The sequence below is a fragment of the Chelon labrosus genome, assembly GCF_963514085.1.
Source record: "Chelon labrosus genome assembly, chromosome: 21".
NCBI classification, from domain to species: domain Eukaryota; kingdom Metazoa; phylum Chordata; class Actinopteri; order Mugiliformes; family Mugilidae; genus Chelon; species Chelon labrosus.
In genome coordinates this window covers 2,448,177-2,518,674 of record NC_140354.1, presented here as the reverse complement: position 1 = coordinate 2,518,674, position 70,498 = coordinate 2,448,177, and the positions used below count along the sequence as shown (strand labels likewise).

The window sequence follows — 70,498 nt, the reverse complement described above, 5'->3', positions numbered from 1 at the left end:
ACAAGTTACATGATTGAACTTTGTTTCTCAAGTCAAGCCTGAAAACAAACAAGCTGCTGCAGCTGTAAGATAAATAATCTTCAGCTAAAACACAGCTAACAAGTACAAGTCACAGTCATAGTGTTATATTAATCACACGCATGGTGTTATGTTAATTACTCACACTTTGCTAGCAAACAGTATAAACTCCTGAACTGTGTCGCACTTTTTGTATTGCATACTGCACTTTTTTAGTCCTTCTTGTTTGCTGGTTACTTTTACCCTTTCCTAAATGTCCTTAACTGACATTTTTATGTCTAAGGAAGTGTCATCGAAATTTCATTATACTCCTGTCTGAACCTCAGTATAATGACAATTAAGTTCTTCTTGATTTTGATCAACAGCCCTGCATTAGCCATTTGTCTCTGTTTTTATTACCATTATTATGATTATAATTATTATTCTGACAGTCACTTGATTGTCACTGAAAAAAAACAGTTACAGTATATTGATACTACTCGATTCATGGGATGTAAGGATGTTCACCTCACAATGGCTCATGAAACAGGCAGTGTTGTTTACGCCTTTGTTTAGTCACATGAGCATAAAAAAACATCATATGGTTTTTGTTGTTTTCTTCAGGTCACCAGTTGATGGGCGGCTCTTCCTCGCTTACCCCCACGATTCAGGTGCTCTGTCTCAGTCCTTTGATAAACTTCATCTGTTTGAAGATGGAGGCTCTGATCTGGTCTCGGTAATTACATTTCAATGTACATTTTTAGCCAGTCAGTAATGAATTACAGCAGCAATGAGTGTACACAATGATAAAATGTGTGTTTGTTAAGACAAAGGCACCAAGGAGAACAAACCTCTTTGTTGTTACAGTATATTGATACTACTCGATTCTTGAGATTTAGACGGATACAATAAAATGTTAAACAACTGTTCAAATCGCGTGACGTAGAAAGTATGTGCTGTTTTCTTAACTGAAACAAGGCCAATTGAAGCTAGGAAAGTGTTTGCAGTTGTGTGTTTACTGCCATCTGGTGGCCACCAGCAAGAATGCAATGTTATAACGTCGAAGTCAAAATTGGTAATAACTACATAGATTGCCTGGCCAAAAAAAAGTCACCACTTTTTTCAGCTGGCAACAAGTTATTTAACCCAACTGATGCAATGAGTAGCTTCTCATTTCTTGAACAACCATGTTGAAAGACACATCCTATGGTCGCAGAAAAGATGTTAGTCTGTTTGAGAAGGGTCAAATCATTGGTATGCATCAAGCAGAGAAAACATCTAAGGAAATTGGAGAAACTACTAAAATTGGGTTAAGAACTGTCCAACGCATTATTAAAAACTGGGTTGCATGTGTGATGGTTCTGTAAAGGGATGGTATGTGGTGTTTTCCTACAGGGTGCTTTGCTGTCATTCTTCTGTTGAGTTTATCCCAAACCAGTTCAATGGGGTTAAAGTCTGGAGAATGTGCTGGCTGTTCCATGTTTCAAGCTTTCAAGTTTGCCATCTTGTTCTTTTTTCCTAGGGTAATTCTGGCATAGCTTGGACTTAAGTTTTGGGTTTATCTTGTTGTGGGATGAACCCCTTACCAACAAGGCGCGTAGCAGAGGGAACTGCGTGGAGCTGCAGAATGCTGTGGTAGCCATTTTGGTTTGGGGTGCCTGTCACGCTGTACAAGTCACCGACCCTGGATCCAGAAAACAGCCCCGGACCATCACGCTTCCTCCTCCATGTCTGACCGTTGATGTCACACACTGATGATCACATCCTTTTCTCCTACTTGACGGCGTACAAACATTCTGCGTGATGAAATGAAGATTTAAAATTTTGATTCATCAGTCCATAACACCTTTTTCCAGTTTTCAGTAGTTAATTTGCAGTGTTTCATAGCCCGGGTGAGCCTCTTTTTCTTATTCTGACATCATAACAATGGCTTTGTTGCTGCACCTCGACCTGCCAAACCTGCTACTCAAAGTCTTCTCTTCACAGCTGAAAATGAGGCTTGTTTACCACAACCACTGTTGAGTTGGCCTTGAAACTGTTGTCCTGTGAGCCTCCTATCAAGTCTGTACTCTGATTTTGTTGTGGTTTGGGGTCTACCAGACCTCTTCCTGTCAGAGTTTCCCCCAGTTTCTGAGGGCCTTTTGATGGTGAAGGAAACTGTACTTACTGACACCTTAGATAGATAGATAGATAGATAGATAGATAGATAGATAGATAGATACTTTATTAATCCCGAGGGAAATTCAAGCATCCAGTAGCAGTAACATACATTGAACATAAAATACAAAAGCTATATAAAAAATAGAAAGTGACTAGAAATAAAATGTTTATACAACTATAAACTATGTTAAAAATATAAAGTGACCTGTTAGAAATATAAATATAAAGTGACCTGTTAGAAATATAAAGTGACCAGTAGAAGTAGAAGGTTGTTTTTTTTTTGTTTTTTTTATAAATATGAGAGCTACAAATGGGAAAAAAATGAATGAAAATCACAGTCACCACATGTAGCAGAGGTAGACAGACATGGTAATGACAGAGTGTCCAGTAAGTATGTGCAAAAAGGTATGTCCATTGTCTATTGTGTCTCCTGCCATCACTGAGAGCTGTTGTACAGCCTGATGGCCAGGGGGACGAAAGAGTTCTTCAGTCTGTTGGTGGAGCAGGATTGAGACAGCAGCCTGCCACTGAACACACTCCTCTGCCTGATGAAGGTGTTGTGCAGAGGGTGGTGGGCGTTGTCCAGTATGGACAGCAGTTTGTCCAGGGTCCTTCTCTCTGCCACTGTCACCAGAGAGTCCAGCTCTGTGCCCACCACTGAGCCAGCCCTCCTCACCAGTCTGTCCAGTCGAGCAGCGTCCCTCTTCTTGCTGCTTCCTCCCCAGCAAACCACAGCATAGAAGAGGATGCTGGCCACCACAGACTGGTAAAACATCTGCAGCAGTTTTTTGCAGACGTTGAAGGACCCCAGCCTTCTCAGGAAGTACAGACGGCTCTGTCCTTTCCTGTGGAGTGTGTCCATGTTTGTTGTCCAGTCCAGCCTGTCCAGCTGCAGCCCCAGATATTTGTAAGTCCGGACCACCTCCACATCGACCCTGTTGATGGACACAGGTTGGAGATGTGATTTCTTCCTTCTGAAGTCCACCATCATCTCCTTGGTCTTGGAGGTGTTCAGCTGCAGATGGTTGGACCTGCACCACCTCATGAAGTCCGCGACCAGGCTCCTGTACTCCTCCTCCTGTCCATCCTTGATACAGCCAACTATCACAGTGTCATCTGAGTATTTCTGCATGTGCCAGAGCTCAGAGTTGTACTGGAAGTCAGATGTGTACAAGGTGAAGAGGACGGGAGAGAGCACGGTCCCCTGTGGTGCTCCGGTGCTGCTGACCACAGTGTCCGACGTGCAGTCCTTCAGTCTGACGTACTGTGGTCTCTCTGTGAGGTAGTCTGTAATCCATCTCACCAGGTGTGAGTCCACCCTCATCTCTGTCAGCTTGTCTCTCAGCAGGAAGGGCCGGATGGTGTTGAAGGCGCTGGAAAAATCAAAAAACATGATTCTCACAGCACCGCTCTCTTTATCCAGATGAGAGTAAGCCCTGTGTAACAGATAGAGGATGGCATCCTCCACGCCCACCTGGTATCGCACTGATAGCACTGATGCCTCACAGCGAGAAGGTCCCGGGCCAACTGGGCCATCCTGTGTGGAGTTTGAATGTTCTCCCTGTGTCTGCGTGGGTTCTCTCTGGGTACTCGCGCTTCCTCCTTCTGTCCAAAGACATGCTAGTTAGGTTCATTGGTGATTCTGAATTGGCCGTAGGTGTGCATGTGAGTGTGAATGGTCGTCTGTCTCTCTGTGTTAGCCGTTTGATAGATTCAAATTCAGACTGGAGACCTGTCCAGGGTGTACCCCGCCTCTCGCCCGATGACAGCTGGGATAGGCTCCAGATCCTTCACAGGAACAAGCGGTTACAGAAAATGAATGAATGAATGAATAATTCTGAATTGTGCATTATTCTTCAGTGTTGGGTAACCTTACCGCCTTCATGAGTGTTTTCTGCCCTCTAGTGGCTACTGTAGGGAACTACATTAACACGTACCACAAGGATTCATTTTAAATGTATTCAGTATTATTACTTGCCACAAGTGTGCAACATAAATATAACATTGTGGCTTTCTGCAAATAACGTAAAAACAAAACAAAACAAAAAAAACAATGAATGTAACGCGTTTTGATTGGCTCTTATATGATATGACTTCCAGTGGGGGACAGGACTTTCCGTAAACCGGAAGTATGACGTCACATTTGTTTCGGAAGAACGCAGCAGCGACACAAGAGACAGGAAAATGGAGCAAAGCGTTGAGGATTACAAGGTATTCCCAACTTTCTGTTTCTTTCTTTCACTGGCAGTTTTAACATTTATGAATGTTGATAACTCTACAGTGATACTCGAGGGGAGCTGCTCGAGCTTGCCGACAGCGTTAGCTCTCGTTAACTGTTCAAGCTAGCCATCGGTTTTCAATAACGTTCGATCAAATAAAGCAGGACGCTTTCAGCCACATTTGTTGTCATCTGGCCGGAGGAAAAAGGTCGGAGTCCGTCGTGTAGATAGCGGACAGCTGTGTCTGTAATCACACAAGACGCGATGGATTAATACCGAAGTTAATCGTAGTAAAGTCTACTCAAGTTGTTTGACCCGCTTTCACCCACTGACGTGATCGATCAGTCACCCTGTAATCATGTGACGTTCTAGTGTCATTGGTTTTATCACTCACCTGCCACAGTACGGGTTAAATGTTTGACAAACAGGCCTTTTATTTGGATTTTATATGAACTTTCATTTAACGTTTAGATTCCAGTTTACTTAATCATTGGTAGTGGGAAATTATATCCGGAATTTACAGTACTTTAGCCAGTTTTAGTTGCTGGAATTTAACTGAAATGATCAGATTCCATTTTACAGTTCCCTTTGGCTGCTTTAGGTTTATGTGGCATTTTCTTTCCCTCCTCAGCTGATATTTGAGAAGGAGGGGGTGTACCTCCACACAAATGCCAAGAGGAGTAACCAGGACACCACCATCCCAGGGTTTATCCGCATTGTGGAGCGGGTAAGAAAATGTGTGAGGCAGCTCTGTTCAGATACAAAGAGGTACCAGAAATCGCTGTGATGACTGACCCGAACTTGTTTGTTTCAGGCTGGGGTGCCAGCCTTAGAGTGGAGCCCGTTGGAGGATGAGGGTCGCCACGCTCCTGCTGTTCTCTACACCAGAAAGGTCAGTCACCATCTTTTTGCTAAAAAGTCAAAAATATTTATATATCATTAATCAAAGTGTGATTCTCATCCTGTAAATAGGATGGCGAAGGAGGCGAGGAGGACACAAACTTTGATCCTGGGTATGAGCCGGACTGGGCGGTTATCAGCACAGTGAAGAAAGAGCGAGAACATGTCCCAGTCAAAGAATCAGGTGCAGTTTACTGACAGTTTGGCCAGAGGTTTGTGCAAAGAAAGCGTGTATAAAACCAGAAACCACCTTTCTCTCTTGTAGGTCAGTGGTCGTTCTCTCTGCCGCTCTCAGAGCTGTACTCTCTTCGAAGGGCCAGATTCTCCCTGGGTCGAAACTTTCTGGTGTTCACAAGCAGAGGTGGCCACCCATTGCCTCCATTGCACTTCCACAGAGGAGGAACCAGGGAACTGTTAAGGGCAATGCAACGTTACATTATCCTGGACCAGTAAGTACCGTCATGCTGACTCTAGCAGCAGTTTCTTGCATGTTATTATTGTAAGGATGTTCACCTCACGATGGCTCATGAAACAGTATCGGTTTCAGGCAGTGTTGTTTACGCCTTTGTTTACAAGTCACATGCGTATAAAAAACATCACATGGTTTATGTTGTTTTCTTCAGGTCACCAGTTGATGGGCGGCTCTTCCTCGCTTACCCCCACGACTCAGGCGCTCTGTCTCAGTCCTTTGATAAACTTCATATGTTTGAAGATGGAGGCGCTGATCTGGTCTCGGTAATTACATTTCAATCATTTTTTTACATTTTTTACATTTCAGCAGAAATCTTTCTCATGACTCATGTTCCAACCAATATCTCATGTCTCATGTACATTTTTAGCCGGTCAGTAATGAATCACAGAGCAATGAGTGTACAAAATGATAAAATGTTTGTTAAGACAAAAGCACCAGGGAGAACAAACCTCTTGTCTCTTCTTTTTTGTCAACATGGACAGAGGTTTATCCATGACCCTTACGCCACAACATTTGGTGGATTTTCCAAAGTCACAAATTTCTTCAAGGCAGCACTTCGGCCTCCAGACTTCCCCGTCAGCTCGCGTTCTGCTCAGGATCCTAGTTTGCCCCCCCAGTCTGATGACGAGCCCGGATTTGAGCTCATCACCTGTGTAAGAGAAAGATACAAAAACAAAAGATTACAGTAGTTGTCTAATACATAGAGACTGAATCATAAATTGGTGGTCAATGTTTGCTTCTGCTTGTTCCATCAAGGGCATGGAGCTTGGTCCTAGACCAGACGTAACCAGGGGACAACCTCTGGATAAATGGGAGGAGTTTCTGGACTCTGAGGGCCGTGTGAAGAACCCAGAGAAGGTCAAAGAAATCGTGTTCAGAGGGGTATGACAGTAAATACTGTAACACATCATCTATGGTTACTACATTCACCTACATGTCCATTCTTTAATATTGTGCCTGTGTCTTGTAGGGCATCACACCATCACTAAGGAAGGAGGTATGGAAGTTCCTCTTGGGTTTCTATCCATGGAACAGCACTGCCAAGGAAAGGGAGGACATTCTTCGCTTTAAAACGTTTGTATTTTTAATCCTGCACACACCTGAAATGTTTGAGACTGGCTCATATTTTCTTGCTTCCCAAAATGTTGAACTCTTCTTTTAAGGTAGTGAGCTGCTTTTATAACGCCCCTCTCTGTGTGTGCAGGGATGAGTACTTCAGAATGAAGGTGCAGTGGAAGTCTGTCAGTGAAGAGCAGGAGATGAGGAACTCCTTCCTCAGAGGATACAGAAGCCTGATAGGTCAGCCCTGGTGTCTGACAAATAACACATGAGCTGTGTTTATCTTTCCAGTCAGCTGCCTGTCAGAACTGCCGCCGATGGTGAACTGTCTTTGTTCTTTTGTGACAGAGAGAGACGTCAGCAGGACAGACAGACACAACACGTTTTTCTCTGGAAACGACAATCCAGGACTGACTCTGCTCCACGATGTGCTGATGACTTACTGCATGTACAACTTTGATCTCGGTGTGTACTTACGATATGCTGACCAACATCAAGACAGCTATCAGAGCTATTTGTTTGTTTTTTTCCAACTCTGAAATATAACGATGAGTGACTATAAGAACAGCTTTTAGAAGAGCTTAAAAAAATAATAGAAATTAATATTCATACGCAGATTAAGAAAACTGAATATAAATTACCAAAAACAATTAAACTAAAAGCCATAGAAATATAAAAAATAAGTTATTTGGGAGATAGTTTTCTTCTTTCCCCAAAAGTTTAAGATTAGTTAATATTGCCTGAAGAGAAATGCTTTAGTTCACATGATCTAAGCAGCACACCGACACCCGATCTGACACTTTTGTCACCTTTACTTTGTGTCCTCCTCTCTCGGCCCAGGTTATGTCCAGGGGATGAGTGACCTCCTATCTCCCATCCTGTTCGTCACACAGAACGAGGTGGAGTCCTTCTGGTGTCTGACAGGCTTCATGGAGCTGGTGGTAAGTAGAGAGATATCATGTTCTCAGCTCCTGCCATGAACCTGTGACCTTTGAATCTTAGTTCAAAGCAGGCCTATACTTCTTTTGTCTCTTGTCCTCTCTGCAGCACCAGAACTTTGAAGAGTCTCAGGAGGCCATGAAGCAGCAGCTCCTTCAGCTCAGTATCCTGCTGAAGGCTCTGGACCCAGAGCTGTGTGACTTCCTGGGTCAGTAAGCAACTGTTCACACTGAGTGAGGGGAAAATAAACCCCTAACAGGCCCTGAGGCAAAGCCGGACACTCGTAGCAGAGGTTATTAGAATATTGCAGTGAAAAGTTGGGGTATGGGCAAAATAAAGCAAAACATGTGCTGTTACACAACCACCCAGTAGAATTATTATTTATAACACATGCTGTATGCGTTTAATTATTATTATTTTTTTTTTTAAATGATTAAAACATAGTTTTCCTCTTGTCCTTCAGACTCTCAGGACAGCGGCTCTCTTTGCTTTTGTTTCCGCTGGTTGCTCATCTGGTTCAAGAGAGAGTTTTCCTTTGAGGACATCCTCATTTTGTGGGAGGTGAGTAGAATTTGTCTTAAAAAATATGTTTTTCTAACTATTATTGCTTGATACAAAGGACTAGACATTGTTATAGTGGAATGGCTACATCTTGACTCCACTTTTCACCACTTAATGTTTCCTTCCTCAGGTCCTCTGGACTCGACTTCCATGCGACAACTTCCACCTGCTAATCGCCTGCTCCATCCTCCAGTCTCAGCGAGGAGAGCTGATTGGCTCAGACCACGACTTCAACACCATTCTGAAGGTGAGTACATGTGACCCCATCACACAGTACGGTGACTTTGTCCGTAAATAGTTCTGATGTTCCGCACTGTGACTGGTCTGCAGCACATAAATGAGCTGACGATGAAGCTGGACCTGCTGAGCGTTCTGCGTGGAGCCGAGGGAATCTACCTGCAGCTGGTTCAGTGCAAGGTAAGACGATGCACCCCTCACTGTTCTGCACACAGCCACAGGAGTAACAGTTCTTTCAACTGTGCTTGTATTTCATGATGCTTTTCTTTCTCCAAGGTGACACAGTTTAACTTTTACTTTAAAGATTCATACATTGCTTAAAACATTGTCTGTTTGGGGCTTCATTTCTTAAGTAAGACCCAAACTGTCTGCGTCCCCAAGTCAAAAGGCACTGCTAGTATCAAAGTAGTTTTCTGGCAAAATCTTTTGGCAAACATTAGTTGTCCTTTCCTGTCATGTTTTGGCAGTGCAGTGGATGCATTTGTTCCAACTGTGCCATCACCATTGCACATTTTACGCTGTAATAATGATCAGTCACGTCTGTTTAAATATCCTGGATTTTACTTATTATGTCCCCTTTTCTTTTATTGGATCTATTTTCTATAACACATATCCAAATCCTCATTTCAAAATTCATCGCAGCTTATAAGTCTGAATTAGCTCAGGTAGCTGCATTTCAGTTCAACAAATGTTCTTCAAAGAAATATAGAAGCATGTGCAACATTCCTGCAACATTTTGACATAATTAAACCAACAACTGTGGACACCCAACTCTTTAAATTAAAACACTTCCATGTTTGACATGCACAATCCTTGATACTCTTTCCCTCCTCTGCTGTCTTTCCCAGGACCTTCCTCTGAAGGTGCTGCAGGTTCTCGGTCTCTTCGTCCTGTCCAGCTCAGAGGAGGGGAGCCCAGACTCGCAAGCCAGCGAGATGCAACGCCTCCTCAGCCCATCGCAAGCCGGAGCTGCATCTTCTAATTCAGCGCACACTCCCACCTACCCTTAAATCTGAAGGTCTGCTGGTGCACTGACACTCACTAAAAAGTGTTAGTTCTGAAGTTAAAACATAAAAGATATTTATATATATGAAATATATCGAATGAGAAGGAAGGAAGACTGTTTGGTGGAGACTGTTACCATTTGTGAGCGCCAGGGGGCACCATCGAGGCGTCTTTCTTTTCAGTGCGTGTCCATGAATGTGCCAGGATGTTTAAACACTTGTGTTGTCCTCCTCCTTTTTCTTTTTTTCTTTTTTTACAGCTTGTTTACATGTCCTGTGTCACTGCCATCATTTTTCTCCTTTCCATCCTCCTTCTGATGCTGCAAATTATTATAAAATTATAACTGTATTCCTTTGTTTCTCCCCTGCATACCTTCTGTGCTTTTTATGTTTTCTGATACTGTCCTCTCACCAGTTCTCCTGAAAAGGGAAGAAGATGAAGAATAAACTGAGAGCCTCTTGTTAGTACTTTAAGATGCCATTCCATCCCTATGCAAAGGTTTTGCATGCCTTATAGTGTAATACTTGTAATAATCTGCCTAATGTCACAGCATTTTCATTATCTGCTGATTGTTATCGAATAAATGGTTGAATCTTAACAAATCTACTGACCACTCTGCTCTTGGCCTAAATTTATTTGTTTGTTATCTAAAGTTTATTATCAATGGTAGGAAGAAACTATATGTTCATTTACTCAAGTACTATAATTATGTCACAAAAAATAAGGTGCTACTAAAACAAAAAACAAAAAACGAATGAATAGATATTTCTTTGAGGGTGACACTTTTTTTTTTTGGTGTCCTTTTGAGTGCCTCAGCCCCTAAGAGAGCGAACCATTATTTAAATCACGAGCTGTAAAATTCTGCTTACACACACACTGATATGTATGAGTATTAGCAGCCTAAGGGTACTTGAAGTACCTTTTGCTGACAGTATAGTATATGTATCCTTATAATGCAGTGCTTTATAAGCATGTAATTTTATAAGCATTTTTATTGAGGATCTGGTTACATGTTGTGTGCTGTTGCAATAGTAACAAAAAGAAGCATAAAATTGCAGTGTTGAGCTACTTAAGTCATTTATTACAGGGAAATATAATCATTTTCTTTAACTATTCATTACTTTTAAAATTCAGATCAATATAATTTATTCAATATATCCATTATGATATATTAATATGCATAAGATTTTATGGTTCCCTTTGTTAAAATTCACAATCTCAGCTTGACATAAATTTAAAAAAATCATCATCATAATTTCTAAAGGGCCATTCTGCAATAATGTACACTTTTTTACTTAAACTGTGGTGCTAATATTTTCGTGCTTTTTTTGAAACTGAGTCAATTTACTTGTGACACCGTGACTCTACACTGAGTTATCTGCTTTTATTTAAGATAGCAGTTTAACCACTTTAAAATGGAAATACTCAAGTAAAGTGCTAGTATTTCAAAACTGTACTTATTGTTGTGCTTTAGTAAACATACTTCGTTGTTGAAATTTGCACTTTAAGACTCAGATAAGATTTATAAAACTCTAAAGGAATAATTGATTCCTGAAAGCTGATAAAACCCATCAGAAACAATGGGACAGAAGGGCAAATCTAAAAAATTTAATCTTGGATTCACAGCCTGATCAAGTATTAACTACCGTATTTGTTTATGTAGTGACTTGTGAACTGGTTAAACTTTGGCCTCTCCCCTCTCCTCCCCCTCTGACCAGCAGGTGTCTGTATGAGGTGAATAGCTGAGGAGAAAATAGGACCTCTGTTCTCCACTGTCCCGGGAAATGAGCTGGAAAATGAGGGGCGGGGAACCACACCCCCTTCTCAGGACCCGCTGCGGTCCTCTTTTGGCTCATCGCTGTCTCTTACCCCCTCGATCCATGTTGTTTGAATACAGCTGCGATGTATGAATTTAACAGGGTGCTTAAACAGGCCGACGATCTGTCACTCCGTTCCCCTCTGTCCACCCCGGCCTGACCTCACTTGACTGGCAGAGCCAAACTTAACTCATCCCCTCATTCAAACTCAATCTGCTTTCAGTCCAGCTCAAAGCATGTTTTGTGGGCTAGGGCCTTGTCGACAGCTTTAAACCCAATATTCTCTGACTAATGCTACAATCAACCAAGTGTTAGAGGATTATGGGCTCTTCGTGTTGTCATTATTAGTCTCTTAGAAAAGCTGCAGTCCATGACGTGGCTGTGGATCTAATCTGTTTGAGATTTCAGGTGTCTTTAGATGCTGATTTTAGAGGTTTCACCATTCATCAGTCAGCATAGAGACTCTTGATTCACTATCGCTTTCATTTTGTTCAAGATTAACTTAAGAAATAAGTCTGTTTTCTTTTTATACAAGGCAAACCATTGTGCTATGGGATAACAACCATCCTGACTGTTAGGTAATTTAAAAAAATAAATTAAAAATTAAAAATTGATAAAATAAACATAATTGCCGCCAACAACCTATTTTGCTGCTTCCTTTGGGGCAAAGTGTATACATTAGACATACCAAAGTGCAATACTTTCATTGATTCATCAGTATAAAATTAGCTTAAACTATCTCTTATTCCTTTTATATTAATCTGTGTTGCTTTTTCTTCAGTGTCTCATATTTGTTTGACTGATGAATGTGTTTTTGTCTAGTTGCAAGCCAAATATCCTGTGCAGTTTATATAAAAAAAAAGTTATTTAATTGATTTTGGACAGTAAAGTCAATGTTGGGAAGCATGCACAAGGTAAGACGCAAAAAGTTCATCATTGTGTGGCACTCTTTGGAGTTGGTTCAGAAATGTCTCATAGTTAGTTTCAGAGATTTCGCACCAAAATGTGTTTCATTCAAAAGCAGCTATAATCCAGAGTCAGGAGACCATTTTATACAATCATCAAAAATGCAGCGAAGATTGATCAGATTCACATCTTTCACACAAGACTTTCTTAATAAACTTTCTCTTTGTTACATGTGAGAAAAATCTATATATTTGTTAAGTTTCTGTATGTTCAGTACATAGAGCCAGTTTATATCTGCAGTGCAAGTACATTTAGTACACGAAGTACAGATTTCATGTGTATATGCTCTACAGTTTGTGTGATCCTAATCCAGCAGTTCACATTCAAATGTTGTATTTTAAATTCCTCACATTTACTTTGTAGTTTAAAGAAAAAAAAAAAGAAATTATTCATTAAAAATAGTCTATTGTGTTGACTTAAGGTGCATAAAATTGTTACAGCTTCACCTGACCGGCTATAATGTGTGGTTGTATAATGATGCACTGGGGGGTAGTTTTACTTTTAATACTTCAGGTACACCTCAGACAATGTGAAGGTACTTTTGTAATTCCACAATGTTTTAAAAAAGGTATGAAGCATTACTCCTATAACATGGAGTCTGTTTAACTGCAAGAAAAGAAAGATGAAAATTAAATTAAATTGAAGACATTGTTTCTGGAGTAACGTAACTTATTTTTCAAGTTTAAATCCTTTTTATGAAACTGTATCTTAGTTGGTTCAAATGCGCGCCACCTCTTTGTTGACAGCACTATGAATTATTGATGCTCAGCTGAAATCAAGTCACGGTGTCAGTGTGGCCGTCCATTTAACTCCCATCTGAAACAAGAGCTGCAACATGTGAGGAAAGCCACCTGTAATGACTGTGTCAAATACAATCTGTATTCTGCACTGGTGAGTGCGACCCCATTGTGACCATCGGAGGAGTCCCCGGGGAGTGTGTGAAAAGTGTGTCTACCCTGTGAATGTGTGAAGCGTGTGTGCATGTGTGTGAGGAGCCAGCAGCAGGCAGAAGGCCAGGGGCTGTTGTCTGACACAGATTTGTAAAGGGAGACAATACGGCTCATTGACCTGCCCGGCTCCACTGTCTGTTGCACATACCTCGCCCAGCCCTCCCCGGTGGCTTCGCTGCTCTTTAAACACGAGCAGCAGATTGCCGCAGGCGCAGGGAGGGGAGGCCGACGGGACACAGGTTGCTTTGACAATGAGAATCCTCAGAGAAAAAAGGGAGAGAGCCAAAACTTTGATGAACACATTCTGCCATCTTTTCTTGTCTCCATCACTAATAAATAATACATGACACATTTTATGTTTCCACCTAAAATCTAGTTTTGTATTGTAACTTGTCTGTACCGCCTTATCAGATGTAATAAATGTAATTATTATTTCTATGCATTAACCTATTTCCTTCTAAAACGGACTGATTCATTGTCTGGTTTGTTTACATCATTTTGAGGTTGTCTGATAAATTGGTCTAAAAAAATCTCAGAAATTTCCTTTTCTGTGTTTTTGCAATATTTTGATTTACAGTGAGAAAATTAAGATAAATGAAAATATATACATTTAAGATGTCTGCCAACCTGCCATTCTGGTGCATATGTGCCTGATAAAATGACATGTTATTGATAAATCATTTTTAATTTGGCCAGAAGCAGTGAATTGGACATGAAATTGTTTTTTTTTGTTGTTGTTGTTGTTTGATTATCTCATAAACCTCTAAATTTACCACCAAAATATTAAAAGGATTTCAAACACACTGAACTTATACTACTATGAAAGTATTAACTATATATTAAATATTAAATGTTTCTTTAAAAAAAGAAAAGGGACTGATCCATCCTTCCTGTGTTTGACGTATTTCCTCTCGTGCTCTCGTTGTAAACAAACACCCTCATCCTTTTGTCATCCATGCCCATTGTCAGAGTCTGGAGATGACCTTTCCTCTCCCCTCTCTCTGCCTCTCTCCTCGTATGCTTTTCTTTTCCTCCCTTCTCTCATTCACTGTCGAAGACAAGCTGTTGCTCTGTCCCAACGGGCCACTCCCTCTCTTGTCTGCTCCTCTTTGCTCCTCCCCTGCCTCCCTCTCTCCCCTTGCTCTCCTTCTTTCTCCTTCACCCCACCTGTTGAAGCAATTGTTGTGCAGACCTTATTGTCTGTCTTATTATTTTATGTCACTCATGAGGGTCCCCGCCCCTTTCTACGGTATGCTCCCTTCCCTCTGCCCCCCTTTGGTATAAAACTCAGAGAGGGTAATGAGGAGGGGTATTTAGCAGAGCTCCTCAGGAAGACTCATTTCAACAAGAAAGATCTGCAGGGATTTTTACAACTTTTATTAACCTGCAACCCAAACAGCTTCATCAAGACACTAAAGGAGCCACAAGTGAAGCTTGGAGCAGCTTTTGCTTTTTATTTCCTCTTGGACTTCACATTTTACAGCAAGTTGTGCAGATGGACAGAAGCATGCCTGTGTCTCTGTGGTGTGAGGAGGTGGAGGACGACCAGAGTCAGAACCAGGACCAGAGTGAAGCACAAGCCCAAGCCCCGTCTCAGCTGCGAGCCGCCTGGGACCCCACGGTGTCGGGACATCGGGTGATCCAGAGACTGCTTCACGTGGAGGAGAGGTACATTCCCTCCATGCTCTACATCACCCTCATCCAGCGCGATCCAGAGCGAAGGGAGGAGCTTGCCAAGTGGGCTCTGGAGGTAAGAACCGCTCTCATGCTAATGTTTCTGAATTTTCCTCACAGTAAAAAAGTGATTTATGCCATCGTGGGAGCTTTGATGCTGAAATTTTCTATCTTTTTTCCAGGTGTGCTGTGAGTGTGGTTGTGATGAGACAGTCTTCCCCCTCTCTGTCTCTCTGCTGGACAGGTTCTTGTCTGCTTCTCTTTCTCTACCTGTCTCACCATACTGCCTGGCTGCGGGCTGCATCCTCATTGCCTCCAAACTCTCAGAGTGTGACAATGTCACAGCTGACACCCTGTGTGCAGCAGCTGAATACAGCTTCCAGCCTTCAAACCTGAGGGTACGTTTGTTTCACTGTGTCCATACGGCCTCTAATGTCTTCAGCCTTAACATCTCACAGAGTCCCTTAACTCAGTTCTGGTTTTAGAAACAAACAACCATGCTCATAGGTTTCCGTCATGCTGGTCTACAACTAACTGTTTTCCTGTTCCCTCCATCAGGAAATGGAGCGTGTCATCCTCGCATCCCTACGATGGGACACAGCAGCAGTGACTCCGCAGGACTTTCTCCCACATTTTGTCGCCTCTGTGCAGGAGAGAGGAGATTCTGATGAGGAGCTGCTCTCCACCCTGCGGCGGCACAGTGACACGCTAGCTGCCATGTGTGTCTGTGACTCCCGTTTTCTGGGAGCTCCACCATCACTCGTCGCTGCAGCATCTCTGAACTGTGCACTACGAGGTCTGGGCAACAAGGGGCCCACTCAGCTGGCTCTCATGAGTGAAACACTGGCAGAGCTGTGCCAGACTGAGCTGGTAAGTACACTGCTCTGGTTTAATGCTGCAGATAAGTCAGATTATATTTCATTTGTTTTGATGAGGTCTGATTTTAAGATTCTGTGACTGGTGCTGTGTGTCTTTATAGGCATTTCAAATGCAGAATGACAGGTATTACAAAATCATTCACAGTCTCTGTTTTGTTCCCCAGATAGTGCTGCAGTTCTACAGTGAGATGATTGAATATGGCCTCCGACAGCGACTGAGGAGTGGGCTTCAGCAGCTCCCTACAGAGAAAGATGAGGAGGTGGAGAGCGAAAGACCTGGAACACCAACTGATATGAGAGAGATTGATTTCTAAACACTGAATCAAGTGTTGCATTGAAAGTTTGAATCAATCATCAAAACCCTTCATCAGTCAAACTGATATAAATTTGAATTTGATCTCAAAATGTTGTTAAGCATGTTTTTATATACTTTTAATTACTGTACTGAGTGACTGTTAATTTATTTTTGACTTTATTTATTTGGGAACATTGTGTTTTCTATGTGCCATATCTGATTTTGTATTTCTGTTAATGTTATTGTAGTTGTAGATGCAATTTTGATGAATACTATTTATACCTTTAATTTATTATCACGTGCAATTGTTGACTCCTTTAATGTTAATTTATTTCAATTTGCCATGACTTTGTGTTTGTGTGCTGAATTTAATATACAACAAATCTATTTTTCAAAGCTATTAAACACGTTTGTACATATTTTGGATCCATGTATTATTTACTGAAGGAATAATGATGCGTTCACATGCCTCCAAAAAGGCTTGAGTTAATTATTTTATCTATGAAATTTCAAATCATATATTGTTTTAATGTACAAAAACGAAAAAATCTGATTAACGAGAACGAGAAAAGTGGAATTTTAACCAAGTTATAATCTGAAGCACTTCCTATCATGAGCAGACATTACTTTACAAGTCACAATTCAACGAATTCATTTTATTCCCACCGCGTGTTTTGAGTTTACAAATAAGGCATGCATTATTTCCGACATTTCCTGAAGGCAGCATATGGACCAACGCTGCATTCTCGTGACGTCATTTTTGTCCGACGCCAAATACAGATCCTGTTAGGAGCAGAAGATCGGAATATAAAAAACATACATGCGGTGAGAGGCTTTAATCAAACATTATTCCTCGTGGCGTAACGCGTTTTAACCGTGGCTTTAATATTAGCCAAAATTAAATGAATAATTAATTGAAAATTCTGTTATAAGGGAACAACACAGGAAGAAATGCGCTAGACGTTTCTACAGCTTCACAGCTAATGGAAAACCAAGAGCTGTTATATCACCTGTCGGTTAATGACGTTTAATGACGGAACGATGTGTAAAATGAGTTCAAAATCGAATATTCATTCACGTTTGTGTTAGCTTAATGTTCACATGTGACCACGTCCACAGAGAAATCAATTCGTGTGGTGAATCCTAATCCTTGTCACGCCTTTCCGCATCCGTGTTGTCCTAGTTTAAGCTAGTTAGCGCACTAGCTAAAGACACGAACATTACATAGTAATATCTTATAGAGAAAAAAAATGCTATGTGTTCAATTTAGAAACACATCTGGCCTCTTCAGCTAAATGTATCGTGTTAATCTTACATGCTAAGAAGTCTTACTGCCAAGAGTCATTACACCAGACTCATTAAAAACCTTGGTATTATTGTTCTTTTCGACTAGTACACACACACACACACACACACACACACACACACACACACACACACGTAAACGATAACAAATCTGGACCTTCTATATATCCCTATAGCCTGTTGCGGAATTCGGTAAACACTAGCTGACTATCAATGACTCTAAAATCCATATATGGTATGCCTCAGTCCTTTCTTCTACTATGACCATAGTAGCGTTTCATGTACTTACTGGTCATGAGTTATGCAGTTTGTGATCGGGGTTGTTATTTCAGGTGTGTTTTGGATTTATGTTGCGTCGTAGTTACTGACAAAACAAGATGAAAAATAATCTCAAGATAAATATAAGAAGACCTCCGTCCGAAAGTTCTTAAATTACCGATACGAGCACTGTTGGCAAATAAAGCTTGAAACTACTGTAGATACCGTGCAGTTGAACTTATGCTCTGGAAGATATTCATGTTATTGATCTTAATATTGAAGGAGGATGAAGCTGAATCCTGGCTGGCTGCTGCTTCTCTCCATCTCTGCCGTCGTCTGGTCAGTGCCCATAGATCGCAATGGAGGCAACCAGGAGCCTAAAGAGGAAGTGCCGGAGGAGAACATGGTAATGGTCTCCTCCTGCTCTATAGTCTGCTCTTATGTCTTATTTTTGAAATTACGTTTGTTGTGAGTAACCTGGCTTTTATCGTTGCAGGACACTGGTCTGTACTACGACAGGTATCTCAGAGAGGTGATTGAGGTTTTGGAGACAGACCCTCACTTCAGAGAGAAATTGCAGACGGCAAACACTGAAGACATCAAGGTTAGTGTCTCTGCAACAGTCTCTCTCTTCGTTCTCACTTAAATAACTTCCTTGTTTACCTTCTACAGTCTAACAGGCGACACTGAGACTGGTTTAACTCCTCTTGTGTTTGCCATCAGAACGGCCGTCTCAGTAAAGAGCTCGACTTGGTTGGCCATCATGTCAGGACCCGCTTGGATGAGCTGAAGCGTCAGGAGGTTTCTCGTCTCAGGATGCTCCTGAAGGCCAAACTGGACAGTACCAACACACAGAGTGAGTGCAAAGAATATATATATTACTGATATTGCATTAAAGAGTACTGAATAGAAATGCACATGCAGAGTTATCTACTGTATGTAGTCTTGCTTACTGCTAGTTTATTGCTGTATATTGAATACATTTACAGTGTGTAACATGTTAAATGGAGACATCACTAAAACTAGAAGTGATATTGCTTTAATAATTGTATGGCAAATTGGCATTTGAGAAACCAGCAAAGACTGTTTCTTTGTGAAAAATAAAATACAGAAAATAATATTAAAAAATGATTTTAGTGTATATTATGTCAATCAGCAGGCTTTCAAAATTCGGCTATGTAATAACTATGTGTAATTAATACATAGTATTGTGTAGTATGTCCAATTTTTATCATTTACAATGTTAAATATTACTTTTAAAATTTACAAATTGGGGCAAATTACAATGGTTGGTATTACAAGATTAGAATTTTTGTGCTGAGTAATAAGAAAAGCGCATCCAAGAAGTTGAGTATGTGTTTGTTAATTCATGTATCTGCTGTGCAGGCCTTCAGATGGACCACACCTCACTGCTGAAACAGTTTGAACATCTGGATCCACACAATCAGAACACCTTTGAGGCCAAAGATCTCGAGCTGCTAATCTCAACAGTAAGATTCTGCAGCATAAATGAAAAGAGATTTTGTCTTTGAATAAAAAAATACTTTACGTTTAGTTGGTTGATGATTATTTAATTGAATTCACATTCCAGCAGACTGGCACAAATCAGAATGACTGATTTGTGCCAGTTTAATTTTGTGCCTCATTTTTTGATTAAAAGGCATCAAAGAATGTCATGACAGCAGCTTTTGTGTCGCTCTTCTAGGCCACCAAAGACCTGGAGAACTACGACGCCGAGAGACACGACGAGTTCAAGCGCTACGAGATGCTGAAGGAGCACGAGAGGCGGGAGTACCTGAAGGGCCTGGACCAGGAGAAGAGGGAGAAAGAGGAGAAGAGAATGCAGGAGCTGAAGGAGAAGCACAGCCAGCACCCTAAAGTCAACGCTCCTGTAGGCGACAAACACCTCCGTGTTGGATTTTATTAGAAACAAATGGAGAAGAATCATGTTCTTTATTCTTTATGCTGTGTTTTTCAGGGTAGTGTTGCTCAGCTGCGGGAAGTTTGGGAGGAGACAGACGGACTGGATCCTCAAGAATTCAACCCCAAAACCTTCTTTAAACTGCATGGTGGGTTACAGCCATGTAAACTATATTCTACTTTTTATAGCGATGAGCTTCATATAATGAACGGTTCTCATTTGTGCTGGTTTTAGATACAAATGAAGATGGAGTTCTAGATGAGCAGGAACTTGAGGCTCTTTTCACAAAGGAGGTAAACAGGCCTATAGTTTGCTAAAACTTGCTCAGCTTTATATTGAAAATCAGATGAGACGGCTTAAATTCTTGGATGGATGGTCATCTGTTTCAAAGTATTTAATCTGACAGCAGACATGTGCACAGAATCAGCAGCTAACATCTGTTCATTTCTCTCCTCCAGCTGGAAAAAGTTTACGACCCAAAGAACGAGGAGGACGATATGATGGAGATGGAGGAAGAGAGGCTGAGGATGAGAGAGCACGTCATGAAAAACGTGAGTCCGAATTATTTTTCTTCCATTCCTCTTTTTTTTTTTTTTTTTCTTGGCCTTGTTTCGACTGACGCAGTTTAACCTTCTTGTGTTAAAAGGTGGATACAAATAAAGACCGGCTCGTCAGCCTGGAGGAGTTCCTCAAATCCACAGAGAAGAGGGAGTTCAATAATCCCAAAGAGTGGGAGGTAAAGAGCTCAGAGGTGGAGTGAAGGTTGGGGGAGTGGGCGGCTGATCGGAGGGTCTGTTGTTCAAGTCCCAGGATGAGTAGGGGAAGTGTGGGCGGTGGTTAAATGCTCGAGCACAAGGAGATAGTGTTTTGTTTAATTATGGTGCGTGGACATCATGTTTCATGTGTGTTGAGTGTATTTTAAGGGGGACACGTTTCTCCAAACAGTGTCCTGGTCTAAACTTTATAATACGGATGTGGTGATTTAATTTCTTCTTGTAAAGAATAGATTTTCAGTTGTATTAAGTGCATCCCAAACGTCAGCAGAATTCTTTGCATGGTGGAAACAAAGGTGTCTCCATGCAGTGGAGTGCAAAGTTTCAGAGTGAGCTCTACCTATAACACTGTAGCTCCAGCATCCATGCCAGCAGTACTGCACATTGTGTGTCTTAACTACCTGCCCCTGTCACATCTCCAGACTCTGGACACCAAGCCCGTGTACACAGAGGAAGAGCTGCAGCGATTCGAGGTCGAACTCCGGGACAAAGAGGAGGAGCTGAAGAGGAGGGCAGAGAATCTGCGTCAAGAGCAGGAGCTGCTGAATGAGAGAGGCAAAGCCCTGGAGGCCCAGAAGAGAGAGTACCAGCAGGTAACTGTTTCTCCACATGACTCATGAGGCATACGCACAGGAAGAAACGAGCAGCAATGTGGTGGCCAGAGACCTGGGAATGGGTAATAGGTGAAATATTCAAAATGAGTGGGTACCAAATCTCAACTTTGAGGGGTCACATTTGAGGCAACGACCAATTGGTGTGAATGATATGGTTTATTGACAGATGACAGAGTTTCCCAGATGTTCAAGACAAGGAAACAATGCCCACAACGTTGGTGCCTACCAAATAAACAACATCAAAATGAATGCTTGTTAATATGGTGTCCAACAAACCCAAACTGTACAGTTGCACTTACAATTCATTCAAGGAAAGAAATTCAGAAACTTGATACCTGGATCTTTAGCTACACTATCACTTAACAGTATACGCACCCATTTAAGCTTTTTTATTTGTTTATTCAAGAAAATGTATGTATCTGGTGTGACCCCCTATGCAGCAGTAACACCAAGTAATCATCTCCAAATACTTCAGATCAGCCATCTGCAGCAGCTTGGAGGGATTTTAGCCCATTCATCAGTATAAAACCACTTCTGTTCTGTGATGTAGGAAGGTTTCCTCACATGAACTGCCTCCTTTGCGTCCTTCCTCAACATTTCTTTTATATTAAGGTCAGGTCTTTGACTTGGCCGATCCAAGACATTGATTTTATTCTACTTAAACCATTCTTTCGTAAAACAACTTGTGGACAGATTTCCTGACATTTTCCTTTAGAATTCTCTGGTATAATTCAGAATTCATTGATATATCATCGATGACAAACCATCCTGGTCCAGATACAGAAAAACTGTCCCAAACATGGACATTACCGCCCTCATGTTTAACAGATGGGATGAGGTTCTGTTGCTGGAATGCAGTGTATTTCATCTCCAGACATGAACCTCCTGTTAAAAGGGAGTTTTTCCTTGCCACCGTCGCCTTCAGGCTTGCTCTGGGGGTTTCAGGCCGGGTTTTGTAAAGCGTCTTGAGACGATTTGTATTGTTATTGATGCTATATAAATAAAATTGAACTGAATTGAATTGAATTATTTAAATCAAACTATTCTACTTTGGTCTCGTCTGTCCACTGAACATTTCCCCAGTAGTCTTCTGGGTTGTGACACCGGTGTCATTACATTTATAGACAGGTGCACTTTAAGATGGCCTTGACATTAACTTGTAATCCTAGAGGAGCACTTCTTTTTCCACCTCACAGATATATAATATTAGCTCATTTTCCAGAATAAACAAATACCAAAGTCTACTTCTAAGCGTCACTGTACGTCTGAGCCTGGAATATCCAGATTTGTCAGCTGCAAATCAGTGAAGTAATTGCTCTACGATGGGACTTCCTAAAAAAGTTGCTCTTCTAACAAAGTTGACTCATTTAGCACTCAGGATTTAATTTATGAAGTAATCAACCTCTTTTAATAATGGATCTTAATTCATTCTCATTTCAGGCGTTGTTAGAAATGTCTCAGAGACAGAAGGAGCAGCAGGCAGCGGACGGTCAACCTCCTGCGGGTCCTAACGGAGAACTACAGTTTCAACCTGAAGATAAAGGTATTGACTCAGCATTTTTAAAACAATCGGATTGGTATCGGATCTTTTGTAGTTATTTATTTTAGGCCTGCCATAAACCTAAACCAAAACCAAAACTCTTATTCTGTTATAGTGGCGGTTGGCTAGCATCAGCACTGCCAAAAACAGTAGAAGAGGAGAAACCAAAATCATGTAAATTGTGCATGGATGTTTAGTGAAGTGGTAGTTAGAGATTACAGGGAATACAGGAGAATACAATGAGGATAAGAAAAACGTATCCAATCTTAGATAAATTGGGATTGGGACTTGGGTCAGGCGATAACTGAATATTAAACTTGGTCAGGACATCCTTAGTATTGACACATCCAGAACTGATGTTGTGTTGTGTGGATTTTGTAGTGTTTGTTTTTATTAAGTGAATATTCCTCCTTTCTCTCGCAGAGGCCAAAGCCCCAGCTGAGCACGAAGCTGAAGCCCAGAACCATCTGCCAGCGGAGCCTCCACAGAATCTGCCTTCGCACACTTAATGCAGCACGCTCTGGCAGCTCCAGCACACACACATACGCACACACTTTTTGATTTGCACTGACACGAACACGTCCAGATGGGTTCTGCAGACTGAATTATGTGAACTGTGTGTACAAATTCAGACAGGCCGGCTTGTTTTATCATTATAGTGCTGTGTGTTCACTTCTGTGGTCTACATTAGATTAAAGATCTCAAGACAAAAGATGTTAGTTCATGTATTTCCTCAACTCTTCAGTTTCAGTGAAGCTTTCAGTGTGACACCATACACATCTTCAAATAAACTCTTAATTTAAAACCTCCTAAAACAACTTATGTGTTTTTCAAGAGTATTTCCTGTCCTGTGGTGTCTGGCAACAGAATGTTGTTACTGGGGGCCTTTGAGGGGAGGGGCCTCTGTGGATCATCCCACAGATACTTGATCAGTTTGGGATCTAGTGAATTTGGAGGCCAGGTCAACACCTTGTGCTGTTCTTCATGTTTTTTGAGTTGTTCCTAAACTGCTGTCATCAAGGAGTGTCATTGCTATGGGGTGGGGGTGTCTGGTCTGGTCTAGGTGGGTGCTACATGTCTCACTAACATCCACATGAATGCCAGGTCCAAACATTTCCCAGCAGAACATTATTGTCACAAGATGATCAATGTTATTCTCTTCTCCTCTCAGTGTTTTTAATGTTGTGGCTGATTAGTGTATATCTGACATGTCCCCTGAATGCGTCAGTAGAGACAATTCACTTTTTTCAGGTCTGTATATTGGTGGTTTTAGCTCCGTTCCAAAGTGGCTGTTTCAGTGTCTGTAGCTTTAAATGCACATGCTGCTGACCACACCCCTTTTAGGAAGAGAGATGTGCCTGTCCTGCTGTTACATGCCTCTTTTACATACAGTCTAAGGGGGCTAGGCTCAGATTGTGTTCTTCCATGTTTACACTTGCCAATTTAGGGCATGGGTGTGTTCACACTACCAAGTGTGCCAAAAGGCTTTGCAAAATGAATAGATATGAAACAATGCACACTCTTTACTGTCAATCAGCCAAATTTCAGACTTGTGAAAATGCATGCAGAGGAAGCTGCAGCAACACATGTTAAGTTATAAACTCTACGCAGAGTACCACTGAGCAATAACTATGTTTATTTGGCTATTTTTGCAACCTGTACTCAAACGGTTTTGCACACAGTGGCAGCTAGCTTGATGGATTAGCCAAACACTGCCATCATAATTTCTGGTGAGTGCGCATGTTGCTATGTTTGATCTGAACCAACGCTTCCCCTTCAGTTCATGCACTATGAAACCAAGTAGATATGTCTGTGAAGGTTCTCTGTCATCTAGGTCATGGTATATCCAAAAAAGGTTTAAAAAAAACTGGACTTGGAGAGTTTTTTGAGAAGACGTTTCACCACTCATCCGAGTAGCTTCTTCAGTTCTAGGGGACTGGTGGGAAGTTTGAGGTTTAAATGGGGACAACAGGCCCCTAGTTAAACCTCAAATTTCTACAAGTCCAGTTGCCTTTTTTGGACGAACCAAGTAGATAGTGTACACAGTGTGCTACATTCAAGTGTCCAGCTGTTTTGAAGCTCAGTGGGGTGTTTCTGGCCGTTGCCATCTTAGCAGTGCCTGCTTCCTGCTTCCTGCTAATTTACCAGCTAATCCCAAAAGGGGCAAAGAGGCGGAATGTGCGGAGCCGAGGCAGGCAGGTGACGCCAAGGCGGGCACCTAGAAGCCCGTAAGGACACTCACCTGTCACTCAAAGCAGCCACACCCCTAATTCTGCAAACAGGTGAGTTATATAAAAATTCACTCCCACAGAGTTGTCTTGATGGGAAAAATTAGATTTGGACTCTGAAAAAGTCTGCAAACATGTTTATTCCTGCTTTAAAATTGAACATATGGAGATTGACTCACTTTTGGAGCCGCCCTCAAGTGGAGTTTGGAGGATGTAAATTTGAACTTTTGTCTTTTTCTCATATTTAGTGAGTCTCTAGACGAAAGTGAGGAATTACAGTATGTTAAAATAAAAATTTATAATTTGCTTGTACTATGCCAGTATATTGCAACAGCTTTGTTAGGAATTAGTCATTTAGTATCACCTTGTTCAGATGTGTGTTACCTCCCCCTCCTCCTTTTTCTCACAGTGAGTCCCTGGGCCTGTTGTCCACTGTCATGGCTCCCGAGGGACCTGCTGTTCCTTGTTGTTGCCCTGCTGATGAGTTGCACCCCTGGCCGTCGCTCAGGGCATTCCTATCAGCATTCCTCTAACCCGCTGACCTGTCATGACCCCGCAGGGCCCCTCCTCTCCTGGTGTCCTCGCAGCTGCCACATGTCAGTCACTGCCGTCACTTCAGCCTGATATAGATGTCTGAAGAAAGCTGCCTGGATCATAAAGTTGGCATTTACTATGATGCAATTTCCAGGACTTAAACCCGACCTGGAGCGATCGAGTGTCAGCGGGGACTTTAAAGACGCTTTATTCCGCTGTTTTAAAAGGAAGGTCTTTCTCCGTGCAGCTGTCTCTGCCTTTGATTAGTGATCAGCTTTAATGTGATTTCTCTGTGACACTCAGAACTGCAGAGGCCGTCATGTTCACCAGCAGCTCTGACACTTCATCCAACATCTCTGACCGGAGGTGGCACTGAAGCTGTCAGCGCTGTCAGTGGCTCTGTTAAGACATCATGGCAGGAGGATGCAGTGTGACCTCATGTGTGCTCTACCTTAACTCAGGTAGAAGGAAGACTGCGGCTACTACAAAATGTTGTGAGGCCTTAAATGAACAGATTTCATTTCGCAGACACTTTCTGCCCAGCTACACTTCCCTGTCAATATTTACTCTGCTACTATTACAGCTGAAACTACCCAGTGATTTATAACAACACACCTATGACGTTTGATGCTTTAAGTACTTTTTGAGGATAGTAACTGATTTTAAATGCTTGACATTCAAGCAGACACTTTAGGGTTAACTGATATGTAAGTCATTTCTGTGTGTAGACCATTTTTACTCAAGTAAAACATTACACTTAAATAATGTCCTTTAAGTCTAATTTAATATCTGGACTCTTAATGGAGTGTTATAGATGAAAGAACCACAGTAGCTCTGCCCACCCCTCATTCTGGCTACTGCGACTTTCCAGTCCCTTAAAGAGAAACAGACAGTGTAATACTGTAAATGCTTCCTCCTCCTCTGGCTGTTGTGCTGAGCTTTTAGTAATGGACCTTATTCAGGCGACGATGCCAAAATCACAGTGTCTGGCTGCTCATCCGTTCGTCTCCTCTCTCGTCTCTGCTTGCCTTCTTAAAATCCTGCGTGTCGTTGTCCTTCAGGGCAAACTTTTCCTTGCGTGTTTGCAGATCATTTAAAAATTTGACAAGACGCTTAATCAAATCAGTTGTTCATTGACTTTTCCCTATAAACCAGTCCCGAGAGGCTGATTTTTTGCTTTGCTCCCACATAGAAATAAGACTGGAGGGACGATTTAATAATTATTTATTTAGATTTCCATGTAATACTGTAATTAATGAATTTAATTGCAAAAATGAATGTGTGATTGTTACACGGTATGTCATGCAGGCTGAATGTACAGTACATATATATGTAACATAAAACATAAACTTCATTCATTCAGAAGTAATAATAACAAACCTCTTAAGAAGCAAATATCTTACAGCAGTCCTCTTATTCTGCATGTGTTCTGTGGTTTGCTGTTCTTTTCCTTCTTCTTTTCTAATATTTTGTCCTTCCATCTCTCCAAACTATTTTCTTGCAGGTTTCATCAGGTTTCACTGTGGCTCTCTCTGTGGAGGACATTACGTCACCTCCAGCGCCTCCTCCCCTTCACTACCCAGCAGCTTAAGAAGAAGAAGAAAAAAAAAAAACTCCCCTGAGTAAATGGTGATGGTAACTGGAGGTTTTTTTTTTTTTTTTTTTTCACTCTCATATATTCCAATTGTCTGACTGATTTTAAAGAAGGAATTTGTCTGATTATTTTACTTTATTTAGTCTAAGTATAAACAATGTAATGCCCAGAAATAGCCTCACATCTCCAGACAATGACTGACTAATTAAACTTTTACAAAGTTGAGGTTCGGCTAGATTATTGCCGTCTGTGCTCTTTTAAAACCCCCCTGTTTCACACAGTAAAAATAATAATAATAATAATAATAAAAGATTGTTGCCTAAAATAAAGACATCTGGCCAGACTGTAGTTCACTGCAGTTCTCCTGTTCAGACGCTAGAGGGTGATATTGTTTAATGAATTTGGCAAGTTTTAAACATCATGCAATGAGAATAAATTTGGAAAGCCAGCCACATCTATTTTAGTTGTTAGTGTTGCAGTTATAGACGTAAACAAACAATGATTGGAGGCTAGATGTCAACGTCAGGAGGGAAGGTTTAACAGAGTTGAAGTAGTGTTTCTTTAAGACCCAGCATCTTCACGAGAAGATGAGAGAAAACGACTGGAGGTGGTCAAGTTGGTAAGAAACATCAGGAAGAGAGCGGAAGCACCAGTAAGTGTCTTCAAAATAAGTCATTAATGTGGTCATTCAAAAAGTATGATTGTAGGCTTATATACAAACAGTTATCATGAATTCAGTATGTTTAAAGTTGTTTATATGAGTGTGTTATATTAACTTCACGTATCATGTGACGATAGAGCTGTTTGAGGCGGAGATAATATAAATAAATACTTTTTGGGTGGGTTAACACAACAGGAATGTATTGCATTCTACAAATTCTATGTTTTATGTGAACATTTTAATCTGCAAAGCAGCCAGTGTTTATAGTTTTTTCTTTTTTCTTTTTCTTCCTTTTTTTTTTTTTTTTTTTTTAATATTTCCCTCAAAATCATAAACATAGAAGCGTTATTTGCACATATATCTAGCCCAAAAATAAATTAGGAAGACAATTTGTAAAGCAAACGCAATGTGCACATATGATATGATGTATTAAAAAAAGAAATAAATAAATGAAAGATACAAACTGATAAACTTTGGTACAAGTCAAATATTTTGAAAGTGAATAAAAGTTACTATGCATAATGTCATTTCTGTCCTTTAAGTATAAGAACTACTCTACAAAATGTACAAAATCCTCTTCCTGACTTATTTTATTATGAAAGTCTTCACCGGATGCCGCTTGCGCTCCTTGCGTGCGGCTCGACGCAGCAGCTGATCCGTAGCGTCGCTCCCACAGCAGAGAGAGAGGGAGGGGATGGAGCAGGCTGGTAACCGGGCTGTAACGGGGATAACCTGCAGCCTCCGTCTCTCAGATGCTCTGATGGAGTGAACCGGGCAACGATGCGCGCTTATTTCCTTTCTCTGTCGATCATGGAAAGGGTAAGACACACAGATTGCTCGGTGGAAGCCACGCCGATGTGCGGCACACACGTCCATCCATCCAGCTGTTTTTATGGGTGGAGGGGAGGGGGGGCAGGGTGGTGTGCGGGGGGCAGTGGGGTGTTGATAGGAAATAGACGCCTTGCAGAATAAATCCAAACTGGCGCAACGTCTTGCGAAATTGAATTGAATCATACCATAAAGAATAATCCAACCGTGTAACATTTTACGGTTTAATCTCGTTAATTAGGCCTACATCATTCACAGGATGATTGGCACCTCCCACCATGATGTGATAGCGGTGTGAGGCTATCCTGTGCAGCCTTTAAACGCACTAAAATAGGCTGCTTTCCCACCATTTAGGCAATTTATTTCCCTGAGACAGCGATATGTTTCATGCCTCACGACCATGAGGATGTAAAAGCCCTCAGAATCGGCTTGAATATTTTCACAGATGGGTTCCGGATCCGTAGAAAAGAAGCCCGTTTCTTCCTGGATACAGCGCGTAATTACAATTCATGATGACACCCTTTTTTCCACATAAATGTAAGAAACAGCGCCGCATCCTTTCTCCTTCCTACAGGCCTGATAATTGTTCTGTGTTTGCGGCGTTTTGTGGATAAAAGCTGCCATTCACGACTCATTTCCGTGCATCATGCGCATTCATTATTGCCATTACGAGTATGGACGCTCAGATGCATGGAGACGCGCACAGATGGATGAATTAGTCCAGAGTATCGCGATGCAAGTCAGCGTAAGAGGCAGAGTCCTGCTGCTGCTGCTGCTGCTGCTGCTGCTGGATTAGAAATGTTTTTTCTTTCTTTAAAGAAGAAAAAAAAAGCTGCATGTGCTGTATGTGAAATGGATCCATTAGAGTGGAGATATGAGACATCCCAACCAACACAGGCTTACACTGTGTGTTCTCCATCTGTTTTATTCTCCTCCTCTCAAATCACACAAAAATGACATGTCGCTTTCCTCTTCTTCTTCCAGGTTCTTCTCACGTCCCAGTGAAGCCTGGGCCGGGGGGTCAGAGGTCGTCCTCCAAACCTGCACTACTCCCTGTCACCCCTGCACCCTACCTCACCCTCTCCCCCGCCAGTCACCCTACACTGTTCCCCCCCAAGCACAGGAGCTGCCTTCTTAAATCCTTCCCCCCGCACTTTTCTCTCACTGCCTGCCTCCCCCCTGCACAGAGGACCCCCAACAAACAAAGTAACTGTTTCATGACGAGAGCTGACCAGCCGTCCGCCAGGCACTAAGTGTCCCAGTCATCTTCTCAGATAACACCCCTCACACCCAGGCCTCAAGATGATGTGCGAGGTGATGCCCACCATCTCGGAGGACGGGCGCAGCGGAGGAGGCGGCTCGCCTTCCCCGGCTGGGGGCGGAGGAGGGTTGGGCGGCGGGATGGGAGGCATTGGGGGATACGGCAGTCGGGATTCCCGCGGCGGTGGAGGCAGTGGAAGCGATGAAGGTGGGAGCACAGGCAACCTGGAGTCGCTGATGGTGAACATGCTCACGGAGAGGGAGCGGCTGCTGGAGAGCCTGAGGGAGACGCAGGACAGTCTGGGGACGGCTCACCTGCGCCTTCGAGAGCTGGGCCACGAGAAGGAGTCCCTCCAGAGGCAGCTGTCCATCGCTCTGCCACAGGTATGAAGGCTGTGTGACAATCAGGAAGAGGAGCAGGAGCTGCTGACCCACATGAAAGAGCTGCTTTAAAGAAACATCAGTATCCCTACACATATTCTTCTGCTACTTGTTAGTGTAAGAGTGTCTGTATTGAGTGATACAGGTCATACCTGTGTTTTCCTCATCAAGGTCAGATTGAAGGAGGGTTATGTAACTCCACAAACTATTCTATGTAACAGGCCCGGACCAAGAAAATCAATCATGTCTGTAATTGCACAATCTGAGGCCCAAACAACAGTGTACCCAAATTTATGGAGACTCAGCTAGAAGCTGCTGGTCTGTTTTCTAGCATTAGCTTGGTAGCCAAATGCATCATGGGACCAGAAGTGCCACATTTACATCATCCCCTTGTATATTTTTGATGCTCGCAATGCTGCCGACACACATGCACGGCAAAAAGAACATAATGTACAGTGTGCAAGGAACAGGAAGGAGACAAATACAGTTAGCTTTAGCTTGAAATGTTTGGGAGATAACACACACATCTTATTTACTGTTCCAAGTGCTGATTTCACAAAATACTAAATATAAGCTGAGATGTCTGTTACAAAAATAGGAAAACAAGAATGCTTACAATAAATGCGCATAGGTTATGAAATAAATATCTCTCTCTCTCCCTCTCTTTCTGTCAGAGAGAGTGTGTTATATATCCTTCAGATAATAATTGGTGATGAACAATTTAAATAAAGTCTTTCAGGTTCCATAAAACTAAGCTGGTTAGACAAACATGCTGAAAAATACCAATAACACAATGAGCAACTATGTCATTACAAAAATCCGCTCGCTGTTAAAGTAAACATTTATTACCAGTACAAAGTCCCTGCGTATCAAAAGTACTCCTAGAGAAAATGGTTCCTTTCACAGTGTTGAATTATTGATGTGCAGACCTGTAAGCAGGACTTTAATGTTGCTGCCGGACCAGGTGGCGCTGAGTAGCTCGGCTTTATTGTTCTGTTGGGCCGTTTAAACCGAAGCAACATGGGACAACGGAATCATTCGATTTGGTGTGTTTGGATCAGCTGAAAGAAATCAGACTTATTTTACATCCAGCGTAATATGACACAGCCCAAGTAAAACTGGTGAGTTGATACATCAGTTGGTCGAACAAGCAACAATCTTCTGTGACAGAGAAAAATATAATATAAATGATAATATATTTATGGCTGTTGATGCTGACTTTCCAAAATAACACATTTATAGACATCACATTGACCTCTGGAATAGTATAATATACACATATCGTTCATTTCTAACAATCAAACCCAAAATATAACTATTTTATCACGAAAATGCATTCTTCCTTATTCACTAGTCCAAATAATCTTGAAGCTATAGATACAATATTACAAGTTAATCACGTGGTAAATATAATATTTTATTATGAAAGTTAACCAGAGATGAAAATCTTCCAAAGTGGAACTACTTTACTTCAAATGAAGTACATATACAAAAGTCTTCAAGGATTCTGAAAGTACCTTCAGAGCAGTGTTGTGGATTATTTCCGTTAAACACTCAAACTACGACTTCCCAAAGCCTGGACATGATGGCTAAATGTTATATTCGCCCCGTCACACAGAAGCCAATATTATCCCCCATCCCAGTGCCCGAGAGCTAATCATGTTGTAATTCCACTCAACATAGAAGGGCCCCATGTCTATTTTCAGGCAGGAATCATTGTTGGATGTCCTGGGCCGCGGTGAAGCCTCGCTCATTGTTGGTACCTGTTTTTCTCCGTCGCTATACGCCTGAAATATCAAAATGAAATAACGGATGTGCTCAGTCCAACACGGAGTGACTGGACATTAAAGGGCCGTGTTACCTCGCGGAGAGGAGATCAATATGGCTCGCACATCTGCAGAAAAACACACACGCAGATAGAGGAACACATGGATTGCTGCGATACATTCTCCTGTAGATGAGTTCACCGAGTTCGTCTGTGTGTGTGTGTGTGTGTGTGTGTGTGTGTAGACGTTGCTAAGAGAGAAAAATAGGAGAGAGGGATGGAGAGATAGCGACAGCATGGCACAGAGAGCAAAAAAAACCCTGGTGATATGAAACACACAGAGACTAACAAATCAAGTCCATTTGCATATTGCTGCATGCTAATAAGGTGTCTTCTAGAGTCTGTTTTAGATGTTGTGTCTCATGATTGAAATGGATGAAGGGGCATCAGTTAGAGATGAATTTCTATTTGACCAAAATGATGGCGACCAAGTCAGAGACAGGAAAGGGCCTGGTAACTCACACCATCTTTTACATGAATTAATCCTAGAATTATGATATCCTTGGGGCCCTGAACGTGCCATCTGTACACAGCAATTTCCTCCCTCATCCTTCCTCTTCCATCTTTTTCAAAGAAGTCTTTTACTTCTTTCTCCTCTTCCCCTATTTCATCCGAGTGAGCACATCAGCTCAGACGCTTGTTACAGACTGTACATGCTGTACTTTCTAAATGCATTTTGGCTGGAAGAGGGTGTGAGGTGCGGCGCCTATTTGCTGCCGTGTGGGTAAACTGATCACTGTTAACACAGAGCAAAGATAAGCAGCAGCGCGGCGCACGCATCGCTGCCCTTTAATGGCTCGTTTGCATAAGCGTTTTTGAAAACACACATGACTCTGGGCACACGCGCTCGGGGCCGGTCATGTGCTCTGTGTCATACGTGTATCACGCCACGATCACACAATCGGCGCGTGGCGTTTATGCTCCACTCCGTGTGCAAAGCCTGTCACGTCAGAAACAAAAAGAAAAGCAGACAATCACTGCTGAGAGTTCAACTCAGACTGAGTGAGGTGATAACTTCACTCTCTTTGTTGATTTGTTGCCATAGATACCATTTAGTTGAACCAAAGGCAGCCAATTTTTATTGAAACTATCATGTAGCTAACCTCACAATTATACATAATTGTACTAAATTACACAAAATCACAACAATTCAGCTGGACTGCTGTCAGTTGGAAATAGAAGACTCGGTTGGCCTAATTTCCGATACTCTCATGCTTGTTTAACCTCCAGGTTTTAATGACAGCCAACAGACAGCCATGCTTATTGTGCAATTAAATCAATTTCAGGTGCAACACGTGCAATAAATTCGGTTGTTAGATTTTATATCGAGGCCTGCCTCGAGACTCCTGGACTCCTTGAGCACTGCGGTAGATGTGGAAAAGATTATACTGTAAGTGCTAGCAGGCTGTTTTTTTTTTTTTAAGTTACTCCTTTCCTCTTTCAGCCAAAAATGCAGCTGCATTTCTGTAAAAGGGTGCACTTGTTTAATGCACTGAACTTCTGGGAGGCCAGTTGTGTCTTAATGAAATCAAGGTTTGTCAGATTGCATTTTGCGTTTAATTGCTTTGCGAGTCAAAGGAAAATATTGGCAGTCAAACACGCTGTCGGCTTTTAATGGTGCACGTTTCTTGATCTTTGGGACAACCGGCCAAAGTTCATGTAAAATCATGCTGAGGTATTTCTAGTCAGGGTACTGTGGACATTAGCTTGTTGTTTGGTTCCGCTAGGCAACATGAAGGGATCGGAAGAGGATAAATCCATCAAAAAGCACCTATATATACTATATATAGTAGAATGAAGCATTAACATATTAAGAAATACGTTTTCTGGGAACCCTCACTACTGCTAATCATTTTGAAATGTGATACTGACCAACAAAACCAAAAGTATGAATGCTTTCTGGTGGGTTTAGGAAGGCAAATCATCAGTGGATTCTCAAGCAGACATGGCTTCAGGGGAATACGGGAAAGTACAAAGTTAATTGAAATGCTTCCATGGAAAATGTTGGCAGTAAAGTTTACAGTCTTTCGGTCAGTTTTATGTTTAGTTTTATAATTTTTTTTTTTTTGGGGGGGGGGGGGGGGGGGCTGTCCAAAGTCATTTGAATTGAGCTCGGTTAAGATAATGACTCACGATTTGTTGGTTTCAGTATATTTTTACCAATGTTGCTAAAATGCAAATACGAATAGTGGAACTGAAAATGTTTAACTGAAAGACCGTATATATAGACCGTATATAAATATGGACGTCGTGTCCCCACTTCCTTGCATTGGCCAAACTGAAACTGACGATGGTTTCTCAGGGATACGGGAGGCGCCATCTTGTGAGTTTGGAGCCAGATTCTGCGCAGTACAGTGCAAAGAGGAGCCACATGGAGCCGCGTTATCGATGTGCAACTTTTGTGCAACTTTTAGCAACCATATTTGCAGAAATCATCAGAAGTTAATGTCTTACTTAGCTAAAACCCGCCAGCTAAACTTTACTAATGGCTCTCTGTATCCAAAAATAATCTGTGGATGGAGTTTGATGTGTGTTCAGTGTTGTTAAACTGCACTCATTACCACATGCAGCAGCATCCAGTCAATAACAGCACCCTCTTGTGACCCTGCAGGAGTTTGCAGTGCTGACCAAAGAGCTGAACCTCTGCCGGGAACAGCTGCTGGAGAGAGAGGAGGAGATAGCCGAGCTGAAAGCCGAGAGAAACAACACACGAGTCAGTACCCTCATATGTCTGTTCAGCATTACAATCTGGTTTGATTTTTGGTTCTTAATTGTTGAGAAAGTCTTCACATGAGAAAATGTAATCATCTCTGACAGCTCCTAGCAGGCTGTTTTTGCTTTATTGTAAATGAACCACATGTGTTTCCAGCTGCTGCTTGAACATCTGGAGTGCCTGGTGTCCCGCCACGAGCGCAGTCTGAGGATGACTGTGATGAAGAGGCACGTCCCATCCAGTGAGGTGGAGGTCCTAAAAGCCCTCAAGTCCTTGTTCGAGCACCATAAAGCTCTGGATGAGAAGGTGCGGGAAAGGCTACGGGTGGCTTTGGAGCGCGTGGCTGCCCTGGAGGAAGAGCTGCAGTCTTCCTCTCAGGAGGTGAGACCTCGCTTGTGTTTCTGCGAGTTAGTGATAGAATAAACTTCGAGATGAAGTCTCTCATGATTCTCTCCTGCGATATTTTTAGGTTCTGTCTTTGAGGGAGCAAATCAAGCGACGACAGCAAGGATTAGACAACGGCAAAGAGGTAATCCGCTGCACTTTATTTGCAATTCTTGAAAGAAAACTGAAAAGATATTTCTCCAAGCTGCACAGTGTCACTTTAAAAAGCTGTTACTGTTCTGACATTTATCCTGATCCGTAACAGTCTAACACAGAGACCAAATATCTTTTCTATGTGCAGTTGAGGAGACATGAAAATGTAAACTCGTGAGAGACAAATCAGTCTCTCTGTGAAGCTGTATTTAGGAGCAGGATTGCCTGGTTGATGGTCAGCTGGTAAAATGTTTCCCATGCTGACCTATTTTACTGTGGTAGTAGCATGCTAACATTTGCCAATCAGCAGCTGAGGCTGACTTGGATGCCATTTAGTTTTACATGAGTTTAGTCATAAACAAGAGTATCTGACAAATTAAAATGTTAGCTCAAGGTGGACAATGAAGGAGGGGGAAAATAAATGCCCGTACAACATTTTTGGGCAATTATTACACATTTTAATCAAAACAGAACTAAACTTACTAATAACACAATGATCTTCTACTGAAGTGTTATATCCAAATTGCTGCTTATAATTCTTCCTCAATCAGCGGCTGGAGTGCTGATCAGGTTCCACTGATTGCCAGGAGCTATTGCGGTTGTTGCAACAGTCTACTGTATATCCTGAGATCAGTCTCGTTGCCATATGGCTTCCAGCCATCGGTGACAGGACTGGGCTCACTCCTTCCCAGCAGGGTTGCAGTCATTCAGTAGGAAACAAGTTATGCACCATCTTCTGGTTTTATGGGCTGTATTGTCATTACACAGATACTCGTTCACCTGACATAATCTTTTCTACTGGAATTTTCCATCAGTTAAGTTTGTTCTCAGTTCATTTATGGAAAATCAATTTTTCTGTAGGTAGAAATGTTTTCTGAGATCAAGACTTTAAATTGTATGAAGCTGAAACAGAAAGTATAAAATGGAAATACTCATATAGAGTAAATCTACACAATCTGGTTGTCAAATGAAATTATCCATCCCTTATTAAATAGAAATCACATGGAGTTTTCCTCTGCGTCAAAGCACAGAGAAAAAAAAATCCAGTGTCTGCAAATGATCTGTAACTGGCAACCCCTGGAGATTTATTGGCACTGAGTAAAACTTTATCACTCCTCTATTCATTCAAATAAATATCTTCATCCAGCGGCTTCCCAATGGGCCTTCCTCCATCTTGGACGACGGAGACATTGACAGGCAGAGAGAGGGCGAGATAGAGCGGCAGAGGTCGGAGCTGGGACAGCTGAAAGAGAGGCTGGCGCTCATGTGCAGACAGGTACTCGGTCCGGAGACGCTCGTATGGTCTAATGCTTTCACCAAAACAAACACACAAACAGAACCTCGCAAGATGCTATAACGGACGCAGAACGGTGCGCGCTCGCTCAACCTTGTATCCCGCACTTGCTGTCAGGTTGGGGAGATTGAGGATCAGCTGACGTCCGCCAGGAGGGAGCTGGCCCGATCGGAGGAGGCCAACCAGAAACTACAGAGAGATGTGAAAGAGGTGAGACTCACTGAGGTGTGGTGCCGACAATAAACTCTCTGATAGTTTGCTATGGTAACAATGCCATTTGCCTACGTGACGTCAGCGGACGCTACTGTACGCCAAAAGGCCTGTACCCTGTAACCATGTTGGAGTTTTCTTAGCATGGCTATAAATCAGTCACTGTGCTGGCAGCTGACTGAAAGGCATGTGGAGCGTTTAGGTACAAACCAGTTAACTTGGTGAACGCTTCCCATCACTTGCACGCTCTTTTATCTTCCCATCGCCTTCGCCCTGCTCCCCGTCTGTCTGTCTTGGACTTGTGCAACTGCATAAGTGGGTGCTTCTGAAATCTGTCAACAGCAACTATTAACCGGTCATTATCATTCTTCAGCTAATAGCAGTTCAAACACAGTCAGTTCCATTTGAACAACACCTACTTGTAAACTTAACATTTGCCCTCTCCTGCTTTCTCTGTCTGCTCTTCTTTCCTCTTTGTTTATGCTTCACAATCTTAACACAGAGCTTTTTTTTCATTTGATTCTCCCAGGCGCTATGTCAAAGAGAAGACATGGAAGAGAGAATCACCACATTAGAACGCAGGTTTGTGCCCCCCTCCCTCCCCCTCCCCCCTGAACTCTCAGAAGTTGCTTTGTTCCTAAATGTTTTCCTCTCTCTGCTCCGTCTGCTGTGTTTGTTCTGGTTTGCAGGTACCTGAGCGCCCAGAGGGAGGCAACGTCTCTCCATGACATAAAAGATAAACTGGAAAACGACTTGGCCAGCAAGGAGTCTCTCTACAGACAGGTGGGAAAACCCTCTTTCCTCTTATGTGTGTCCACGTTTCTGCTGTTGATTGGCAGCTTGGCCACGTTTCACGTTGGCACAGAGAGCGCTCTATCAATGCGTTTTCTTTTCCCCCGGTGGCCTTAATCATGTCTGCTGCCTTTGGCAGTCTTTGAGTTTCACCTCCGCTCTCTTCCCGCAGAGCGAAGAGAAGAACCGGCAGCTCCAGGAGCGTCTGGACGATGCGAAGCAGAAGCTGCAGCAAACCTTGCAGAGGGCCGAGACGCTGCCGGAGATCGAAGCCCAGCTCGCCCAGAGAGTGGCAGCACTCAATAAGGTGTGTATCTGCAACCTGACCTCCACGGTTGGGGCATTTTTGAGTTATCAGGTTTGGAAAAGTGTCACAGACCTTTTCTTTTTGGCCCGTTCAGTCTTATATTATGAAGCAAAAATAGCAACATTAGACACACAAGACTGCAGAAATGCATGCATGCAAGCGAGAATATGCAGAGACAAGTGGGTCTATATGTGTGCATGTGTGGGTGGGGGGGCTTACAGGCAAGTTCAAGCATGAATATATATGTATGGCTGAGTTTGTGTGCATTCGTGCATGAATGAAATGAAACAAGATATATCAAATGACAGATGACTACCAAATATTTAATCAAACATTCATGCCAGCAATTCTTAACCAGACAATCTTAAGACGAAAGTCATCTCAGGGCATCGAGCCACCACAGCTATTTGATCCTTGGGCGCTCAACACGTCAAGAACTGTATGCTGCACATATTTTCCGTGACTGAGTGATTCAATTGCGCATGTTAACCTCTAGCATTCCCGTAAACAAGATCTTTCCTCAGCTGCGTCGCCTTCGCTCTCCTCCCATTCGTCAAACCTCTTAAATGGCCATAGTTTCTTCCGACATGTTCAGGCAGGATGGCGTCTGTGGAACGATAAGATGAATGTCTAAGTAACACACAAACAAACTTTCCTGTTACTCTGTGATCTGTACAGGCATGTAACTAATTGGTGGACTTGGTCAACAAGCTGTTTCCTTTGTGTTAATTTGTATTAGTGTCGCAACATGGTTCGCGCTCTAACCCCGCTTCCTCTGCAATCATCCAGGCGGAGGAGCGTCATGGTAACTTTGAGGAGCGACTGCGACAGATGGAGGCGCAACTGGAGGAGAAGAACCAGGAGCTCCAGAGAGTGAGTCATGCTTGCTTTTCCATCTCTCTTTCTCTTTCTGCGTTTTCATCCTCCCCCTCTTTCATGCCGCTCCTTTGTCAGGCTTTACCCGGCACAAAGGCGCACTAATTTTCTAAACCCTCTATTTGACCGCGTACATTCAGATAGACATCTTTGTCACTCGCCTTCAGTCAAGCAGAATGCTTGTTATTAACTCTCCTCCTACCCTCCCTTTTCTCCCTGCCTCTGACTTTTTTCATCTTTCTCTCTCACTTGTCTTTCTCTCTCTCTCTCTCTCTCTCTGTCCCCCTCAGGCGAGGCAGAGGGAAAGGATGAACGACGAACACAACAAGCGCCTCTCCGACACGGTGGACAAGCTGCTGTCTGAGTCCAACGAGCGGCTGCAGCTCCATCTGAAGGAAAGGATGGCCGCCTTGGAAGAAAAGGTGACCTGAATTCCCAACACCACCTTCTCATAACCTGCAATAAAAAAAATGTTAATCTACAATAGAAAATATCTCACCCTGAAGAAATCAGTCCCTTTTACCCAAATGTACTCATGGTGCCAGGGGTGTTCCTTCACTTATCTGCCCTCCAGGATGTGACCAGTTTAAACTTGAGTAAATTCCCAAAACGTGCCCAAAACACCAAGACCATACCCAATAGATGTGTCAACATTTTTTACTTTTGTTGCTCCCAGAGCTCAGAGTTGTTTTTTTATTCTTTTATAAATACCTGAATGTATTTGTACATTTTTAGTACAGTTAATATATTAACACAAAAAAGTCAGAGTCCTATTCCAGTTTATTTTTTTAACCCTTTTTCTTTTGTACAATTAGCACCTTCTTTGTTTTGCTTTCTCTGTATAATCACTTTACTTTCAATAACCGAAAGCTTTACTGAACAAGCTGCATCACAAAAGGCTAAAAGTGCTCTTAAATGTGTTTATTGTGGTTTCTCATAGACATAAAATCTAGGTGAAAACAGGTTTAAACCTACAACCCTGCCTGCAATTATGTTTCCTTTAAATGATGACAATTAATCTGCTACCTCAAGATGTCAGAACGTATTTTCCCATGGGTTAACAGATTAATACATTTTATTATCTTGAGACATCAGGATTACTTGTCATGAGAGAAATGACTCTTGTTCTCAGAAATCAATATTTATTTAGACCTTTGAAATTAGTGTGTGCTTCATTTGATCTCATCTGATTCATGACTGTCAGCGGTGATTCATAACAGTTGAAACCCTGAAGTTCACCTGACTCCTCTTTTGACGAGCACTGATCTGTGCGTTAGGGTTTGCCTTCAGGGCTTTCTGGCAGGGAGGCCTTCTGGTTTTGTGACGCGATTACTATTTTGAAACGGTCTGTTTTAACCAAAACAATGAACAATCCAAATCTAACCAAACAGCTTTGTTGCCTAAACCAAGTGCAAATGAAAACTACAAAAAAATGATGCAATAAGTAAACACACAAGTCCTGATCTGTTGCTGGAAAAGTCCTATGTTTACTCATCCAGCCACCACAAACACGTTCAATTTGTTGCTTTTTATACGACTTCGCTTGACTAAGCAAACAATTTTTTATCTCTCTTGATAATGAGCGTTGTTATGTAGTGATAAGACAAGATGAATGAATCCGTCGTCGTGTGAGAATGAGCTTTGTTGGCGCACAATTGAACTTCGGGCCTGTTCAGACCTTGCATTAAGATCCGATGTGGGTGATCCCATCTCGTAAAAGACAGATGTGAACACTCCCTTGACACACTGAGATCTCATTTGAAAGATCTGATCTCTGACCACACGTGGAGGTGGTCTGGGTCACATATGTCCACATGTGTCCACATTCCTTTGGTAGTGTGAACTCAATGTGTCCTGAGTCGCATTAAAGACCACCTATACTCAAAAGGAGTGCTCCTGCTTCGGCAGGCTTTTGCCTCAATAATTGATGTGGTCATGTTAACGTATGAGGAGCCATATGTAGTTAAGTTACGTATCTGCAATATCTATATTTACCTTTATTACAGAAGATTACGGTGCATATGGAAACTTCTAGGGCTGGAGTTATGATGTGAGTTTTGTGCAGGTCTAACTAATGTCAGGGCGGAGATCAATAAATAATAACTTAGCGTGTGAGCCAAAGTCATGACACACACATAAAAAGCGCTGTTCTCTGAAGCTGTTACAATATTCTACTGCGCCCCAGGTGATGTCGGGGGTTTACACACAGAGCGCGGAACTGAGTTCGGATCTGGAGACACATTTGGAGACGCATGTTAATGCCTGGTCTGAACTCACGTACCTAAAGCTGGTCACTTACGATTGGATTGCCCAGCTTCATCAAATTGCATAGCTTAAACTATCATTGCATGCATAGTTGGACAGCTATGTGCTAACCTTGCTGTCCAGTTTGGACACATCTCATAAGACTCTCTCTCTCTCTCTCTCCAGAATGCCTTGTCTGAGGAACTGTCTAACATGAAGAAACTCCAGGATGATCTACTGGCTAACAAGGTGACCGCACCCCCAGGCCTAATTCTTCGCCAAAGCCATTCGACATATTTTTTTCACCAACTCCGTGTCTTTTCCTCTTCCAGGACCAGCTGATAGCGGAGCTGGAAAGGCTTCAGCTGGAGTTAGATCAGCTGAGAGCGAGGCCTGGGGGCTCTTATTCCAGGTTGGTGTCTGCCGTTTAGACATCAGCACCACAGGAAGCGTCCGGCTCTAACTATTATTTTGAGCGCCCCGCATGGCCTCGCCTGACTGTTAAGACGCTCCTGTTGTGTATCTTATCTTGTCAAACACTGCAGATAAATCACTCCACGTTGGAGGTGTTTAACAGTGTCAGCACTCACGGCACAGGGCGGAAACTGTGTTTATATACAGTATATACACACTCACTGCACAAACACATGCATGATCCAACACTGCTAATTCCCACTTTCTCATCTGCATGTCTTGACAGTTCCTTTTGTTGGCTCCTGCCGAGCTGTTTAATGGAAATATGTTCACCAGTTTTCTTTATATGTTTTATTCATTATTTTTTATTACTTTTTATATATATATATATATATATATATATATAGAGAGAGAGAGAGAGAGAGAGATATGACTTTTTTTTTCTGTCCTATTTTTTTCTACAGGTTTCAGCTTCTGGACTGACTATTGTGCTGTGTTTAAATTCCTCACCTTGTCATCCATATGACTGTCTTTGTTATACTTCCACAGTCTCATTCACCCAGACATCTTATCTTGTATCATCTCTCCTTTTATCTTTCCAGTCGCTCTCTCCCAGGTAGCGCTCTGGAGCTGAGGTATTCCCATGGGGGCGGGTCCCTCCCGACTGGCTCCACCAGTCATCTGGATCCCTTTGGTAGTGCGTCTGCAGGTGGCGTGGTCAGGCGAAGTCACCGGGCCCGTTGGAGCTCCGCCCGTGAGGACTCTAGCAAGGTGAGACTCAAGCATACGTACAGTCCACCGCAGATTTAGGCTGTATGTTTCTTCTCTGTAAAAAAAAAAAAAAAACTGAGAATGATTACTGTTACTGATCTGTGGCGTCAGACCCATGTTTTTTATAATGGATAAATCAGCTAGTTCTATTTTAAATGGAGCTCTACTGCACAAAGGAATAAGTGAAATAAATGTTGGTTTGCAACTTTTCAGTTTGATATGTCGATTGAAAATGATTATTGGACGCCAGCAGTCTACAGTTTGTTTACATGTGAAACAAGTTGCTCATTAGCCACCTACATGCAGAACTAAAAGTTTCAAAGTGCTACTTGTGCTGTTAACATGGTTAAATTCTAGATGGGAAGTGAGTTTTCTTTTCTGACTCTCTGCGTGCAGTACCCAGACTGGGAGAGCGGGGCTCTGCTGGGGACTGGGTTCGAGCCGGGCATGGACGTGGGCTGCTCCGACGACGAGGACAATGGGGAGCCTCGGTTTGGCTCCGAGCTTCTGTCCCCCAGCGGGCAGAAGGACGTGCAGACCCTGGCCATGATGCTGCAGGACCAGCTGGAGGCCATCAATAAGGAGATCAAGTAAGGAAAGGGCGCCAGCGCTTAACAGCTGGCAGGGAGGGAGGGGTTTCGGGGAGGTGAGAATGTGAGAAACACCTCCCTGCATGCTGCAGTCTGATACACACCAGCACATGCTGCAGCCTCAGAAATAAACACATCAACACCTCTCTGACACTGCTCAAAGAAATGCTGCAACCATGGTTGGTAGTGATAAATGGTTATATAGTCATATAGTATGATGTCATTAGATTTATCCTGAAGTGTAGAATCTGAAAAGCATTGCTGATTATAGATGCGTGTTGGATCAGACATGTTGGAGCTAAGGTGTTAATTGTCTCTAGTGTAGATTAATTTCTCTCTCCCTGTAGTGAAATGATTACTGACCATGTAACCGACAAATAATGCAGTTTTGATGATCTCAAGACTTGCAGGGACTTCCGGTAGATGAGGGGATTGATTCCATTCCTCATGTCTGTTTAAGTCCTGAGACTTTTACTAGTTATCTTAGTTAGTGTGCAGAATGGAGACAGGGGAAAGTTGCCAGGATTTTGCATGGAATAAACAAAACCAAAGTATAAAATGTAAATCAGAGAGCTTTAGAGGTGCTTGTAGGTGGATTTTATCATAGAAACGGGAGTACAGTCTCCCCCTTTTTATCATACTGCCATGAGAGTTGTCTAAAGTCAAATAAGCTTTTTTTCCCCAAAACTATTCCTTGACGTCTGTGCTAACCTGTACAGAGTTGAACTCTACAACAGTGAAATGATATGGATCACAATGTTTGTCTGCATTAAAAACCAGATTGATCCAGGAGGAGAAGGAGAACACAGAGTTGCGAGCTGAGGAGATCGAGAGCCGGGTCAGCGTGGCTTTGGACAGTCCGCCCATCCCTCCGTCCTCCCTGGGCAGAGACAGCACAGGGCGGGGCTTCATCCCCTCGTCCATCACATCCTCCACCCTAGCCTCCCCCTCCCCCCCCAGCTCTGGACACTCCACCCCTCGTCTGCCTCACTCCCCAGCCCGTGAGACTGATAGACAGGTACGGCTGGAAAGTGTTAACTTTTCTATTCTTTTATCTCACCTTGGCATCATCCTCCCTGTTTATGCAAACAGCTCCTCCAGACATTGAGTCATGTCCATAATGCAAAAGTAAATCATGCGTAAAGGGTGGGGGAAGTTTCTCCTGCAGCACGTTAGATTGGGTAAGACTCATTCGCAGGGTGGGATGAAGACTCCAGGAGAAGGAGGATTACAAGAATTAGTGCAACGAACCAAACGCTAGTTGTCAGTGGTGATTTCTGAGAATGATAATGTTAATGTGGGAGTTCAGAATAGACTGGCAAGAATGGTTCCAGTTAGGAAGCCAAAGAAAACATCGTGGTACTATGAATGTGGAAGCAATGGAGTTTGAAAGATAGTAGCAGGAAACAGTCGACTGAAAACTAGGAAACAGCGTTCAAGGAATAGTTTTGATGTTTGATGTTCTGGGAAAATAGTAATAGTAATAGTGTGTAGTTTTCACATACCCGTTCTGAACGGACTTAAATTGTGAGCCTTGCAAGTGTGGGTACGTTGAGTTTGACTGCATTTGAAAGAGCTGGGCTGCATGTTTCCCTTGTTTCCAGTCTTTACGTTAAGCTAAGCTAACTGCTGGCAGTAGACTTATGTCAAGTGTTATTATTCTCTGTCATTATTTTGCCATTTTGGGAGTTAAAAATTAAATTTTATCGCTGCATCTAGTTTCATACTTTACACTTCGTATTTCAGAACAACAAAGAGGATGATCGGTCCCTCGCTCTTCTTGACTCCACGCCTCCTCCAACTCCTCGTGCACTGCGATTGGACAGGATGACCCTCACCCATCCGGGGGCAATGCTCGACGACCCCCGAGAGTTTCGTAGGTAAGGCGGCCGCGTAGAGTAGATATTTCAAATGTAGTGCTCTTAATGCGACATTTTAACGCTGCTTACGCTCCGTGATTTCCTTTCTCTCCTTCAGTCTCTCAGCAGATGGAAGCAGCTCCAACAGCAGCCAAGATTCTCTCCACAAGTCCAGCAAGAAGAAAAGCATCAAGTCTTCCTTCGGTCGGCTGTTTGGAAAGAAGGAGAAAGGAAGGATGGGCCAACCTGGTCGGGAGGGATCTGCTTCTCTTGGTAAACAGATGGGGGATAAGGGAGGGATAACGCTGACTGCGTATAAGTAATCCACACTGTCATTTAAACATGTTTGAGCTGCTGTGGCTTAGTGAGTCCAGATATCTATACATCTCTGCTTCTTTTGACCTTTCACCTTAACATGTCTTTCCCAGCATCTACGCCTTCTGAAGACCTGGCCTCTGGAGACCCAATTGGAATGAATAAGACTGGAACTCTTGGTCCAGCTGATAAAGACCGCCGCAGCAAAAAGAAGTTAGTGCACTTTTCATATTTTGATCTCTCATTCCATTTCCCCACATATCTTAAACTGGCTTTCTTCTTGTCAGACATGAGCTACTGGAAGAAGCATGCCGCCAAGGACTTCCCTTCGCATCCTGGGACGGACCTACTGTTGTGTCTTGGTTGGAGGTAGGAAACAGTAGTTACAGAAACAAAAAAGCTAAACATCCTTACATCATATCTTCCATATTACATCTCCTGCTTGCCTCACTCCAGCTGTGGGTGGGAATGCCAGCATGGTACGTCGCAGCCTGCCGTGCCAATGTGAAGAGCGGTGCCATCATGGCCAACCTGTCCGACACCGAAATCCAGAGGGAGATCGGCATCAGTAACCCGCTGCACCGCCTCAAACTTCGGCTGGCCATCCAGGAGATGGTGTCCCTCACCAGCCCGTCTGCCCCGGCCAGCACTCGCTCTGTGAGACTGCACATACATCGAACACGCCTAAAAGAGCTAGTGCTGTTTAAGAGAGATCCCAGTCTAGACGCCTTCCCTATGGGATTAAAGTTAAAGAAGCCTTTAATTGGAGCAAGCCGAGACCTTAAACACCTTCACATGTGTGTTCATGAACTCATTCGTGCTTATCCAGGCCCACGGTGTTCTCCTTGCTGAGCTTAGACTTTGGCTGGGAATACACAAATGGTGCATCCTTATTAGACATGTGACGCGCATGTTAAGCCGGATATGTGAGATTGTCTCAAATGTCAATTTGAGACAATCTCAAATTGACATAGTGTCAACACTAATAATAATACTGTGACTGCAGAGTCTAGTCACACTATAGAAAGATAAATGAGGCGGATTGTGGCGGTCTGGGCCACTTGTGACTACATTCCTTTGGTAATGTGGAAACACAGTGTGTCCTGGCCACATTTTTGCCTCATTCACTACGCATTTCCTCAGTAACACCATGGCGGAGACAAATAAATAAATAAATAAATAAATAATAACTTAACCGGTGCACTCTCAGTGAATGAGTGAGACATCCACAGCTCATTACGTTTCACAATTTCTCTTGTGATCTAAAGAGACCACCCGAGATGCTTATGGAGGTACGTTTTAATTCCGGTTGTGAACACACGTACTCAGGGCACATGTTGATACCACGTCTGCTCAGGGACAGAGCAGCGGATGTTTAAAAATGTTGTAAAAGTCTGGTCCTGTTCTCCGTCCCTGTTAAAGTCACAAATGACTGAAAGTCATCTTTCCCGGTCTGGTTGTCTGTTTTGGTGTTTGAACCAAATTCCAAAATTTTGGTTTGTCTTGGCTTTCCCAGTACCGTACTTTGCTTGGCTTCGAAATGATTTTCAATAGGAATCCCATTAATTAATGGATGACATGTGTGTAATGATCCTCTGATTAGTTTGTAAAAACCGGTCAAACCTTTTGTTAATGGAAAATCAGCATGGCGACGAGAGCTGTTGAGGCTGGCTCAGACCTCAAAATTTTTGCACAAGTCTCGACTCAGAGCTCAGATCAGTCGAGGCAGTATGTGGTGTTTACTTTCTATCTGGTAACTTTGCTTCTTTTGTTCACATGGTCGCAGTCGACCAGTAACGTGTGGATGACCCATGCGGAGATGGAGTCTCTGAACGCCGCCACCAAGCCTCCGGTCAGTACCCCAGCTGCCCTGTGTCTGTCTGACAAACATCCCCTTATATGGTCATGATTGTTTTACTCAGTTTTGAATAATGTTGAGTGTCTTGTCTGGTCTGAATCACGTTGATGAGTCTCTCCCTTTCCTCCTCTCTCTCTGTATTTTTGTATTTCTCTCTGTATGTGTTTGTCTTTCTGTGGGCCCAGGCCATAGTGTTGAGCATCTTCTTCTCTCCCCGTGGTTGCTGTTTCAGTGTGAACTGCTTCCGACTAATTACCCGTTCACTAACACACTGTTCCTCCCTTTTGTCCTCTTTTCCTGCTGCTGCTGTTGCTGCTCCCTCCGCCTCTGCTTCCCCTCCATCATCTTATCCATCTGTCCACACTGCTCTTGACCCCTGCTTCCCTTTCCCTCACCACCTCCACATCACTCTCTCTGGCTCTGTCTCTCTCTGTCTCTTCTCTTGGCACTCCAGGAGCTGAAGGAGTTCAGCTGGGATCAGGTAGGGATCAACTGCACCTTTTGAAAAGTCAGAATTGACACAAAATGGCGCATATCTGTCAGTAATTTCATCTCTAGTGAGACTAGCCGCAGTGACTCATGAGCGTTGACTTGCACCAGCGTCACATATCGAGCCGAGCATGAATCAGCGTCGATCATGTGTGGTTGTCCCCTCCAGATCCTGGCCTATGGTGATATGAATCATGAGTGGGTGGGCAACGACTGGCTGCCCAGCCTGGGCCTGCCTCAGTATCGCAGCTATTTCATGGAGTCCCTGGTGGATGCCCGCATGCTGGACCACCTGACCAAGAAGGAGCTGAGAGGACAGCTCAAAATGGTGGACAGCTTCCACAGGTATAACTTCTGCTTATAACTTATATAACTCTTTCGTCGCTTCCCGTGCTTACACACACATTCTTTGCAGTTGACTCCCTGTCTTTGTGTGGTATGGGAAATATGAACATAGTTGTTGTGACTGCTCAGGTGTGTGCCTCCAGGCTCTCTCTTGAGCTCACTTTTGAAGGACTTAAGGGGTCAAAGCTGTTTGATTGTTAATGCTTTCTGAGTACATGTGAGAGTGGAAACACGCCCCCAGTTAACCTGCCTAAACCACTGACCCTCTGTACCTTTGACCTCTCCCAGGGTCAGCATGCATTACGGCATCATGTGCCTGAAGCGTCTGAATTACGATCGCAAGGAGTTGGAGAGGAGGAGAGAGGAGAGCGCCTACCAGAACAAAGGTGAACTCTTGTTTCTCTGCCATTATCTCAGCATTCATGCCATAGGTGGCGGTGGTGGTATCGTGTGATCTGTGCTCCAACTAATTAGTCTATTCATGCAGTGCTATTGTCCTGTTCAAAGCATACACTAGTGATTGATATATTTAACCTTGCATTTAAAACCAGCCCATTTATTTACACATTTATTATTACTTTCATTATTATTATTGATCTCTTAGTAACCCAACTTTTCTTGGTCATGTTATTTATTGTGTTGTCTGTCAATAAATCCCTTAATTCACTGAAAGTATCTTTTCTAAAGCAGTTATTTGTAATCATCCATCCAAAATGGCATGTTTCTGCAGTGCACAGACTAGAAGTCAGCTTTAGATAAGACACTTTAGTTCATAATTTAGGTTTTCCACATGTCCCGAACGTCATACTGTACATATCACACTGATGTTTTTGAAAATAAAAAATAGTTCACTAATTCACTCCTCTCACATTTATGTTTGACATTTTAAGATTCCGTAACCAATTGATCGAATTTCTCTGTGATGAACTCTCTGACAGTAAAATGATCTGAAAAAGAGCTGGCATTGCCAAGGTTTATAATAACTTGTGTACGTTCAATAATTTTGCCCTTTATATGACGTATGATCAACGCTTCTAAAAGCCCAACTTGTATGAGAATCCTTTACAAGAGTTAAACTTCATAGAGCTGATTTGGAATCAGTCTGGTTATTAAACCATGTCAGTCATGTTTACAGAAAGCTGATGATTTAGTCACTTTTAGGTTTTTGATGCTTACAACTTCATAAAAACTCTACAGTTATCTTGTGAACGTGCTGCTAACCTCCACACATGACTAAAACGAAACAGTTTTGAATGTGAGTATTTGTTTTTTCTATGATTTAACTTATAGCACACACAGTATAGTACAGAATCTCTGGTCTACCTTCTGAACTATCTAAAACATTAATACTATGATTAAAAGTTCAATTTCTATTCGTTATATTGGTGAGCATATGACAGGACAGTTGGACCAAGACTTCTTGCACCTAAGCTTTGCTTGAAGTGTTGTTTGTATTTGAATATAATCTACCCTAACTGGCACTCTCCACACAAAATATTCAGCATGGAGATCTTTTTCTGCATGTAAGACTATATTTACAAGTATAATAAATCATCTGCTTATCTTGTCTAAGATTTTAATTGGCCATACAGAGAACACAGAAGCATATTTGTATTATTATATTATTAGTACAGGAAATTGCATTTAACAAAATCTCTTCAAAGTAAGCAGACATAAAAAGAAGAAAATAAAATCTGAGGAACACGAAAAAAAAGTTTTTACATCAGCATTAGCTTGTAAAATAGATTAAAATGCCTAAAATAACCTAATAATGGCAAACAAAACAAACGTTTCCTTTGATTTCTAATGTTTCCCTACATTCCTGGGAGATGTTCAGACCACCCATTGTTTATTGCTTTTTCCTCGTTCGTACTTAGGAGAGATTATAAGCCGCAGCTTTCTGGTTTGGCTGGATAATGGTTACATGAATGTCAACACATTCGGTCATTAAACAAACCCAAAACTCTCGCTCTCCCTCCACTCTGCCTTAACGATACACATGTTGTGCATTTACAGTCGGTCCATCTTGGCTTTCTCCTCAGGAAGTTTAAACAGTTCAGGAAATTGGCAAATTTTAGGTTTCCCTGATGATAAACTCAAACGGTGTCATCCATCTAAACAGTCCTTTGTGATTATGTGTGCAGCTTGGACTATGGGAAATGACCACAGTATTAACAAAGCGTATAAAAGCAGCAGTCAGCTTGGTGTTTTGCAGATGAATGCCTCCGCTCCCTCCTTTCACCATCTCCCTTTTTCCACCCAGATGTGATGGTGTGGTCCAATGAGCGTGTGATGTGCTGGGTGCAGACTATCGGTCTGAAGGAGTATGCTGACAACCTCCGCGAGAGTGGCGTGCACGGGGCTCTGCTGGCTTTAGACGACACGTTTGACTACACTGACCTGGCACTGCTGCTGCAGATCCCCAATCAGAACACACAGGTAATGGACTGATGGTCAGTGGTCCATTTCTGCTTATGACAACTAGCGCTGCAGTAGAACAGGCCACCAGGCTACTCCTGGGCTTCAGATAGGACCAAATATGCTTGTGTCCGAAAGTGTTGAAAGTAGTGATACAGGGGTTAAGATGCCGGCAGTTAACTGTAGCACCTGCATCAGTCTCTATTGTTTTATTATTTTCTGTCACCTCTCTGCTGACTTTTTTTTTCAGTCATCTGGTTTAAAGCAGGTGCAATATTCAAAACATGACCTTATGACTGTGAGCACAGCAAAGCCATCCTGAGCATGTGTCATCTGCAGAGTCAGAACTAATCTCAAAGCCTGACGTCATCTCTCTCCTGCAGGCCAGACAGCTCCTGGAGAAAGAGTACAACTCCCTCATCTCTATGGGAACTGAGAGACGACCCGATGAGGTCAGCATGTTAATCTTTTTGGAGAAAAAAAAAAAAGTACACATTTGACACGAGGAGCCACCTTTTGATTCACGCCCTCTCTGTCATGTCTGGCAGGATGGAACTAAGACGTTCACACGCTCGCCCTCCTGGAGGAAGATGTTTAGGGAGAAAGACCTACGGGGTGTGACCTCTGACTCCGCCGAGACCCTGCCTGCTAACTTCCGTGCCTCAGCCATCTCCACGCCCTCGGTTACCCTGAGAAAGGTTCAGAGTGATGGTGAGTACGAGCCGCGACCTCTGACACCTTTGCTCTCATATTCACACTGTTCAGCTCCTCTGAGCCCTCGAGGTGCGTCTCAATTTAGACGATATGTCAAAACCCGTTACTCTATACGCCGTTACTCACATGTAGAGCATGATAGGAATCGGGGCAAAAGGTTGATTGTCCCCAAGTTACCGAGCAACCTTTGGTCAGCTCTTAATAAATGAGCCATGTGTTTACATCTCGGAAATGAGCCTTGAACAGAAATATTTGTCTTCCTCCAGCGTACAGTATGTACACTGCAAAGGCAAAAACCCAAATCACATGCACAGACCGGTTGGCTGTTTTCATGCAAAGCCACTATTAGTTTGCCAGTGGAATTTTCTATTTCCTTCAGTCGAGGAACTGACAATAACAAGGAACAGACTCTTTAAAGTGCAGAGGAAGACAATTATCCCTCATTCCACTTCTTAATGTGAATGCCTCTGGAAGGTCAGTGCTGTTATGATAATAGCCCCGTCTCTGTCTGTCTCCCAACACAGCCAGCTCTGGTGCCCGGGGTGAATCTGCCTCAGTGAGGACGTACTCCTGTTGAGGGGCTGAGGTGAGAACTGTGCGCCACATTAATTAAAGAGTCTAGCAGCGTTTCTTTTCCGTGTGAGGTTTTAGCTTGTGAGGCAGCTTCACTGAGCTTCAGAGATGGCTTGCACACGTGCCAAGCGCTTTTCTTTGAACCTCATTTTATGTATTTGTTTGTTATAGCGAATTGGTTTGGGCTCAGGGATTTTGTTAGTAGTTCCTCTAAACGGTGGTTTGGGTTGGTGGTGATTTAAACTCAGTTGAGTTAAGGCCACTGAAGCAGTTATGTGGCAGTAATGCTGTTTCTCTCCTCAGGGCACTGACAGGACTGGGACTAGAGGACCCTCTCGCTCATCCACGGAGAAAGAAGCAATGAATATAACCATTTAAAATAAAAATAAATCTATCAGTCTGACCATTCTGCAATAACAGAAGCAAAGGTTATTAACATGAAGATTGTATGAATGTATTTTCTGATCAGAATAGGCAGGTTGAATGGGTTCAGCTAGTTGTCTCTCTCTTCTTGGTGTTCTGTCTTTGCTCTTCCTCTATCAGAGTGACTGCTGCGAGGTAAATAAAGGACAACACCGGTGTTGGTTGGGTCGGTGCCGGTCATGCAGGTTTCTCCTCTCTTCATTCCTGCCGGTGTCTGCACACAGTCAGCAGAGTTGGCAATATCAGGGCTCACTCTCCTCCCTTCAGAGGAGACCACTCGCTGCCATTTATTGTCTTACAGTTTGAAAACAGCTAAACATGTCGCCTTACAACTGCTGCTCAACAACAGGTGTTTTTAAAGTTTGGATTTTAAAACCAAGAGGACATTTAAGTGGACAGACATGTAATGATGAAGCACCGGTGTTCTCCTTTCTGCTGATAAGTTGGCTGGTGTCCAGTGTCAGCCATTGTGGTTCTATTGTTGGCTTCTATGGTCCTGTCAGGGGGTGTCTGAGTGTACCCAATTGGTCAGGGCGGTGTAGTAAAACATGTCTGAATTCAGACCACCATTTATGCTTTGTCTGTTGGCACCTTGAAAGCCGATAGGCTGAGTAAATCTCTTTTGAAGGGAGCCCATTATACAGATCAAAGGCGCAGTGTTGGGTGGGACAGGGTGGAGCGAGGCCACAGAGGCATTGTGTTCGGAGATTTCATGATGTCCGTGGAAGGAAATCAATTAAGTCACCGCTGGTACCACTTTCTAGAAAGGCCGTCTTTACAAGGGGCTTACAACTCATGGCTTTTTAACATTCAGTTTACTCAGCAGGACGGGTCAGGCTGTCACATCAGTGTCTGTTAACAGTTCTGTGCTTACAGTTAGTTAGATTTAGTGGTGTTAGAAATAGCAATAAGATTTGGAGGCTTTAATTAAAGAAGATTAGACTACAGCGCTGTAGGAGACAGACCCAAAGGAGAGCCTTAAACTTGGTCTATGTAAGTCCTATATAAGCAACCATTTAAAACTTACTGTATCCTTACTCATTCCCATGTAAGTAAAAAGCTGCTAATAAAGACAAATTCAGGAGTCACACGGTTGTGAAAGATCATTCCTTTAAAGGACCATGCAAATTGATGGCGGACCTGACCTATTATTTACTGTTAATAAATAGTACATAGCATTAATTTCGGGTTATAAGCCCTCGGTGACCTATGTCTAACTAGAAGGTGGTACCTAAGTTTTAAATGCATTAAGGAAGGTGTGTCACTGAAGCCAGACTCCTCACTAGGCACACACAACGTCATCATGCAGTTTATGACTTGTCGACTTGTAATCATCAGCTCAGGGTCTTGGGTAATCCTGATGATGGGAGAGGCGTCGGAGAGACAAAACAGCAACTCAGAGGGAGAGGGAAAGGAAAAAAACAAACACAAAAAGGGATGGACAGAAGCCGGTCATTTTTACTGCACACACAAGCCATAACAGAAACTAGGAGCTCTCTGGGGGGGTGGCGGCGGTGAGATCAGAGAGAGAGGCAGGAAGAGAGGGCGAGCCCGAGGACGTCCAGGAAACAAAAACCTTTAGCCTCTGTGTTTACGATGCATGTCAAATAAAACGACAATGACCTAAAAACATTTTTTTGGTAGTGAAAATGATATGAGGTGTCGTTAAAAAAAATATATATCTGTATGATAAACCTACAGGGGTGGGAGCCTGGGGATCAATTTGTAAAATGTGTGTATTTTTTTCAGTTGTATTTTTTATTTTTTACGATAACTATTTATTTTCTTTAGGTATGTATTGGACAAATGTATGTACATGTTCCGTTCCTTCTCAACTTCATTTGAATCTAGTTTTAAAAGTAAATATGAAAAATGGTCATTCAAATACGCTACTGTATGTGTACATTTTGAGAACAAATTGTGCAATGATTTAACAGATTTCCATGATTAAAAGTGATAGTAAAACAAACTGAAAATATCATCTGGAAAATAAAGAATTATGATGATGATGATGGTGATGATGGTGGTGATGTAAAAGAAGAAAAAAAATAAAATGATCCAGGTGGATCTGCTGATCATCGCAAACTTCCCCTGCTCTTCTTTTCCTCATTGACTATCTTAAACTACAATTTTTTTTTATTCATTTTAAATGAGGGCTACTTTTTACTAAAGTCTGAACTCTTCAGATGTTTGGAGACCCACTTCTTAGCAGCAAATTACAGCAGTTAAAACAAACGTACTGAATACAAAGATCCTTTATTACCACTTTTAGCAGGCCAACTGAACAAATCAGCAAATGTTAAAATTAGCTTGTCGTCATAATTTACAAACCACATGGTTCTACATTCATGTAACCACAGATGCAGAATTATCCTGCCACAAACCTGTCAAATCATGCTATAATGTGCCCACACTGTTCGTGTGTTACATACATTTCTCCCCGGTAGAATCTCTTGCTGAAAGCACATTCATTGTTATCCATATGGTGAGAGTGTGGAGCAGTACAATGGAACTTCAGTAGGTGGCGCTACTTCCTCTTACAACCCGAGTGGACCAGAGGCTGGAATTATCATCAGACACTGGAGAGACCTACTACTCCATGACTTCTATAAATACACACAGGTATACATAGCTGCATACATAAAGGTATACTGGTGCCATATTGTACACATATATAAAGGAATATATTAATATCAAAGACATACACATGCTTACATACTAGTCAAAAATAATTTAGATTATGAAAGATAAATCATACAAAAACAGTACTTCTTAAAGTAAATCTCTATATAAAGACAATATTCCCTAAGATCTAGTATTGAGGTCTTCTTGTTTTGTTTTTTTTTTTGTTTTTTTGTTTTGCAATAGTCATTTGAAGCTGTGGTGGAGGACGGGGTGGAAAAAAGAGACGTCTCACAAAGTGGCAGGATAACTTCCATCGTGTTGAAGGAAATCAGCGCAGGAAAGTGCACACAGAAGGATGTCACAGCTGCTCTGCTCTGTGTCACTTTCTTTTCCCGTCTCTCATTACCCCCCCCCCCTTTCTCTTTCTCTCTCCCTCTCTCTCAGCCTCTCCCGCTCCTCGTCAAGACCTCCCTCCCCGCCGCATTATTTGTTCTGGACAGCAGCACACAGACACAGGACGAGTCGATTCGGATCCACCTCCATCCGGTTCTGTTGTTTGCATCTTTGGTGAGCGCACGTACGTACGACTGCTTGGCTTTGCATTCGCTCAGCCACTGTTTTTTGTCCACGCCCAGGCAGCCGGCCCCAGCCACACCCATCGGTGCGGATTTCCCCGCAGTACCACTACCCCTTGACCTGCTGGTGTTGCTTGGCTTGTCAGCCTCGCGGCAGCGAGTCTCATAGAAGTACTGTTTGAGAGGTCCTGTCTGAGTCTGGATTTCCTGTAAAACGGTGACCTGCTGTCCATGAGAGTCGATGGCGATATTCTTGTTAGTCACCCATACACTTTCCGACTCGCACACCGACTTCTCCCCTCTCCTTCTGTCAACCAAATGTGAGCGTTTATCCCTTTTAACAGGATGAACAACCTCTCTGGTGACTCTAGTAGAGTCTGCCCAGCTCAGAGTTGTGCCCCTATCAATCGCTCGGTCACCGTGACCCTCGATGTGTCCGTCCATGTCCTCCTGCTCCTCTCTTTCCCCGTCTCCCTCCAGCAGGCCAGTCTCCAACATGAGCAGGAGAGGTGGGTGTTCTGGAGGTGATGGGGAAGGAGAGAACAGGACTCGTGGATGTGCGTCCAGAAACATCTCATCTCCTTCTAGGAAGCTGTCCAGCCTGTCTCCCACACCCAGCCCTGCCTGCATGGTTAAGCTCTCCTCAGTTAGGCCTTTTCCAGTCCCCAGTGTCCTCTGGCTCCCTGTCCTGACTGTCGGTGCATCTCTCGGCTGCTCTGAGGGAGCAGTCGGTTCTGGTCCTCTGTGACCCTTTAGTGTAGCAGCAGAACTGACAGCGTCATGCTTTTCCACCGCAGAAACCTGCAATGGTCTGACTGTAGAATCTGTAGCGTCCTTCTTGGAAACGTCCACAAAACTGAAGTAATCTTGCCTGCTGCTGCTATCAGCCTTATTGTCCTTTGGTAGTGAACTATCCTCGGAAATATCCTCGGTCCTGAGCGTTCCTCCTTCTGCGGGAACATCCAAGTTGACACTGCTGCTGTCATCACTGCCTGAGTTGGTGTTTGATGGGTAGGTTCCTTGGTTTTCCACTTTGGATGTGGAAGTCTCTTCATGTGTGGAGGATTTTAGAAAATCCTGAGGGTTGTGTTTTTTCGTGTGTTGGCTGAGAGCCATGTTGTAGTCCGTTTGTGAGGCATTTCCACTGAAGCCGTAGTCCACAGGGGGAGCTGCAAGGCGAGCGGCCGGGTCATGATGGTGCTGTCTGCGGTTGTCAAAGCCAGGCTCTGTGGTCGCAGCAGCAATCCTGGACACGGGCTTGTGAGGGAAGGGCAGGGCCGAGGCAATCACCATGGCAACCAGGGGAAGCCAGTGCATCACTCCCAAGACGTATCAGCTGGTGTTTAAAAGAGAGAGGAAGAGAGAGACTATGTTATTTTACACAATGCAAACTGTGGCTTTTACGGTTAAATTAAGTACCACAATTAAAATGTAAAAGGAGAGGTTTTACTGGTGGCCCGCAGCTTTAAGACCTGGTGCTTTAACTGCTGAGGTATGGCTTTAAAATCTTGGCAGAAGTCGTGGAAAAATAGGAACAAGTACAGCGAGGTCGCTCTCTGATTCTTCATGTAGAGCTATGAATGCTGCAGAATCTGCAGTGTGACGTGCTGACCTCCAAACAGAGACACAGACAACCTGGTATGTATGCAAGCCAGAAACTTAACAGCCAAAAGAAAATGGATTAAAAAGACATCTGCAGCCAGAGAAAACAAACCTTCCCTTCAGCTTTTAAGGGCATGTTTATCTTTTTTTCTTTTCTTTTTTTTCCTCTTCTGTTCAAGAATCAAGAATAAGGAAATCGAATTTGATTTATATTACTTGTCAAAACACACGCATGAGATGGCATGCCTGTGTAAACCTCAGGTATTCCACCTGACCACACATGCTCTGTGGGTGAATGTGTTTCCCCCTGGGAAGATAATGTCTGACCACATACTTGTACTGTAATTCTTAAAGTGCAGGGGTTTTAGCTATGATCACTATTGTAAGCGTCCCAGCATGCCCTAACTTGCATTATCAAACTCAGTGCAGTTTGTTATTACAAAAAATCCCCTGTACTTTTTGTATGTAGATATATAAAACTACCATTGCAGATTTTCCTAATAATTCAGTAATTAAACAGTGGGTTTCCAGAACCAGAAGACATCTAGATCTCAGAGCCAGTCTTTAGTTGATCTAAAGAGAACTAATCAGAAACTAGTTTGATAATCGCTTTATTGTTTTATCCCATTTTCAAGAAAAGCTGTCCAACACTTAAACAATTCCAGCTTAGCAGATGTGAACATTTACTGATTTTCTTTGTCTTGTGAATCAGAATATATGTGAATTATCCATTATTGTTATTCTCTCTCTTTCTGTCTCTACCCTGCCAGCCTCAGGCAGATGGGTCCCTCCATATGAGCTGAGTTCTGCTCAAGGTTTCTTCCTGTTAAAAGGGACTTCTTCCTTGCTCCCGTTGCCTTATTGCTTGCTCTAGGCGTCTCAGGTTGGGTTTTGTAAAGCGCCTTGAGACAATTTGTATTGTTACTGACGCTGTGTAAATAAAATTGAATTGAATTGAATGGTTTTCGCTGTTTTCACATGTTGTACAGACCAAACAAAGAACTGATTCATTGAGAAAAAAAAATCATCATTTATATTTAATCAAACTCACACACAGCGTTTTGCCGTCTAGGTCATTTAACTGCAAATCTGAAGATACGCTCTTGGTGACAAAGTGAAAAGTGATTATAGTAACCACCTATACAAAACTCAAATAAAACACTCCCTTGTGTAAACCTAAAGTACACATTTGCTGACATGCAAAAGCCGTTTCAGGTGAATTATTTTGTGATTCCATGAGATCACGTGGGTGAAACAAAAAGTTCTGATGAATCACTACTGTTTCGTCGTGGGATTACCCAGTGACTAAGAAGAAAAATATTCCAGTCACCTATCCATGAGGCAGGTACAGAGGGATGGCACTCAAGCAGTACTTGGAGGCCCACGCGGCAGATTTAGTTATTTGTGTGAAAGCAGGGAGGAGGTCACTTGGAAAGAGTTAAAATAGGAGGAATGATCAGAATGTCAGTGATGCAGCTTTACTGGCGAGGCTCCTTCGTGGTTCTCTCAACTGGAGAAGAGTAGAAAAAAAAAACAGCAGGGCAACCTAAAGTGCAACACGGTAGATGTGTGTGTTTGTCTGTGCGGGTGTGTGAAACTAACTGAGTGGATGTATCATCAGTGGAAATCAGTGAGTGTGTGAACAAACAAACGAGTGACAAAAGTAAATCCTTTCTGTGACAGGGCCTGTACTCAGAGGGGCCACACCCTGCAGCGCAAGGTTTGGTTGACGCATCACTCATGCAGTCACCTCGGGTGCTCAGAGTGCCTGCTTTTCATGCTGACAGTAAATCACATCAAAGTGTGCAGAACTTCCTGTTTGCTCAGGCTACTGATCCGAGTGCGGCGCCTGCCAAATGTTGTGTGTGATGAAAGCAAATTAAACGGTAAATCCGACACCACTCGAACATAAAGAGGCCAGCCGACACTGAAAACAAGTTTGCATCTAAGGTGAAGAGAGTTTGCCGACGCTGAAGGGGAGGATGAGATCGTTTGAAATGAGAAGAGACGGTACATTGTGAATTTCTAGGAAAAATGTGAAAGGTTTATTGCAGGAGTTAAGCGTAAGGGCTTTCTTGGTGCATTCGGACATCACACAGAAGGCAGGCAGACTCTCTAAGTGGTTTCTTTGTGAACCAGCAGCAGCACTTCATCACCATGCTCCATTTGCTACAATGACACGCATCATTTGAGCTCCCTGCAAGGCTAGACAAGGACCACGACGTTCTCCCACCGTCTGGACCGGTCCCAAGACCTTTCAACCTCCCCCGCCCCAGACGAACGCACACAAATACCCCAGCCTCCAAAACCTCACGTAGCAAGTAAAACCTCTACACTGCACACTTATGTTAATCCTAATCTCCGTAACTTGAAAATCTTTCAAAGGAGTGCAGGAACCAATACCCTGAAACCACAGGACAGGGGCTGAACAAACAGACGGAAACCAACCACCTCATCAAGCAACAATCCATGAATAAACACACTAAACAGACTAAACTATGACATTAACTGTTAAACCTCCACGTGCCATTTAGCGCTGATTATGACTGAATAATAACCACAGAGCTCAGATTCCGGCCTTGCTGGCAGGTCTTCTGTTGATTTTGTGCGATCACATCCCTTTCAGGTCAACCGCTGTGCGTTTGTCATGTTCAGAACTATATGAATCCTTAAGGTGCAGCTTGTTGCCAAAGTGTTTAATACAACATAAGGGAGACAACCTCAGCGAGCATTTTTAAGTGACAGCTTGAAACAGATGGGTTTCACTTTGTTTTCTTTACACACAGCACTCTTTATTATTCCTGTCTATTTCATTTTTTCTTTAAATTGAACTTAAATGTGTGTGGTTTTTTTTGCAGTTTCTTATGGTATAGAGTGTTTGTGCTACTTTTCCTTATATAGTGTGATACATTCAAATGTTTACGGCTGGAAGTGATGCTTATTTTAATTTTATTTCATATTTTAGTCATTTTCTGATTCTCAATTGTTTTATTTTTATTTAGTTAAATAAAAACTGTGGGAAAATGCTCATCATCAAGTCTGAGAAAAAGCCACAAAATATCTTTTTTTTTTCCATCAGTTTTTTTTTTTTTTTTTTTCTGGCAGAGTAAACTCGAACATTTAACCAGCAGAGTAAACTCGAACATTTACTGTAACATTAAACATTAAATAGAAAAAAACAGATCAACATAAGCAAGCCACTTTAAATCAGCATGACTCACATTAACAAAACCGCCTTTGATTATGTGCAAAGACTGCAGAGGCTCTGCAACAGACAAACAGGATGGCGTAATCCATTTAGGAAAGTGTTTCTTGTGTAAATGTGGCACCTGGTTAATTGGTCTGCCTCCTGTTAAGAGTGCTGCCAGTGTGAACGAGACAATCCAGATGAGACAATGTGAGTAAAGGAGGAATCGGGGGGGAATTATGGTACAGAGGGCTTCCGGCTGCAGGACCCTCCTCAGGAAACAGATGTCAAAAAGCAGCTCCACACCTGGCTACTGTGCTTTTATCCTGTTTTCTAACTAGCCCCCTTCCTCTTGTGCGGCTTATGTCAGACACATCCGAACGACAGAGAGACACTGCATTCTGGGTTAACATTAAGGAGAATCCTGCCTCCTTGAAGCGACCCAAAGAGCAGCTGGTGGAGGGTGTCTGGAGGCTGGCTGATTGAAGGAAGTTTCCCTCAAAGTAGTTAACACCTCAGATGACATCTTTTGGAGCTAAGTTGTCTGAAGTGGTTCCTTTAGAAACAACAGGAGCGGCTGTGATAGCGTGTAGCATGGAAAAAAAACATGCAGGTAAATGTTTGTCCTCCCTCTCTTTCTCTGCAGGGCAATGTAAAAGCCTCACATGTGCACATTAACAGTGCCCTGCTGTCCTGCTGTGCAAACAGCCAATTAATTCCAGGTCTGTGATTGTTTCATACCATGCTCACCCTGCACGGTCCTGCTCCCTCTTCTCTAGCTCCATGTGGAGGGCAGCAAGTCCCTTCTCACATCACTTGTGGATCTCTCCTTCATCAACCAAAATGAAGTTTGCGATGAGGTGCATGCAGCGTTGCAAGAAACAGACACTTTTAAAGCTTTTCAAGTGTTCCCTATACCCTAGGATAGTGAGATGAAACATCCTGCAAGTGCAGTCTGACTGAAATTTGAAGTTGTTTTCACTTTGACCAAAAAAGAAACACCCACAGAGTCAATTCAGGCCTGGATCTGCACTTTATGCTTCAGATGGCACCTTGTGTGATCTACCTGTGGGTTCGGGTTGTGACACGGTAGCTCTCACCTCACCTGACTGACTGCCAACCAAAACAAAATGTGAAATATCCTACAAGTGGAGGACTGCCAAGTTAAATAACAAGCAAAACAGCACTGCCAGTGGATCAAGTGATCGTTTGCAGCGAACTAGAAATATTTAGGTAGAGAAGTTATCTGAAAAACAATACAACAATTACATAAACTAATACATAAACAAATAAGTAAGGCTTGTGTGCCCACAGTGGTTCATAAACTGATCCAATTAAATAACTGTATGGTTGTTAATCTCATTATGTAACATTTGTTCCACCTGACTGACTGGATGCATGAATAAATCAATACAGATGTGTGTATATTGACTGATTCATATTTTAAAAACATATTGTGTGCACAGTTGAAGGCCTACATGTATGATTTAAAGCCATACCGTTTAGGTGAGATCCGGACCCCGCGTCCTTCCAGCTGACACCACATTGATTATAGAGTCCTGTCGCCAGTTGCTCAACTGGTTCCAAAAAATAAACTCAAAAAAACACATTCACAAAACAGCCACAAACCAATCACACACATTTCGTTCTCCTTTTAATAGTCCGTGACATCGCATGTGCCCACTAAAATCCGCCGAGGGGGAAAAAATGAAAAGTAAAGAAGTTACAAACCAGAAAGTCTCTCCTGTCCCGGAGCGCTTCCACTGACGGGGGTAAAACGCGGTAGCTAATAAGCCCAAAAAACTATCAAAAGTGTAAACCTAAGGTATTCCATGAGTTGGGACTCCTCCAAGGCGGGCCGAGGGAAATGTAAACGAAGAATGTGAACGAAGAAGTGGAGCGGTGGAGAAGTTGGCCAAATGTTTTAAGATCTGAACTCCGCCTGAAACGCGTAAAGTCGGACCAACGTGAAGCTAGCACGAGTTAGACACGTCACTTCTGGTTATCACTTTCAAAATAAAACCGCGGTCGCGGGAGTCTCTATTGCGGCGGAACGTTAAAGGCGCGTCGACTCTTTTATTTCGAAGACGAAAGCAGCGACTTCTTGCTCAGCCTGATGCCAGCTCGACAGCGAATGACTCCGGTTTCTGTGGGGAAGCGCAGAGACGACTCGAAGCTTTTTCCCCCCTCAGGAGGTTAGTGTGAGATATACAACAATAAACGAGTAACATATGTGAAAGCAAAGATATAAAACAACCAAGGTATGGTTCAAAGCAATTATCAGTTATTCATTTAGCAAAATTAGCCAAAAAATCGCATTTCTTAGCTAGCTAGATTTTAACATTAACATGCGTGACTGAGATATGTTTTTATCTTTCCCTTTTCCCACTCCTGCCACACTTCTCACGAAAACTGTGTGATGCAATTCCAACTTCCAAATTCCAATACTGGCATTGCTCCAGCTATTTTGACTTTATAATGCGTTGTAAACATTGCAAATGATTAGAAATAAGTTGTTGCGAGGCTGGATGGCGTAAGTCGCCAAGGGCCTGCAGCGTGCAAGGGTGCAACAGGATCCAGTTTGGCACAATCAGACCTGAGGATGTAACCATCTGTTTTAATGCCAAATCCGAGTCTGCTTTCAGATTGCTTCCTGTTAAGTTGTGCCAGTTGTTTCTTTTGGTTTTTTTACCTCCTCACCCTTCGAGTGTTTGGCTTGGTTCATTTGGAAGTTGGCTTTTACCTATATGTTCACACTGTAGACGCTCAGATATGGCGTTTTGCTTCTACAGGATCATTTAGGAGAACAAAAACGCACACTTAGCACAAACAACCCGGACATAGACCATAAATAGGTATTAAATACAAAACAAGGAATACTGCTTAAAAAAAATGTGCGTTCATCTTAACAGGGGTGGACTTGCTGATTTGGGGCACTTGGGTAGAGGTTAATATGGGCCCCCCTAAATCCCATCCCCAACATTTCCCACTCCAACCAGCCTTGTTTTTCATAAACACCACGTCTTGTATAAATTTGCATTTTGTATTCCAAGCTTGACAAATCCAGTCTTGTATGAATCATGAGCAACAAATCTTCTATTATTTTATGGGAAGTGTTACGCTGACAGAAGTTGTTTACTGCTGTGGATTCTTCAAAAACATTTCTCTCAACGTACTCAAGTGTCCTGGGTCTCATCCAAGATGTCAATAATGATGTTACCATAAAGGAATTGATACCGGTTTGCTTGCAAAAAATATGTACTGATACTGCCGACAACGAAACAGGTGTTTTTATGTTTGGTGTAGATCCAAAATATCTGAGAATTTCGATACATTTTTGTCATACTACTGTTACATTTTTTTCCCATGATTGTCTGTTATTATGTGTCCTGAATAACATTAGTCTTAACTCTTATCAACTTCTATTTTTATCATCAAATGCTGCAGGACTACTTTAAAGCTGAAATGATGGAAACGGGAGATGGTGACTGGCTGCTCTGTCCATTTGCAAGTCATCGGGGGAAAGTCATCGAAGGCCCAGAGGAGACACAATGGAGGTCTATGGAGGACACACAGGCCGACAGACAGTTCAACGGGTCCTCGGTGCAGATAAGTCACCCCCATACAGACCAGACGAGGGTTCACTGCTATTGACCCACGAGAACAGCGCGTCCACTGAGCCTCCCCACCTTGAATGGCCTTGTTGAAAAGGAAAGCCATAAATTGGCGGATGAGCAGAAGGGGGGAGACTCTGCCTCCCTCCCCTCCTCCCGCCTCCCGCTTTCTCTCTCTCTCTCTCACATGCTATCTCTTTCTTTCCTTTACCAAGTAGTGGTTTCCATCTCACCAAACCCCTTTCCCCCTGAATGTTTAAAAAGATGAAAGGATAAGGAAAAGAATGGAGACAAAAGAGTGCAGGGTTGTGTTACAACCCTGCCCCTGAGAGACTGTTCATGAAAGAGTTTGGGGATGGGAGAGATAGGGACCGGAGAGGAGACACAGAAAGAGAAGGGGGATCATGAAAAGAGGTTTTTCAAGCCGCTAAAACGGGTCACTTCTGTATAGAGGGGCAGACTAAAGTGCAGTCTTCACTCAGGGACGGAGACATTTAACACTGTCAATACCCTCAGATGGAAAGAAGCGTTGATATACTTGCACTCATTGACTGATTGCGCAAACACACACGATCATACACACACTTGGCCTTTCTCAACTCTTTCTGTTTGTTCTCCACTTCCACCACACAGCAGGAGCACCAGAATTAGATCCTGGAGAATCATCTGCCAGATCCACTACCATTAAAGCCCAACACAAACACACACGCTCCTTGGTGTCTGCCTTGCGGCATTTCTCTCTCTTGGCATTTACTGTCAGTCACTTGAAATCCTTGCAACCCTCCCACCATTCTCTCTATTGCCTTCTCTGCCTGAACTTGCCCTGCGTGCACTTAGATATTTTCACCTCAGGCTGCATCAGTGAGAGTACGAGTGAGAGAAAGAAAGAGAGCAAGAGAAAGTTGTTAGCTAAGTGTGGACAGGAGTGATGGCGAAACAAAGATGACAACTGAAAGGGCAGGGATGCGTTGTCTTAGGCTCTTGCCCTCTTGTTCTCTCTCTCACATACATACACACCCACACACACACTTCCAACTTGCAAATGTAACTGCAACCATTTCACATTGAAGAGATTTATTTTTAGACATTCATTCATAGAACAAGTTTTGCTTCATACTGTCACACTAATGCACCACGTTAAAAGGTTTCCTAAATCCTTAAGTCAGCAAAACCCTTAAGTCATAATGTATGGCTGGTAAATAACGCAATACTCTGCAGCGGTTTCCTCCTTTGGGGATTTTCCATAAACAACATTTCCTGACCCCAAAACAGTTTTTCAGACAATTAGTGAAGTCCCATGAAAAAACAAACGAATCATTTTTATGGTACACTGCTGACTTGTACACAAGGAACTTGCTACACAATTTGCAACATCACACGCTGTTTCTCACAACCGTGATTTTACTAGAATAATTAGGTTTCAGCCCACACATGATCCATCATTCCATGACATTTTCAAATGGTTTTCATTTTTCTATGAGAGCAAAGAAACTCAGAGGTATTTTGAAGTTTCCAAATCTCACTTTTACCACCGTTGGTTGTTCTGATGAACTCTTTCCCACACGCAGAGGAATCAGACATCAAATTATTGCTTTTGCAATGGACATCCTCCTTCAGCTGAAACTGGGATCTGAGCATAATTGGAAGGTAGCTATTATGGCAATTATTGCAAATAGCTGAGCTGAGCTGTCAGGGCTAGGCTGACAGTCCGTGTGTCCACAACAGAGCCAGCATGTCAGACTTCAATTACACATCCTCGACCTCCCCAAGGTACCTGATGTCAGATCTTCATCATCTCCTCTTCCATCTTTACTCACTTTGAACCTGTGTCTTTCTTCTTCTCCACTTGTTTCTCAGTCCTTTTCATTGTTCCTTCCATCTGTCGCCTCACCCACTGGACTCCACTTCCTCCTCCTCAAAGCCTCTCTCTGGTGAAAGCTCCGCCATCATGGCCACCATTACCGCACACACACAAACACACATGCTGAGGTAAAGCCGCATATGTTTCCAATTTCAGGCGTAATGCTACTTTCTCCGCAATCTGACCTAATTAGCCGGAGCCTCCTGGAAATGCCCCAGTCGCCAGGCACGGTGGCAAAGAGGTAAAGGGTCAAAGGTGAGGTCATTCATGGGGTGGGGGCTCTCTGATGAATGCGTCATCTCCTGTCTGTCCGTATGTCTGTCTGTCTGGCTTTCAGTCTGTCTTCATCTCTGGCTGTGGAGCCTTAGCTGTCGTCCAACATCCCCACAGACATATTTGGCACAGGTGTGGGATTGTACAGAAAAAGCTACCCGGGCCTGAAATTAAATTTCACAGCTTACTAAAGGTCAGGGAGGATGAGTGACAGGGTCTGGAGCCAGACCACACATAAACACACCAACAACACACTTGCACACTGAGGAAAGTATGCACACACACACACATACACATGTCCATACCAACACTACCACTCTGACAAACAAACAACACATGCGTGTACAAGTCTTTCCTGCATGAAACTGAAATTAGCGTATGGAATGTTCACCTTCGGGAAAGCGGTTTGGGAGGGAGAAAGAATATGAGCATCAGAGCTGCAAAGCCCTCATTAGGGGAATGGAGGACTTAGTTTGGTAATTCTGTTTAATGCTTAATTAGAAACAGATTTGAATGGGTGCAAAATGCAGACTGGCGCTGTGCTGCGTTACCTGGCAGTCTGCCCCGTCCCAAGTCTGTTTAGATTTTGTGCTCTGTTCATGTAGAAGCTGGATCCTTGTCCGTTTGTGAAATGGCTTCAGACGCCGCATGCACACACTCTGCTCGTCTTGTTTACATCGTATGCGCCTCCGTTCCCTCTCCCCTTACAGCACCTCACTCTTTCTCTCCCCAGATCACCTCTCAATCACTCCTTCTCGTCTCCTTATCTGTCCCTCCTCAGTGTCTCGTTACAGGACTCAGTCCACCTACAGCGGCTACACTTTCATTCACTTGCCACAGACTCGCTGCAGTCTGGATCCCTGACATGCAGCCTTAATAGTGAATGATCTATTTAGAGTTACGTCTTCCATGTCACCAGCACAGTCCACACCTTCCTCTGTTCCTCTGCATTTTTGCACTCATCCACCCCTCTTTCCCCATGCACTCTTCCACATGCCCTCGCCTCCTCCACTCCCATAAGCCACGTTTTTGTCCCTTTTCCTGCCAGAGGGAAAAATGTTACACATTGTAAACTTTACTCACTGTTCGACACCCGCAGGATTGGATTTCAGAGGCAGACTTTGTATTTGAACTGGTCTGGCAATTAGTAGAGGATAGACTTACAGTGCACCTACTGCACAATGAAGGCACCAGCCCAGTTGTCCAAGCCCCTGTTTCCATTCTGCCCCTCTCCATCTGTCACTCCTATGGGACTGTGTATGAGACGGTGGGCGTGCATTTAAGTCTATGTTTGAATTCCTGTTTGCATGCTTGTATATATGCATACATGTGTCAGTATTTGTTCTGGCAGATGGTCTCATCTTAATCGTCCTATTATGTTTGTTAGCGGTATGACAGTAGCAAATCAGCAGCATCGCTGAACATTTAAAATGGTTTATTCCACACTATATCAGCACGTATTAGTATATTATTAGTATATTAACACTTTACTAAGCTGTTAATATATATTAATGTATAATGGGTCGATACACTGTTGCATTCATTTTAAATATGTACTCATAGGAAAAAAAAAATTACGAATAATGTAGATAACTATATTATAGCTTATTTTAAGTGTTAAAAGTTTAAATGCCACGGCTTAACGGGGCACTTAAAGTAAAGGCCTACCCTGTAAAATACCAAAATTAGAATGGACTCCAGTGACATCCAATCAGATGATCGTGGGTTTTCAGTCAAGGTCAGAACTGCAGAATTTTTTCTTTTCACATGTGATTCCACACTGGGGGAGCTAATATTATGGCCATGTGTATTAAGAAAAGCTTTTTTAGTCTCATTGATTTCGATATGGCAGGAATGAGGTCATCTCCTCCAACCTTAGTTTCATGTATCTGCCATGCCAGCAAGGAAAAGCCTGTCTGGGTTTCATACCATACCAAGGAGTGTTTGCTTATTAATGTCTTAAGTTGTTATACAACATATTCGACAGTTGAGACGTTTTGCTCGTAAATCAATCATGATCCCCCTCATAAAGGCCAATCATAGGCATCCAGCTTTCACGACACAGAGCAGTGTCTGCCAGCATGAGGACCCTGAATCTTATCAGCCTCCTTATCAGTTTTCTTCAAATTCTGTGTATTAATAAAGTGTTTTGATGAATGGAAAAAGCTGGAGCCTTGTATGCGCAGTATGCAGCACCTCCACCCTTGGGCCTCCGTGCACTTTGAGGCCTCACTGACACTGATACGTGTCAAAGTATCCCTGGGAGGGAAGCTACTGTTCAAATATCTTCACTCAGTGCAGAGTCATAGCGCCCTCCTGTGGAAGGGAGGGTAATTATGAGCCCCCCCCCCCCCCCCCCCCCCCCCCAACAAATGTCTCCTGAAAGTACCAAACTACATTCTTGCAAAGTGTTTGCATGAAGCTAGTTTTTTCAAAACTTTCCTAAACTGCGTTATCTGCTATCTTGTACATTCCCAAAAAATGTAAATAAAGTCATAAAGAGTGATGGAAAGGAGTTAATGAGACAGAAAGAAAAGAAGGAGGGGAGGAGAGTGAGAGTGAGATGTGGTGGTGGTGGTGGGGGGGGGCTCAGAGTACCAAGCTGTTGTATTAATCTGCAAATTTTCTCAGATGACGCAAGGACTGCGACTTTGCCTCCCGTCCCCTCTCCCTCTTCATCTCCACATCCCTCCACTCTCCGTGCCTCTCCCGATGCCTCGCGCTTGTCGGATGGGAGACAGCGACACACAGCAGGTAAGCCTGGTCGCCGCCTTGTTGTCATTTTTTCTGCGCTGCATGCTTCCATTCATTCATTGCTGGCAGTGGGTTTGCACCATTTGTCACTGCTGACAGGCCTATTTTGAGTTGCTCTGTGTCTCGGTCATTTGTAGCTATTGTGTTTTCATTTCTTTTAAGGGAAATATGCATTTGTGCACTTCATGATTTTCAGTGCACAAATGCAAATCATACAGAGCTTTTAGTTAGAGACTCTGTATTTGCAAAGTGGTGGCTTTCTCTTTTGGAACATTTGGAACCTGTAATGTCTTATCAGTTATCAGTAAAATTGTCTCCCTGAATAGAAGAGAAGAGGATCAGAGAGATTAAAAGCTGGAATAACGAGCTTCCAAAAATGTCTGTTGACCAAATGAGAAGATGCATTTACTGAATGGAGAGAATGAGCTGTGTGGAATTCAGTCTTATAAAGAAATTTGCACCGGCGGATCAAAGAAGGAAAAATGGGTGGACGAAGGAGCACAAGAGGAGAAAGAGAGTTTAAAAATAGCAGAGCTTTACGAGGGTGAAGAGAGCAGATGTGATAGACAGTCTGTGCTTAAGGAGTTCAAACAACAGATTAATACACTGAGATTATCGTCCGATAGAGGAGAGAGGAGGGGAGGGGAGAGGGGGTGTGTGTTTGACATGTGTTCACACACACATGCAGAATAAATCATGCACACACACGCTCAAGTGTTTTCTCTCACTCACACTCCACATCCACCCAAGCTCATATCTTGACAACAGACACGCATGCAATCCCTTTTCCTGACGGCAGCTTCTTCTTCTCCTTTTCTGTCCAGACATCAATGTATGGCTGAAAGGTTTAGTTATTTAGTTTAGGATTTACAAATGTGATATTTTATATTATCATAGGTTAGATATTTTTTGGTGTTAATTGCACAAAAAAGGAAAAAAACACAATACAGAATATGTTTTGTTTTTTTAAAAAAAAGCTTTAGAAGTTAATCTCATTATCTCTGGTTCATTGGTTTGATGTTCAGTGTATGGTCAGTTAATTGATTTGTTTGGCAAATATTGATAATGTATTAATCATTTATCGAGTAAAAAGGTCAAATATTTATTGGTTTCATCTTCTGAAATGGCAGAATTTACCTCTTGTCTGTGTACATCTGTGTGCCTTTAGGACTTTGGACAGCAAAGTAATTGAAATGAAAACAACAATCAAAATAATTAGTTGCAGGTATATATCAATATAGTCTTGCAGTAAGAAAGTAAAATAATCCATGTGTCCGCCCTGGCCTCACCTGAGTGTAAGTGCAGCATGGCTATGATGTTTGTCTTTAATGTCTTTAATCAGTAAAACTAATGTTAAAACAAAGAGTGTCCGTTCAATGGCTGTTATCAGTCCTGTAGCTCTTTCAACAAATTTGATCTACATCATTTTTTTTTTCTGATTTTATTCTAAAGTCATGAAGTAAACATCCCGAGAGGCTTTAAATCAAGCCAAGCGAGGACGTCTTTTGACCCATGGGTGGTCCCCTGCTGAGTGCAGCCCTGATCTGATCGACCCTGACCTCCACTGAGAGAGTTCACATATACACCATTTAACCCTCCTGCTGTAGCAATCTAGTAAAGCCATACGCCAGACACGTGTTTGAAGACAGTTGTGCATACGCTGAAGGCATTCGGTACCACTCTGCATAGAAGTGCTTGGACACAGAGATGTGTGTGTCTCTATGTATGTTAGGGTGTTCAGTGCTTCTATTCCACAAATGATGTATTTGAATATTTGGGTCTGCAAAGGAAGAAGTCCTTTAAGGTTTACTAGAAATCTGAAAGAACTTTAAATTATGTTTTGATTAAGCATAGTTTTGAAATTTAAACGGTGTTACATACTGATACCAAAATGAAGCTGAGATCCTCACATTTTGACATTTTCTTTTATTCCCTAGTCATTAATGTCATACCAGTCTGTCATGTGTAACGTAACATTGTAGTGCTGCAGTGATCATCCTCATCTCCCTCTGCTGAACAAGGCTGATGGAGGGGCGGGCCGGGGATTACATCTCGATCCCTTTGCAAAGCTCACACCAAACAATCAACCACTGGAAGTAATCCTCTGAGACACACAGACACCGGTGCACGCCTGTAGTCACAAGCACACACATACAGATGCCTCCTAAACAATATTCCACAACATATATTTGTAAATGAAATGCACATATTCACAAAAACTCACAAAACGTATAACTTTCATAACACTGAAAACACACAAAGGGCCTTTTCTGTCTTTGCTCTGTCTTTTGTAAATATAAGTGATTCCAACCTCAAGTTCATTTTAAATATTCAGTTTCCTCTGCAAATCATCTGGAACTTGGAAATTTAGCTTGAAAAACACATGCAAACCTGCTGCATGTGTACAGCTGTGT

General features: G+C 42.8%; 5 protein-coding genes across 6 annotated transcripts; 4 read left to right on the top strand and 1 right to left on the bottom strand.

Moving 5' to 3' along the window:
• The first annotated feature begins 4,295 nt into the window (after window positions 1-4,295).
• tbc1d17 (TBC1 domain family, member 17) lies at window positions 4,296-10,172 on the top strand. Its single transcript, XM_084570367.1, has 17 exons — window positions 4,296-4,368; window positions 5,008-5,103; window positions 5,191-5,268; window positions 5,349-5,460; window positions 5,542-5,725; window positions 5,900-6,011; window positions 6,231-6,401; window positions 6,505-6,630; window positions 6,719-6,822; window positions 6,953-7,047; window positions 7,156-7,272; window positions 7,648-7,748; window positions 7,855-7,954; window positions 8,210-8,307; window positions 8,438-8,554; window positions 8,638-8,724; window positions 9,393-10,172. Exons 1-17 carry the CDS (start codon window positions 4,342-4,344, stop codon window positions 9,552-9,554), a joined length of 1,887 nt encoding a protein of 628 aa, XP_084426493.1. The 5' UTR covers window positions 4,296-4,341; the 3' UTR covers window positions 9,555-10,172.
• Window positions 10,173-14,712: 4,540 nt separating this feature from the next.
• On the top strand, window positions 14,713-16,243 carry ccndx (cyclin Dx). Its single transcript, XM_084569971.1, has 4 exons — window positions 14,713-15,032; window positions 15,139-15,354; window positions 15,515-15,826; window positions 15,999-16,243. Exons 1-4 carry the CDS (start codon window positions 14,778-14,780, stop codon window positions 16,146-16,148), a joined length of 933 nt encoding a protein of 310 aa, XP_084426097.1. The 5' UTR covers window positions 14,713-14,777; the 3' UTR covers window positions 16,149-16,243.
• Window positions 16,244-16,738: 495 nt separating this feature from the next.
• On the top strand, window positions 16,739-23,349 carry nucb1 (nucleobindin 1). Its single transcript, XM_084571557.1, has 13 exons — window positions 16,739-16,954; window positions 17,975-18,098; window positions 18,189-18,296; window positions 18,416-18,548; window positions 19,079-19,182; window positions 19,398-19,583; window positions 19,671-19,761; window positions 19,848-19,906; window positions 20,072-20,164; window positions 20,260-20,349; window positions 20,809-20,979; window positions 22,441-22,543; window positions 22,964-23,349. The coding sequence occupies exons 1-13, from the start codon at window positions 16,950-16,952 to the stop codon at window positions 23,047-23,049; spliced, it is 1,353 nt and encodes a 450-aa protein (XP_084427683.1). The 5' UTR covers window positions 16,739-16,949; the 3' UTR covers window positions 23,050-23,349.
• A 6,338-nt stretch (window positions 23,350-29,687) lies between these two features.
• ppfia3 (PTPRF interacting protein alpha 3) lies at window positions 29,688-53,628 on the top strand (the record flags this gene model as incomplete). The annotated part of the gene is made up of 30 exons (XM_084570687.1): window positions 29,688-30,029; window positions 34,463-34,564; window positions 34,721-34,945; window positions 35,034-35,093; window positions 36,249-36,377; window positions 36,513-36,605; window positions 37,135-37,187; window positions 37,295-37,388; window positions 37,570-37,704; window positions 38,494-38,577; window positions 38,871-39,002; window positions 41,011-41,073; window positions 41,157-41,236; window positions 41,841-42,009; window positions 42,406-42,599; window positions 43,380-43,617; window positions 44,346-44,479; window positions 44,577-44,731; window positions 44,887-44,986; window positions 45,061-45,142; window positions 45,230-45,430; window positions 46,560-46,625; window positions 47,086-47,112; window positions 47,290-47,465; window positions 47,754-47,851; window positions 49,729-49,904; window positions 50,267-50,335; window positions 50,432-50,594; window positions 51,122-51,183; window positions 51,474-53,628. The coding sequence occupies 29 exons, from the start codon at window positions 29,688-29,690 to the stop codon at window positions 51,172-51,174; spliced, it is 3,693 nt and encodes a 1,230-aa protein (XP_084426813.1). The 3' UTR covers window positions 51,175-51,183; window positions 51,474-53,628.
• A 210-nt stretch (window positions 53,629-53,838) lies between these two features.
• Window positions 53,839-61,561, bottom strand: ntf4 (neurotrophin 4). Of its 2 annotated transcripts, none has more exons than XM_084570603.1 (2): window positions 61,082-61,561; window positions 53,839-56,129 (listed from the first exon to the last, which is right to left on the bottom strand). In XM_084570603.1, exon 2 carries the CDS (start codon window positions 56,108-56,110, stop codon window positions 54,659-54,661), a length of 1,452 nt encoding a protein of 483 aa, XP_084426729.1. In that variant the 5' UTR covers window positions 56,111-56,129; window positions 61,082-61,561; the 3' UTR covers window positions 53,839-54,658. The 2 variants fall into 2 exon arrangements, with proteins under 2 accessions (XP_084426729.1, XP_084426730.1); XM_084570604.1 differs by having other exon boundaries at window positions 61,314-61,561.
• Between the last annotated feature and the right edge of the window lie 8,937 nt (window positions 61,562-70,498).

Coding starts and splice junctions, on each gene's coding strand:
- tbc1d17 (XM_084570367.1), top strand. CDS start 4,342: ATGGAGCAAAGCGTTGAGGATTACAAG. Junction 5,269..5,348: donor CTGTTCTCTACACCAGAAAG/GTCAGTCACCAT, acceptor TCCTGTAAATAG/GATGGCGAAGGAGGCGAGGA. Junction 8,725..9,392: donor TGCAGCTGGTTCAGTGCAAG/GTAAGACGATGC, acceptor TGTCTTTCCCAG/GACCTTCCTCTGAAGGTGCT.
- ccndx (XM_084569971.1), top strand. CDS start 14,778: ATGGACAGAAGCATGCCTGTGTCTCTGTGGTGTGAGGAGGTGGAGGAC. Junction 15,355..15,514: donor TCCAGCCTTCAAACCTGAGG/GTACGTTTGTTT, acceptor TCCCTCCATCAG/GAAATGGAGCGTGTCATCCT. Junction 15,827..15,998: donor AGCTGTGCCAGACTGAGCTG/GTAAGTACACTG, acceptor TTTGTTCCCCAG/ATAGTGCTGCAGTTCTACAG.
- nucb1 (XM_084571557.1), top strand. Junction 18,297..18,415: donor CAAACACTGAAGACATCAAG/GTTAGTGTCTCT, acceptor GTTTGCCATCAG/AACGGCCGTCTCAGTAAAGA. Junction 19,584..19,670: donor ACCCTAAAGTCAACGCTCCT/GTAGGCGACAAA, acceptor TGTGTTTTTCAG/GGTAGTGTTGCTCAGCTGCG.
- ntf4 (XM_084570603.1), bottom strand. CDS start 56,110: ATGCACTGGCTTCCCCTGGTTGCCATGGTGATTGCCTCGGCCCTGCCC.